This window comes from Hordeum vulgare, chromosome 5H, assembly GCF_904849725.1.
Source record: "Hordeum vulgare subsp. vulgare chromosome 5H, MorexV3_pseudomolecules_assembly, whole genome shotgun sequence".
In the NCBI taxonomy this organism is placed as follows: Eukaryota; Viridiplantae; Streptophyta; class Magnoliopsida; order Poales; family Poaceae; genus Hordeum; species Hordeum vulgare.
In genome coordinates this window covers 262,639,236-262,711,324 of record NC_058522.1, presented here as the reverse complement: position 1 = coordinate 262,711,324, position 72,089 = coordinate 262,639,236, and the positions used below count along the sequence as shown (strand labels likewise).

At 44.9% G+C, this 72,089-nt stretch overlaps 1 protein-coding gene and 1 pseudogene across 1 annotated transcript; one reads left to right on the top strand and one right to left on the bottom strand.

Annotated features, from left to right (window-relative positions):
* Positions 1–37,659: 37,659 nt before the first annotated feature.
* Positions 37,660–41,187, bottom strand: LOC123396583 (annotated as a pseudogene).
* Positions 41,188–43,205: 2,018 nt separating this feature from the next.
* On the top strand, positions 43,206–60,485 carry LOC123396068. The gene is made up of 4 exons (XM_045091099.1): positions 43,206–43,332; positions 43,428–43,481; positions 43,602–43,653; positions 60,121–60,485. The coding sequence occupies exons 1-4, from the start codon at positions 43,235–43,237 to the stop codon at positions 60,226–60,228; spliced, it is 312 nt and encodes a 103-aa protein (XP_044947034.1). The 5' UTR covers positions 43,206–43,234; the 3' UTR covers positions 60,229–60,485.
* The last annotated feature ends 11,604 nt before the right edge of the window (positions 60,486–72,089 follow it).

The window sequence follows — 72,089 nt, the reverse complement described above, 5'->3', positions numbered from 1 at the left end:
GGCGGCCAGGGCAAGGGGGAGGGGTGGCGCACCCCTAGGTGGGCCTTAGGCCCACCAGCGCCTAGGGTTTCCCCCCCTCTCCACCTCCTGCGCCTTGGGCTGAGTGTGGGGATGCACCAGCCCACCTAGGGGCTGGTTCCCTCCCGCACATGGCCCATCTAGCCTTCCGGGGTCGTTGCCCCCTTCCGGTGGACCCCCGGGGCCACCTCCGGTGGACCCGGTGGTCCCGATACGTTACCGGTGACGCCCGAAACACTTCCGGTGTCCGAAAGCATCCGTCCTATATATCAATCTTTACCTCTAGACAATTCCGGAGCTCCTCGTGACGTCCGAGATCTCATCCGGGACTCTGAAAAACTTTCGATAACCTCGTATAACAATTCCCTATAACCCAAGCATCATCGAACCTTAAGTGTGTAGACCCTACGGGTTCGGGAGACAGGCAGACATGACCGAGACACCTCTCCGGCCAATAACCATCAGCTGGGTCTGGATACCCATGGTGGCTCCCACTTGCTCCACGCTGATCTCATCGGATGAACCACGATGTCAAGGATTCAATCAATCCCGTATACAATTCCCTTTGTCTGTCGGTATAGAACTTGCCCGAGATTCGATCATCGGTATACCTATACCTTGTTCAATCTCGTTAGCGGTAAGTCTCTTTACTCGTTCCGTAGCATATCATCATGTGACTAACTCCTTTAGTCACATTGAGCTCATGATGATGTTCTACCGAGTGGGCCCAGAGATACCTCTCCGTCACACGGAGTGACAAATCCCGATCTCGATTCGTACCAACCCAACAGACACTTTCAGAGGTACCCGTAGTGCACCTTTATAGTCACCCAGTTACGTTGTGACGTTTCATACACCCAAAGCACTCCTAAGGTATCCGGGAGTTGCACAATCTCACGGTCGAAGGAAAAGACACTTGACATTAGAAAATCTTTAGCATACGAACAATACGATCTAGTGCTACGCTTAGGATTGGGTCTTGTCCATCACATCATTCTCCCAATGATGTGACCCCGTTATCAATGACATCTAATGCCCATGACCAGGAAACCATGATCATCTATTGACTAACGAGCTAGCCAACTAGAGGCTTGCTAGGGACACATTGTGATCTATTTATTCACACATGTATTACTGTTTCCTGTTAATACAATTATAGCATGAACAATAGACGGTTATCATGAACAAGGAAATATAATAATAACCATTTTATTATTGCCTCTAGGGCATATTTCCAACACCGACTCCACTACGGGTTCCCTGACCGACTCCGGTATGATCTCATCACCAGCCGAGTCGTCCCCAAGTGGCTCTTGAATTTCTTAGAGTCGCACCATTCTCCCACTAGCCTCCCGACTCGGAAACTCTTTCTCTAGGAAAATCCCTTCCAAGAAACAAACACTTTCTTCTCTTCTCGGATGTACAAGCTGTATCCCAAGGTTTCCCTCGGATATCCCACGAATATGCATTTATCCAACTTAGGTGTAAGCTTGTCTCACATGAGTCGCTTGACAAATGCTTCACAACCCCAAATCTTTAGAAAAGACAAACCAGGACTCTTCCATTCCACATCTCATGCGGTGTCTTGTCTACGGATTTCGGTGGTACCGTGTTAAGTGTGAAAGCTGCATTTTCTAGAGCGTATCCCCAGAATGACAAGGGTAATTCCAATTCGCTCATCATCGAGTGGACTGATAAGTCTCCAACGTATATATAATTTTTGATGGTTCCATGCTATTATCTTGTCAGCTTTGGACGTTTTATATGCATGAATATGCTATTTTATATCTTTTTTGGGACTAACCTATTAACTCAGTGCCTTGTGCTAGTTTCTGTTTTTCCGAGTTTTTGACCTTTTTCAGAATGGAGTCCAAATGGAATAAAACTTTTGCAGTGATTTTTTTGGACCAAAAGAGACCCCTAAAGCTTTCGAAGAAGGCCAGAAGAGCCACGAGGGAGTCACAAGGCCAAGAGGCCCGGCCACCCCCTGGGTCGGGCCTAGCAAGCTTGTGACCTCCTCATGGGCCCAACTAACGTAATTCCACCGCCATAAATTCCTACAAATACAGAAACCCCCAAAAATAAACCTAGATCGGGAGTTCCGCCGCCGCAAGCCTCTGTAGCCACCAAAATCCAATCGGGAGCCCGTTCCGGCACCCTGTCGGAGGGGGAATCCATCTCTGGTGGCCATCTTCATCATCCCGGCGATCTCCATGACGAGGAGGCAGTAGTTCTCCCTCGGGGCTGAGGGTATGTACCAGTAGCTATGTGTTTGATCTCTCTCTCTCGTGTTCTTGAGATTTCTTGATCTCGATGTACCGCAGGCTTTGCTACTATAGTTGGATCTTATGATGTTCTTCCCCCTTTCCCTTCTTGTAATGAATTGAGTTTCCCCTTTGAAGTTATCTTATCAGATTGAGTCTTTAAGAACACTTGATGTATGTCATGCACGTGTCTATCTATGGTGACAATGGGATATTCATGTGAGTACTTGATGTATGTTTTGGTGATCAACTTGCGGGTTTCGTGACATCGGGAACCTATGCATTTGGGTTGGCACACGTTTTGACTCTCCGGTAGAAACTTTGGGGCACTCTTTCAAGTTCTATGTGTTGGTTGAATAGATGATTCTGAGATTGTGTGATGCATATCGTATAATCATGCCTACGGATACTTGAGGTGACAATGGAGTATCTAGGTGACATTAGGGTCTTGGTTGATGTGTGTCTTAAGGTGTTATTCTAGTACGAACTCTAGGATAGATTGAACGGAAAGAATAACTTCATGTTATTTTACTATGGACTCTTGAATAGATCGATCAGAAAGAATAACTTTGTAGTGGTTTCGTACCCGACAATAATCTTTTCGTTTGTTCTTCGCTGTTAGTGACTTTGGAGTGACTCTTTGTTGCACGTTGAGGGCTAGTTATATGATCCAATTATGTTATCATTGTTGAGAGAACTTCACTAGTGAAAGTATGAACCCTAGGCCTTGTTTCCACGCATTGCAATACCGTTCATGCTCACTTTTACTATTGGTTACCTTGCTGTTTTTGTAATTTCAGATTACAAAAACCTATATCTACTATCCATATTGCATTTGTATCACCATCTCTTCGCCGAACTAGTGCACCTATACAATTTACCATTGTATTGAGTGTGTTAGGGACACAAGAGACTCTTTGTTATTTGGTTGCAGGGTTGCTTGAGAGAGACCATCTTCATCCTACGCCTCCCACGGTTGATAAACCTTAGGTCACCCACTTGAGGGAAAATTGCTACTGTCCTACAAACCTCTACACTTGGAGGCCCAACAACGTCTACAAGTAGAATGTTGTGTAGTAGACATCAAGCTCTTTTCTGGCGTCGTTGCCGGGGAGGTTAGCACTTGAAGGTATATCTTTAGATCTTGCAATCGAATCTTTTAGTTTCTTGTTTTATCACTAGTCTAATCTATAAAAGAAAACCACAAAAAATGGAATTAAGGTTGCCTCATATGCTTCATCTTTTCAATGTCTTTCATGAAAATGATGGAAAAGAAAATTGTGCTCAAGTGCTAGAAGAAGAATTACATAGAATGTTTGGCATAAAATATGTTAATGATGAGCATGATTGCAATTTTGTTAGTATGAATTCTTTGAATACCCATGATGCTAATGATATGCAAAGCCACAATCTTGGGGATGCTATGTTTGATGAAGATGATCTTGTTTTGAATGATCAAAATTATGATGATGAAAGCATGCCCCCTATCTATGATGATTATTGTGATGATACTTATGCTATAAAGAAGAGGGATGATAAAACTTGTCATACTCTTGAGTATCCTTTCACTGAACATTACTCTTTTAATGTGGAAACAATTCGTAGTGTTCAAGTCTTTTACGATACTCCCACTATTAATCATGAGGATAAATTTGCTATTGTGGAGAGTAGTAAAAGTTCTATGCTTGTAGATCATGAAAAGAATGCTGTAGGTGCTGGTTATATTGTTGAATTCATTCATGATGGTACTGAAAATTATTATGATAGAGGATCATATGCTTCTACATATTGCAATAATATCAAGCTTCCTCTCCATGTGTTGAAACTTTTGAAGTCATGCTTGTTTTATCTTCCTATGCTAGTTGATTCTTGCTCCAATAAATTGTTTGATCACAAAATCCCTATGCATAGGAAGTGGGTTAGACTTAAATGTGCTAGTCATATGCTCCATGATGCTTCCATTATGTTTCAATCCTTGTCTTTTATGTGAGCATCATTGAAATCATCATGCCTAGCTTGAAAGGCATTAAAGAAAAGTGCTTGTTGGGAGACAACCCAATATGTGTCCTTACTGTTTTTGTGTGTTCACATGATTAATCTACTATATTAATCATGTTTTATAGCTTTTATTTCAATAAAGTGCCAAGTAAAGCCTTTATGATTAGTTTGGGTGATAGTTGTTTGATCATGCTGAAAAAGACAGAAACTTTGCGCTCGCGAAATCATTTCTAATTTCTATCCAGAGAGTGATTTTAGGTTCATTCTTTTTGCTGTTGATTTATATACAAATTGCCTAAATTTTCATAATTGTTTCAGAATTGTTGGAGGTGCAGAAGTATGGTTAGCATTCAGATCATTACAGACTGTTCTGTTTTTGACAGATTCTGTTTTCAATGCATAGTTTGCTTGTTTTGGTGTTTCCATAGATTATATTGAGTAATATAAATTGTGGAAATAGTAAGATACAGTAGGAATTGTGTGAAAATAATTATGAGTCTTGTTTTGACAGTACCCAAGTGATTGATTTGCTCGTTATCATACTAACCCATCTCACAAAGTTTCGTTAAGTTTTGTGTTGTGAAGTTTTCAAGTTTTGGGTAGAGTTTCGATGGACTATGGAACAAGGAGTGGAAAGAGCCTAAGCTTGGGGATTCCCAAGGCACCCCAAAGCCATATTCAAGTACACCCAAGAGCCTAAGCTTGGGGATGCCCCGGGAAGGCGGCCCCTCTTTCGTCTTCAATCCATCAGTAACTTTACTTGGGGCTATATTTTTATTCACCGCATGATATGTGTTTTGCTTGGAGCGTCGTGTATTATAGGAGTATTTGCTTTTTGTTTTGTCACAATACTCCTTGCTGCACACCTTTTTGAGAGGGACATGCACTCATCGTGAATTTTCTAGAATACTCAATGAGCTTCACTTATATCTTTTGAGTTGGGCAATTTAGCTCGCATGTGTTTCACTTATATCTTGTGAGCTAGATAATTTTTCTCTAGTGCTTCACTTAAATATTTTTAGAGCACGGCGGTGTCATATTTTGTAGAAATAAAAACTCTCTCTTCACTTACATCTTTTTGAGAGTGCTCTCTCTAAGTAACTTGGTAATTGGCGTGTGCTATAAATTAGTCCTAAATATGATAGGCATCCAAAGAGGATATAATAAAAACTTCCATATTCAAGTGCATTGATTAGTAAGAGAAGTTTGATTCCTCACAATTAGTTTTGAGACATAAGGACGGTGATATTAGAGTCATGCTAGTTAGTAATTATGGATTGGTAGAAATACTTGTGTTAGAGTTTGTGATTCCTCTAGCATGCACATATGGTGAACCGCTATGTTAGGAAGCCGGAGCATAATTGATTTATTGATTGTCATCCTTTGTGTGACGGTTGGGATCACGCGATGGTTAACAGCTACCAACCCTTCCCCTAGGAGTATGCGTTTAGCACTTTGTTTCGATTACTAATAAAAACTTTCGCAATAAGTATACGAGTTCTTCATGACTAATGTGAGTCCATGGTATAGATGCACTTTCAGCTTCCACCATTGCTAGCCTCTCTAGTACCGCGCAACTTTCGTCGGTGCACAAACCCACCATATACCTTCCTCAAAACAGCCACCATACCTACCTATTATGGCATTTTCATAGCCATTCCGAGATATATTGCCATGCAACTCCCACCGTTCCGTCTCATGACATGTGTCGTCACTTTCATATTTCCTTTGCATGATCATAAGATAGCTAGCGAGATGTTTCAACGTCATACGCTAAGCTAGATCGTTGCACATCTCGGTACACTGCCGGAGGCATTTCCTATAGAGTCATCATTGTTCTAAGTATTGAGTTGTGAGTAAATAAAAGTGTGATGATCATCATTATTAGAGCATTGTCCCATGTGAGGAAATAAAAAAAGAGGCCAAAGATGCTCACAAAAAATAAATGAAAAGAGGCCAAAGATCCCAAACAAAAAAGAAGAAGAAGAGAGAAGGGACAATGCTACTATCTTTGTCCACACTTGTGCTTCAAAATAGCATCATGTTCTTCATGTTAGAGAGTCTCTTGTTTTTACACTTCCATATACTAGTGGGAATTTTCATTATATAACTTGGCTTGTATATTCCAGTGATGGGCTTCCTCAAAATGGCCCTAGGTCTTCGTGAGCAAGCAAGTTGGGTGCACACCCACTAGTTTTCCTTTTGAGGTTTCATACACTTATAGCTCTAGTGCATCCATTGCATGGCAATCCCTACTCATTCACATTGATATCTATTGATGGGCATCTCCACAGCCCATTGATATGCCGAGTCAATGTTACCATCTCCTCCTTTTTGCCTCACAACCTCCACCATATTCTATTCCACCTATAGTGCTATATCCATGGCTCACGCTCATGTATTGCGTGAGAGTTGAAAAAGTTTGAGAAAGTAAGAGTGCAAAAACAATTACTTGGACAATACCGGGGTTGTGCATGATTTAAATTCGTTTCGTGGGGATGATGGAACATAGCCAGACTATATGATTTTGTAGGGATAACTTTCTTTGGCCTTGTTATTTCAAAAGTTCATGATTACTTTGCTAGTATGCTTGAAGTATTATTGTTTTCATGTCAATAGTAAACTGTTGTTTTGAATCTTACGGATCTGAACATTCATGCCACAAGAAAGAAGTTACAAATGACAAATATGTTAGGTACCATTCCACATCAAAATTTGCGTATTTATCACTTCCCTACTCCAGGACGAGCAGGAGTTAAGCTTGGGGATGCTTGATACGTCTCCAACGTATCTATAATTTTTGATGGTTCCATGCTATTATCTTGTCAACTTTGGATGTTTTATATGCATGAATATGCTATTTTATATCTTTTTTGGGACTAACCTATTAACTCAGTGCCTAGTGCCAGTTTCTGTTTTTCTAAGTTTTTGACCTTTTTCAGAACGGAGTCCAAATGGAATATAACTTTCGCGATGATTTTTTTGGACCAAAAGAGACCCCCGATGCATTGGAAGAAGTCCAGAAGAGCCACGAGGGAGTCACAAGCCCAGGAGGCCCGACCACCCCCTAGGCCGGGCCTAGCAGGCTTGTGACCTCCTCGTGGGCCCAACCGATGTAATTCCACCGCCATAAATTCCTATAAATACAGAAACCCCCAAAAAGAAACCTAGACCGGGAGTTCCGCCGCCGCAAGCCTGTGTAGCCACCAAAAATCAATCGGGAGCCCGTTCCGGCACCCTGCCGGAGGGGGAATCCATCTCCGGTGGCCATCTTCATCATCCCGGCGATCTCCATGACGAGGAGGCAGTAGTTCTCCCTCGGGGCTAAGGGTATGTACCAGTAGCTATGTGTTTGATCTCTCTCTCTCTCGTGTTCTTGAGATGACTTGATCTCGATGTACCGCGGGCTTTGCTACTATAGTTGGATCTTATGATGTTCTTCCCCCTCTCCCTTCTTGTAATGAATTGAGTTTCCCCTTTGAAGTTATCTTATCGGATTGAGTCTTTAAGAACACTTGATGTATGTCATGCACGTGTCTATCCGTGGTGACAATGGGATATTCATGTGAGTACTTGATGTATGTTTTGGTGATCAACTTGCGGGTTTTATGACATCGGGAACCTATGCATATGGGTTGGCACACGTTTTGACTCTCCGGTAGAAACTTTGGGGCACTCTTTGAAGTTCTATGTGTTGGTTGAATAGATGACTGTGAGATTGTGTGATGCATATCGTATAATCATGTCCACGGATACTTGAGGTGACAATGGAGTATCTAGGTGACATTAGGGTCTTGGTTGATGTGTGTCTTAAGGTGTTATTCTAGTGCAAACTCTAGGATAGATTGAACGGAAAGAATAGCTTCGTGTTATTTTACTACGGACTCTTGAATATATCGATCAGAAAGAATAACTCTGTGGTGGTTTCGTACCCGACAATAATCTCTTCGTTTGTTCTTTGCTATTAGTAACTTTGGAGTGACTCTTTGTTGCACGTTGAGGGCTAGTTATATGATCCAATTATGTTATCATTGTTGAGAGAACTTCACTAGTGAAATTATGAACCCTAGGCCTTGTTTCCACGCATTGCAATATCGTTCTTGCTCACTTTTACTATTGGTTACCTTGCTGTTTTTTGTAATTTCAGATTACAAAAACCTATATCTACTATCCATATTGCACTTGTATCACCATCTCTTCACCGAACTAGTGCACCTATACAATTTACCATTGTATTGAGTGTGTTGGGGACACAAGAGACTCTTTGTTATTTGGTTGCAGGGTTGCTTGAGAGAGACCATCTTCATCCTATGCCTCCCACGGATTGATAAATCTTAGGTCACCCACTGGAGGGAAAATTGCTACTGTCCTACAAACGTCTGCACTTGGAGGCCCAACAACGTCTACAAGGAGAAGGTTGTGTAGTAGACATCATGGACCATGTCCAACAAGGTTCGATTTCTCCGTTCTGACACACCATTTCTTTGCGGTGTACCCGGAGGTGTGTGTGCTGAGGTACTATACCTCGGCTTTTCAGATGATCATCAAACTCATGGCTCATGTACTCACCTCCATGATCTGGTCATAGGATCTTTATCGTCTTACCGAGCCGATTTTCAACCTCGTTCTGAAACTCTTTGAACTTTTCAAAATTCTCTCACTTATGCCTCATCAAACAGATATATCCATATCTACTCAAGTCGTTGGTAAAAGTCACGAAGTACTGATAGCCAGCTCTAGCCATTGTGATCACTGGACCACACACATCACTGTGTATAAGCTCCAATAGCTCGTACACCCTCTTGCAACTCTTTGCAAAAGGATACTTAGTCATCTTGCCCAGCAAGCATGATTCACAAGTCTCGAACGACCCGAAGTCAGACAAACTTAGGAGTCTATCATCATGGAGCTTCTTCATGCGTTTCAGACTAATGTGTCCAAGCCGGCAATGCCAAAAGTATGTGGGATTTATTAGGCTTATGCCTCTTGACATTCAAGTTATAGACCGGTTATGTTTGTAGATTCAAAATAAATAATCCATCTACAATGGGTGCATAGCCGTGGAACATTCCATTCAAATAAAATGAACAACCATTGTCCTTTAAATTGAATTGATAACCTGACTCATCAAGCATGAGGCAGAAATAATGTTCCGACTAAGTGCAGGAATGTAATAACAGTTATTCAATTCCAAAATAAATCCAGAACGAAGTTGGAGCTGCATCGTGCCGACCTCCAACGCAGTAACTCTTGCTTTGTTGCCGACCCTAATGTCACTCTCCCCTTGTGCCACACGCCTAGTTCTTACAACCCCTACATCGAGTTGCAAATATGAACAACTGATCCGGTATCAAATACCCAAGAGCTACTAGGTATGTTAGCAAGGTAAATGTCTATAACATATGTAACAAGTGTACCTTTGCCTAAAGAAGCATATCCGGACTTCTTGCCATGCTCAGCAAGCCACTTGCTACAGTTCCTCTTCCAGTGACCAGCTTCCTTGCAATGATAGCAAATGGTCTTTGAGTTCGGTCCGGACTTCGGCTCAGCAGCGGAGACAACCTTCTTCGTGCCTTTTGGCTTACCCTTTTTCTTGGACCAACTCTTATTAAACTTTGCCGAGTTCTGCACCATCAACACTTGATGCGTGCCTTTTTAATATCTTGCTCTACCACCTTGAGCATCCCATGCAATTAAGTGAGCTTCTTATCCATGCCATGCATATGATAGTTCGAGATGAACGTCCCATAGCTAGTTGGAAGAGAACCCAAAATTGCATCAGTAGCCAACTCATTCGTGAGCGGGAAGCCCAAATGATCCAAAGCTTGCACGTATCCGATCATCTTGATCACATGCAGGCTTAGTGGATCACCTTCCTTCAGCTTACAATCCATCTAGGATCGCCAGATGTTGAACCTTTCGGTCCTAGCCTGCACCTGAAACATGCTCTTGAGACTCTCGATAATATCGAAAGCCGCAATGTCTTCGAAATGCAGTTGCAAATCGGGCTCCATACAAGACAGCATGAGGCAGCTGATCTCGTTCGATTCATCAACGAGTTCATGGTAGGCATTCTTGGTTGTGGCATTAGCATTATCGGCAAGTACCTGTGGAAGTGGATCCTCTAGAACATGTTCCTTTTTATCGTGCTTGAGAACAATTCTCTAATTTCTATACCAGGTGGTAAAGTTTGTTCCATTTAGTTTATCCTTTTCCAGAATTGATTTCAATGCAAAGTTTTGAGCAGGTGGTGCCATTGATCTACAACAGAAAATATGCAATCACTAAGCAATGTGTTTATGTAGAGTAATTCAAGCCTTAAATAGAACTACTCCCATTGAAGTCGACATCCCTCCGCAAACTCTGAGTGATTCAGGATCCGTATAGCACGAGCAACTAGTGAGATTTAGCATCACTGTTGGCCAACTTGCATATTCGGTAAGCAACACCTTATTAATTGTATCTCTATACGACTCGTGTCGTTTGGGTAGGTATCTTATACCCCAGCTCCCAACCTTCTTTGCCACAAGGCCCAAAACCGTTTTGATAGCCTTGTCAAGTTAACCTGATGCAGTGCATGTCCATGTCCGACACGAACCCTCCAGTTCAAGGACACCTAGTAGCACCTCAATTTTATGAGCCCGCCACTAGACGCATTTGACGTGCGAAGGTGCAACATCCGGAATAGAAATGTTCTTGATATTAACTAGGGATCTTTCTACACTCTAACATGCATAGAAAACAAGAAGCAATATCAATCACATATAAAAAAATATGTGAAATAGTATGGCTCCTTCATGGACGTCCTTCCAGGCCGGCTCCAACTCCGATGGCCACGACTGAACTCCATCATATTTGTCACGCCAGGACACCAAAGGCTCGAACTTGTTCTCTCTCCTCCAACTACTACAACCAGTAATGAATTAAAGAGAATCACAAGTTGACACACATGTCGTTATACAATAAAATGACAGCACTTTGGCTCCTATCGGCTGACAATCATGACACGCAGGCCATGTTAAATTACACACATGCATCACATACATATGAGCCATACTATTCACATCAAACCTACAAAGCAAACATATGCATAGAATCGCATTCTACCGGTTTTGTGTGATCATGTACAAAATACACAGTGCTACGCACACGTTTTCACAAATCACACATTGTATCTGTACTCAGATCACGCCGAATTTTCTGATCTTACCGATCTTATCGATCATCGTGAACCCGATTCAGATTTACGTTTCCCTGTTAACCCCGGTGATGGAAACCGACGGGTAGGGTAGGTTGTGTCACGACCTCATTGATTCGGATTGACATAAAACATTGCCTCAATGATCCCGATGTGCAATTGATCTCATCAACCGTGCACATAGCCGATCTCAAGAACGATGACAAATCTCATCAGCCGCCTCCACATATCAAATATGCATCCGATCTGAAACCAAAACCCCTATCACATGCTCTGATACCACTGTAAGGTTCTAACGTAGGTGCATCGCATGTGAATTAAAAAAAATCCTACGCGCGGAACATCCAAGAACATGCTACGGAGATGGATCACAAATCGTTACACTAGACGTGCAATGTCATGCAGTGGAAGTAGAGTTGGGGAAGCACGTCTGTGTGGTCCGTCTCCTCCTCGTCCAATCTCCGTCGAACAGCCGGTCGCCGGATTGTCTCCCTCGAATAGATGGTTACTGGATCCCACGTACAGGTTCGCCAGAGCGGCGCAGGTGCACTGCCTCTAATGGTATCCGTGCATGAGGAGGAACACCATGCGGCGGACTGTTGGGTCCGGATCACACAGTTGGCAACGGCGAGTGGAGGTGGCTAGGTGCAACACGTGCACAATCCTAATGATGGTGCCGAAGCAATCAATCAAATGGGTGTGCCGCACCTCCACTATATATAGGCGTCTGATGCAGGCTCAACTCTTGGGCCTCGCATGGACCCTAAAGCCCATGTGTTCCTTCCCTTAAGTGCACGACCCTTAGGTTCTCGTTCACTTGGTCGCGAGTCAGACCATGTCCGACTCAGCTAGTCGGTAGTGGCCTCTAGCAAGGCGTGCCGACTCCAAGTGTCCGATGAAGCTGGTTAGGCAAACCTGTACTTCATACTTCTGTTCCCTTTGACATACGATATACGTTATCGTGCTTAAGGCGACATGGTTCTCGTTCCAGTGAATCTGACCAACATGCAAATTATCTCATAATCCTCATCGCATGGCAATGATTATCCACATCAGATCACCCGAGGGTCCCAGAGTATATCTCTCCTAGTCGGAGGGGAAAATCCCATCTTCCTCGACCACGTCTCGCAGCATGGGTATGGACAAGCCCGAAATGTACCTTTATAACTACCCAGTCACGGAGTAGCGTTTGGTCGGCCCAAAGCAAGCTGTCACCATCCCGAGTACATGCGCCAACTCACGTCTTAGGACATAGAACGTATGTTGTACTAGAGACTCATAGATGTCTTATCGCTGCATCTCATAGTTGGGTCTGTCCAACTCAGACCTTATCTCGGCTTGGATCTGACTACGTCGAATCCGACCAGATCTTTCTGAGTCCATATTATTCGCTAGCATCCAATGCTACATGGTTAGTGAGACCGGACCATCCACCATATCATATGGTAGTCTAGTTGGTTGCGCGTCCACACAACTTTTTCGACTAGGGACCATTTAGGACAGTCATCATACAGTGTATAGTCTCACAAAAAAGTCAAGTACTTGGTAATACACATCATTGATAATGTCCAAGGACTATATTTATTCGTAAACACATAGGAAATATCATCATACATGTTTGCCTCTAGTGCATATCTCCAACAGTCTACATTTGTGAAACAACGATATGCGCTTCTATCCCTATCAAGGCTTCAGCACGAATAAGGATACTACCGCATCTTGGGTGTTAGATCTTTGGACACCCCAGGCGCCCGGATAAAAGGACCCCAGGGTGCCCGGACGTGTGGCCATCAGCGGGTAGAGCCCCTCGTCACCCTGGGTGCCAGGACCCCTCCAGCCCCGGGGTGCCCGACCCTCCACCTAGGCGCACACCCATGTGTCTAGCCCCTGCTCCCAAGTGCCATCCCTGGTGATCGACCCCTCCACCCCAGGTTCTCGAGCCCGACACCCAGCCGCCCCTAGGTACCCGAACACATTTACCCTGGGTGTCCAGACCCCTGTGACCATGTCTGCATGCATTTGGTAAAATGACCCTTGTACCCTCATTTTCCCCAAAATCTTCCCGAGGCTATAATTAGTTGTCTCCTAGCTCGAAATTAGGGTCAGCAACGTATATGATATCATTTGAGAGAGCTTTGCTCCTTGTACCTCCATATTGATGATCAACACCTCCTAAGGGAGAGGGGTCCCCATCATAGGATCATCAAGACCTCCTAAGGGAGAAGGATCTCTAGCTAGATCATCAAGATCTCATCTCCTTTGGATTTGAAAAGAATGCTTACCTTTGTGCTATTCCCCTTGTTTGTTCATGTTATACTTGTGTATATCATGTATGCTATTCTAGTGGATGTGGGATTTGGATTCGTTTGAGTGATCTCTCTGTCGAGTTCTTGTTTGCCCTCTGATGTCTACTACACAACTTTATTCTTGTAGACCATGTTGGGCCTCCAAAAACAAAGTTTTGTAGGACAGTAGCAACTTTCCCTTGAGTAGATGGCCTAAGGTTTATCAATTCGTGGGGGGTCTAGGATGTATATGGTCTCTCTCAAACAACCCTCCAATCAAATACAAAAAAATTCTCGTGTCCCCAATACACCCAATACAATGGCAAATTGTATAGGTGCACTAATTCGGTGAAGAGATGGTGACACAAGGGTAGTATGGATAGTAGATATAGGTTTTTGTAATCTGAAAATATAAAAACAGCAATGTAGCAAGTCTAAAACAACGAGCAAAACATTGTATAAATGCTTGGTAACAAGGCCTAGGGTTCATAATTTCACTAGTGCAATCTCTCAACAATGCTAACATAACAGAATCATATGATCATCCCTCAACGTGCAACAAAGAATCACTCCAAAGTTCCTATCTAGAGGAGAACAATAAGATGAAGTTGGTGTAGGTAGTAGAACCACCTCAAAATTATTCATTCTGGTCAATCTTTTGATCTATTCCTATAAGTGTCACAAACAACCCTAGAGTTCGTACTAGAATAACACCCATGACACATATCAATTAACCCTAATGTCACCCAGGTACTCCAATATCACCTCAAGTATTCGTGGTCTAATTATACGACATGCATCAAACAATTTCAGATTCTTCATACTCATCCAACACAAAGAACTTTAAGGAGCACCCCAAGATTTTTATCGCAGAACATAGTACGAAAACTTGCAATCAACCACTATGCATAGATCCCCAAGGTCACTGGATTCCGCAAGTTGATGCCATAACATATATCAAGTGAATCACTTGAATACCCCATTGTCACTACGGGTATCCCCATGCAAGACATACATCAAGTGTTCTCAAACCAAAATATTCAATCCAACACAACGATATCTTAAAGGGAAAGATTCAATTCATCACAACAAGGTAGCAAGAGAATAACATCATATGATCCAACTAGATTGACAAGGCCCGTGATACATCAAGATCGTGCCATCTCAAGAACACAAGAGAGAGAGAGGGAGAGATTTAACACATAGATACTTGTACATACCCTCATCCCCGAGGGTGAACTACTCCCTCCTCGTCATGGCCTCCACCGAGATGATGAAGATGGCCACCGGAGATGATTTCCCCTCACCGATAGGGTACTCAAAAGGTTCCAGATGGTGTTTTCGTCAAAACACAGAGTTGCGGCGGCAATACGGAAGTTCTTTCTTTATTTTTGTGGTTTCTGGAATATATAGGATTTGCAGTGTCCGAATCACGCCAAACAGAGCCACGTGGGCCCCACAAGCTATCAGGGCACGACCTAGGGGGCGCGCCCTGTTGGCTTGTGGCCCACAGGTGGCTCCCTTTCGGTGGTTCTTCGCTCGAAAATTTCTTATTTTCTCCATAAAATTATAAAAAAGTTTTGGGCGATTCCGAGAACTTCCATTTTCTGTACAACAACACCATGGTAATTCTAATGAAAAAACATCAGTCCGGGTTAGTGCTACAGAAATCATATATTGTGCACCAAACCCATGTAAAAGTATCGTAAACATAGGCAAACATGACATGAATACTTCATAAATTATTGATACGTTGGAGACATATCAACATCCCAGGTTTAATTCCTGCTCGTCCTCGAGTAGGTAAATGATAAAAGAAATAATTTATGAAGTGAAAATGCTAGCATAGTATATAAGTTTGCTCAATGATAATTCCAATCACTTTTTCTAGCATCATAACCAACAACTTTTTTATTAAAATCATCATGGCTGAGTAGAAATCAATTCACATGTCATGGTTCAAACAATGCATTCTCTTGAAACTTAACAACCCATGTTCTTAGTCACCAAACAACTTCAAATGCATCATCAAGTCTAAGTAGGAGCTCCACATACTCAATTATCATATATTGTTCTATGATTTCTAATACTCAAGGCATTCTTTTAGAACAAACAACATTCATCGAACACACAGAAAGATAGGGGCTTAAAGTTTCGCCTCCCAACATACTTATCATAAAGATAATTGACAACTATAATGAATCACGATCAAATATATTTGACTGGGTATATATGTTTGGATCTTTCACCACCACATGATGCTTGCCAACTAATAGATTGAGGTTGGAATAAGAAGTTGACTCAACATGAAAAGTAAATAGATTGTCCCTTTGTAGAGGGGAGCGGGGATTTGCACAGGTTCGAGAGCTCGTTGTTTTAGAACAGAGATGAATATGTAATTTTGGGTGGTGTGCCTTTCCTGTCAACGTCAAAACAGAGTTTTCAATATCTTCCATGCTAATCAAACCATTGGTGTTTCCCAAACAGAATTGAAATTTTACTCCCCCTCAACTATTCAATCACATTCCATGGCTAGCCGTATCCACGGGTGTCGTGCAAACAATCAACTTTCTAGGGGGATTTCTTGTTTATTTATTTTTGTATTATGCAGGGTTGGGCATCCTTTTTATATCAACCTCTCTCATGCAATGACAAGTGAAAAAAAATCATCTTTAGAATAACTCGCTTAGCATGAAAGAAAATGACCGCCCCGTCACTCCATGAGCGATACGAGCACACAAAACGAATGTTTATTTGAATGTTTAAAGGTGGCACATGCAAATTTATTTGGAATGACAGTGAAATACCATATATATGTAGGTATTGTGGACTCTCATGGAAGAAACTTGGCTCAAGGATTTAGATGCATGAGTAGTATCTCTACTTAGTACAAAGTTTTGTCTAGCAAAAAGTTCAAAACAAGCACCACATGTTGGAGGATCCATAACAATATAACTTCTATGAAAATATACCCAAACGTAACCATTAAGTTGTCTTCCTTGTCCAACTTTAGCAACTTGATCAAGTTTGAAAATAATTAATGGATATTCGCAATCATAAATGATGTCCAAGATAGTATATTTATATGTGAAATTTCTCTTTCTTATACTAATCATTCATGAATTGCTCATATGGCCAATACAGTGATTGTCAAACTTCAATAGATTTTACTTTATAAACCAAATGTGAAACGACTAAAAGACAAAGCACATTCATAATTTCATATTTATGATATTTCATTCATTCACAATTTACTCTTAGGATATAAATGAAGCACAAGAGTAAACATCAAACTACTCTCAAAAGATATAAGTGAAGTTCAATGAGTAGTCGAACAATTAATAGCTATGTGAGGAGTATGTATCAATAAAGGTTTTTAGATATGTTATTTTATTTCAAATAGAAATCTTAAATAATAATGCATTCCAAGAATAGCACGTATCATGTGGACAAATAAAAACTTAGGATCAACATGGGCTAATCGATATTTGTTGACGAAGAGAGGTGGGATGCGTAGCATCCCCCAAGCTTCGATGCTTGAGAATTCTTATAACATTTACATGAGGTGCCTTGGGCATACCCTAGCTTGAGATTTTATATCTCATTCAATCCTCTCATATCCCGGTTTCACCTAAGTCTCAAAAACTTCATCCACACAAAACTTGAAAAGAACTCCTGAGATAGGTTGGTACACATAAAAGTAAATCAATGCTTCATGTACTGCCAAGACAAGTTGCATAGTATTTTTCAAACATTAGGTAATTTATACTATCATTTCCACAATTTATATCTACCAATATAATCCATGAAAAGTCTAGGATAAGTAGATAACAAAACTATGACACCATTCTATCCAAACAGAATAGTATGTAGCAATCTATTAGAAAGTGTACTTATGTAACTAAAAAAATTATGTAAATTTATAAAATGATAAATAATTTGTATGAAAATACTGTGTAAAAATTTCAAAAACTATACACGTTCCAGTAAAATATCATTATTCAAATACTGCAGCACAAGTTTCTGTTTTTGTACATCACACATCACACATGCAGTTCAAGCATTATAAAGGCAATTATTGGATATTTTTATTCAAAACTAAGATTGTAAATAACATATAACAGAGAACAAGAAAATAAAATGATGCTCCAGGCAAAACACATATCATGTGACGAATAAAAATATAGCTCCAAGTAAAATATACCGATAATGTTGGAGACGTAAGAGGGGATGCCTTCCGGGAGTCCCCAAAGCTTGGACGCTTGAGTATTCCTTGGATATTACCTTGGGGGACTTGGGAATACCCAATATTAGGTTCTTGCTTCTCCTTATTCACCTCATATCAGTATCTCACCCAAAACTTGAAAACTTCAATCACACAAAACTTAACGGAATTTCATGAGGTGGGTTAGTGTAATAAAGATAGATCATTCGCTTAGGTACTATCAAGACAATATTCATAATTTTATCACATAATACCTACTGTATTCTATCATTACCATAATTTATATCACTTAATATAAGCTATGGATACACTAAAATGAGCAAACTATGCTTGCAAAACAGAATCTGTCAAAAATAGAACAGTGTGTGAAGATCTGAATGAACAATGTACTTCACTGACTCTAAAAATTCTGAAACATTAGGAAAACATAGATAATTTGCATTTCAATTGTGTGTAAAAATTTCATATTTTTTTACTCTCGACTAAAATCACATAATTCATATACTGGACGCGAAAGTTGTTGTTTTCGCACAAAATCAAACAAACAAGTATCCACACTATCCCAAAGGCTTTACTTGGCATTTTATTGAAATAAAAGCTATAGAACATGATTTCCAGAGTAGATTAATCATGTTAACACACAAAAACATAAATTAAAAGTGTTGGGTTGTCTCCCAACAAGCGCCTTTCTTTAATGCCTTTTAGCTAGGCATGATGATTTCAATGATGCTCGTATAAAAAGTAGTAAATGGGGCATGCAAGAGAGCATCATGAATCACATGACACGAAAATTTAAGTCTAACCCACTTCCTATGCATAGGGATTTTTCAAGCAAATAATTTATTGTAGCAAAAATTAACTTGGATAGGAAGGCAAAACAACCATGACTTCAAAACTTTGAACACACACAGAGGAAACTTGATATTATTGTAATTCCTACAATAATATGTTCCTCCCTCATAATAATTTTCAGTAGCATCATGAAGGAATTCAACAATATAACTATCACATAAAGCATTCTTTTCATGATGCACAAGCATAGAATTTTTACTACTACCCACACAAGCAAAATTCTTATTATTTATAGTAGTGGGAGCAAACTAAACAAAATAACTATCATGAGATACTTTATTGATATAATCCATGTGAAAATAAAAATCATGATGAAAAATTTCATGGTTATCCTTATTCTTTATAGCATAAATGTCATCACAATAATCATCATAGATAGGAGGCATGATGTCATCGAAATAAATTTGCTCATCAAAACTTGGGGGACTAAAGATAACGTCTTCATCAAACATAGCATCCCCAAGCTTGTGGCTTTGCATATCATTAGCATCATGGATATTCAGAGAATTCATACTAACAATATTACTATCATGCTCATCATTCAATGAATTCACATTAAGCATTTTCATAAATTCTTCCTCTAGCAATTGAGCACAATTTTCCGAATCATCATTTTCACCAAAGCCATTATAGAGACGAAGGAAATGAGGCAACCTAAATTCCATTTTTTATAGTTTTCTTTTATAAAACCAAACTAGTGAAAAAAAAGAAACTAAAAGATTTAATTGCAAGATCTAAATATATACCTTCAAGCACTCACCTTCCTGGCAACGGTGCTAGAAAAGAGCTTGATGTTTACTACAAAACTTTATTCTTGTAGACTATGTTGGGCCTCCAAGCACAAAGTTTTGTAGGGCAGTAGCAATTTTTTTCTCAAGTGGATGACCTAAGGTTTATCAATCCGTGGGAGGTATAAGATGAAGATGGTATCTCTCAAACAACCCTACAGTCAAATACAAAAAATCCCTTGTGTGCCCAACATACCCAATACAATGGCAAATTGTATAGGTGCACTAGTTCGACGAAGAGATGATGACACAAGTATAGTATGGTTACTATATATAGGTTTTTGTAATATGAAAATATAAAAAAGCAAGGTAGCAAGTGTAAAACAGCGAGCAAAACATTGTACAAATTCTTGGTAATAAGGCCTAGGGTTCATACTTTCACTAGTGCAATCTCTCAACAATGCTAACATAATAGAATCATATGATCATCACTCAACGTGCAACAAAGGATCACTCCAAAGTTCCTATCTAGAGGAAAACACTAAGATGAAATTGGTGTAGGTAGTAGAACCACCTCAAAGTTATTCTTTCTAATCAATATTTTGAGCTATTCCTATAATTGTCACAAACAACCCTAGAGTTCGTACAAGAATAACACCCATGATACACATCAATCAACCATGATGTCACCTAGATACTCAAATGTCACCTCATGTATCCATGGGTAAATTATGTGACATGCATCAAACAATTTTAGATCCATCATATTCAATCCAACACAAAGAACTTCAAGGATCACCCCAAGATTTCTATCGGAGAACATAGTATGAAAATGTGCAATCAACCCCTATGCATAGATCCCCAAGGTCACATGAATCCGCAAGTTGATGTCATAACATATATCAAGTGAATCACTTGAATACCTCGATGTCACTACGGGTATCCATATGCAAGACATACATCAAGTGTTCTCAAACCAAAATATTCAATCCAACATAACGAGATCTTAAAGGGAAGGATTCAATTCATCACATGGCCCGTGATACATCATATGATCCAACTAGATTAACAAGGCACGTGATACATCAAGATCGTGCCATCTCAAGAACACGAGAGATGGAGAGATTGAACACATAGCTACTAGTACATACCCTCAGCCCCGATGGTGAACTACTCCCTCCTCGTCGACCTCCACCGGGATGATGAAGATGGCCACTAGAAATGATTTTCCCTCTTCAGAAGGGTACTAGAAAGGCCCGAGATGATTTTTTTTCGTTGATACAGAGAGTTGCTGAAAATGCGTTATATCGACTAGAGGGGGGTGAATAGGAGATTTTTAGAATTTCATCACTGAGGAAATTCCTTTTGAGTAAATTCCTCACTGATGACTAACTCACAGCGGAAACAATAAAGGATCAGAAGTGCAAAGTTTCACAATAGCAGTTTTTTCAGAGTGAGGAATGTGGAAACAGATTGCACAGTGAGCAGGCACGCAGAATACAGATGAGGATTAACTGACGTGAAGAATTTGGGGTTGAGGAAATTCAGAGAAAGTCTTCAGCAAATTCTTCAAACAGTAGCAGTGAAAGTCATCAACACATAATACGAGGAAAGTAAGGAGTTGAGGAATTAGAACCTGTTTCTCAGTGAAGACAGTCGTTGATGACCCAGTTCCAACTGCTGTGACAGTCGTACATCTGGTTTGGAGCGCCTTGGTATTGAAACCAAAGGACACACAGTCCCTACCATGTTCTCCTTGGGCTAAGAACACACAGTCCTCGCCCAACACTCGTGGTAAGTCTTTAGGGCAGACTTCCAAACCCTCACAAACGTGGTCACCCGGCGATCCACAATTGACTGCTGGAAAGCTCTAGACCATGACGCCTAACCGTCTGGAGGATGCACAGTCCTCAAAGGTAAAAGGCTTCAGTCCCACACAGGAACAACTTCTTCAGTGATGCTCAATCACTAGGTTTGGTTTGTGGTTTCGGTGTATGGGGTATTTCCTCACTGATGAATTACTCTCGAAGACTTTGAGGAATTGGGTTGCTCTTATGACAAGTGTCAGATTCTAACGGAGCAGCCAACTGGCTAATGGTTGTGGGGGGTGGCTATTTATAGCCTGGGAGCATCCCGACATGATTTGACACTAATGCCCTTAAATAATATGACCGTTGGAGTGGATAAGACCAATGACTTGGCGTGGCTATCGAACGGTCGGAACCCTCAACTGTGAGAGTCCTCATGTCACTCGTATTCCTCACTTGAGGCTTTTGATAGGATTAGGCTTGGGTTGAGCATCATGAGGAAATTCATTCCAAAGTGTAACTTCGACCCCCTTTAACAGTACGGTGTTCCTATTACTCAAATGCGAAGAAAATAAAACAGAAAGAGTAAGTCTTCATGCTTCAAATTCTTCAAAGTGATTTTCTTCAGGACACACCGAATTCCTCAATTTCAGTATCTTCATGAGGAATATCAATTTCATCGCAGATTCCTCGCGATTCATTTCTTCAGCTTCAGACCAATTTCTTCAACCAAAGATATATATATATTTTAGGGGTCGATATTCTTCAAATATCTCAAACTCCTCAATGACTTATAGATCCTGTGTACACTCATAAACACATTAGATACTTAACCTATAAGTCTTCAAACCACCAAAATCACTAAGGGGCACTAGATGCACTTACAATCTCCCCATTTTTGGTGGTTGATGACAATTAGGTTAAGTCTTCAACAGGGATCAAAAATATGAAGTGTAAATACTCATTTGAGGAATTTGAAATCAAGATTCACAGAGACTCCCCCTGAAGATGTGCATATCATGAGGATTTTGCTTTTCACAGTAAATGCACATTGATGATTTATATCATGGAGATCTCCCCCTGAGTCTTGTAAATCATGCATACATGTAACATATCATATGAAGAAAATGAAAATGCATGATGACAAATGGTATCTGACTAATTCCAGCATGCGTGCATTAGAACTTGAGGAATAAGCATGCGAAGAAAAACGTTCAAAAGCATCAGAGTACCATCGGGCTTAAGTTACAACTCATTACATAAAAACTTCAGAAGAGCCAAGAGTTTGTAACTTAAATATAGTTCATAAGCCCTAAAAATATCCCGCTTGAAGACTAACTCTCAAGTTTCTCCCCCTTTGTCATCAAGTGACAAAAAGGGACAAACCGAGGACTAACGCCCGAGAAGACTTCACTTCTTGGCGGTTGAGGAAGAGCCGTGACGCTTCTTGGGAGTAGTCTTCTTCCTTGGACCGGTAGCAGTGTCGAGCTGTTCTTCATCAGTTTCAGCAGTGCAAAATGAAGAAAAGGAGTTGTCTTCAAGGTCTGGAACTGGAATGGGCCTGAACTTCTTCTTGCGAGGCCACGACCAGTCAAAGTCTCGCTCAAGGTCCATTTCTTCAAGCTCAGTCTGAGTCTTCAGATGTGCAAGTGTAGCCCAGGTGCGATCAAAAACCTCATGCAGATAGTGATGGTTGAGCTTCACGGAGTTCTGTATTTCAGTGAGGGTTTTCACAATGGCGCCAAACTGGCGTTTGACCCACTTGTGATTGCGATGCACCTTCTGGTGAAGACTGAGGAGGAGCTCTCTTGTATTCATCACTCGAGGAGGAACGGGGCTTGCCGGACGAGTCTCAGTATCATCCCATGAAGAATAAGCTTTTGGCTCTCTGAATTGGCCATCAAGGGGCCTGCTGCCTTCTTCAATCACTGATTTGCCTTTTCCTTCAATGGGCTCGAAAGTCTTCTTGTTGACCCGGATAGGAGGCATATAACCAACATGGTTTTGGCACTCAGCGAGAAAGTTGATGCCTGTCCTTGTCCTGATGAATCTCATGATCCATGGGGCATATATCTTGTGATCAAAAGGACACATAGCATTGTCGGCCAAAGTCCTCAAGAAGAAATCATGGATGTTGATAGGAATACCATGGATGATGTTGAAGAAGATGTTCTTCATGAGGCCTACGACATCTTCTTCATCATCATGGCCTTTGATCGGTGCGAGCACACTGCAGAGGATTCTGTAGACAGACCTGGGTGTATACTTGAGCTCGTGGACGAGGAATGTTTTTCTCGATGATTTTCCTTCAGCCAAATGCTTCATGAGGACTTCCATCATCCCATTGGGCAGCTCACGCTCACCATAAAGCTTCACAGCCTCATCTGAGGGAAATGGTACAGGCAGTTCACGGAGAAGCTCAGTAGCAGGAGCCTTGTAGTGACTGTTTTGTGTCATCCAGTCAAACACCCAAGTGTTAATGTCTTCAGGGTTGCCAGAGATGTGAAGAGTGGCATAGAACTGAAGAATTAGCTCGCTGTTCCAGTCAGAGATGTCGGAGCACATTGGCAGTAAACCAGCATCATGGAGTACATTGAGGACTGGCTCTAAGCACGGTATAGCTTCAAGTTCAACGTGAGGAATATGCCTGTGCTGGAATATCTTGTTTCTTCCACACAGCACAGAGGCATAGTAATTCATCTGCGTCCTAGTCCAAAACTTCAGATGCCTCATTTGAGGCTTGTCATAGGGGTTCTCTCCAATGAAGTACATGTGTTCTTCAAAGAAATTCTCCTTTTGAAACTTTGGACGCTTGGAGAATGGCTGACGCTGAACTGGTTGAAGATTTTGCTGAGGAACAGGAGGGGAGACAACAATTGCAGTCTCGGGGTTGAGCACGACGAATGCATTGTCTTGGTGAGGTGCATTTTCCTCAGGGTGAGGAATTTTAGCAGCTAGGACTTCAGGCTGAGGAGATGGTTCTGGCTGGGCGTCAGGCTGAGGGGCTTGCTCTAGCTGTGCATCAGGCTGATGGGCTTGCTCTCGCTGTGCATCAGGCTGAGGAATAGTTTCATCTTGCTCAGCTGGAGGAGTTGGGTCAGCCTGTTCCTCATCGTGAAGATTTTGCTCAGAGCTTTGAATTTCATCAGCTTGAGGATTTTCAGTTTGTTCTTCCTCAACTGACTTGGTGGTAGAGGCAGTTTCTTCAGCTGGTGCAGCTGATCCTTGAGCAGTGTCTTTCTGAGAAATGAAGGGCTGAGGACTGTCGTCAATACGAATTTCTTCGTCGGTGTGTTCCTTAGTGGCAGCATCCTTCATTTCCTTATATGTCCCTTTTGCTTGATCATCAAGGATGACCATTTCATAAGAAGGAGCGACATTTAGGGGCACAGGGTCCAGAGGAGCAGTTTCTTCAAGTGCTTTGAGGCTCTTGGCCTCTGTTTCTTCTTCTGCTGAGGAGGCCTTTCTCTTTTTGGCTTCCTTCTCAGCAGCCCTGGTTTTCTTCACGTCTGATGCAAACGGAGTCATCTTCTTCACCTTTGAAGCTTTTGGGGAAGGGGTTCTCTCGACAGATTCTTCAACTGATTTTGAGGAACCAGCTGGAGCCGAGTCATCAGCTTGCTTTGATGAAGCAGTTGGGTCAGGGGCAGTCTCATCAGCTGCAGCAGATTCATCAGCTAGAGCTTCCATGATGATTTCTTCAATAGCCGGTACATCTGCACGGCTTTCTTGGTGGATTTCCTCAGCTTGAGGAGATTCATCTGCTGGCTCCTCAATCAAGGGCTGAGAAGTTGGTGCTGGAGGTGCAGCCTTCTTGTTGTAGTCATCAACAGCTTTAGTGGCCAGCTTGATGAAATTGCTCTTGAGACTCTTACGATCTTACAGCTTGGAGTACTTGTCAGTCAAATTCTTCAGCTCTGCCTGTGTTGATACCAGTGCATCAAGCGTCAAGCTGAGGAGATTCTGCTTGAGGAATTTCTCCTTTTTAAGCTTTGCTACCTTGGCCTGCTTGGCCTGCTGTTCTTTCCACTTGGCTTCATTGATGAAAGTGGCCACCATGTGGCTGATGCCAGGGGGAAGTTTCAAATCATCAAGCAGAGTGTTTGGGTCCTCATACCAGATGTTGATGTAGTCAAGGAGGACCTTGGGGTCCATGGCCAGAGGGATGGCACTGCCTGATGCTTGAGCTACTCTTTCCTGCTTGTTTCTGATGATGGCTTGCAGGGTTTGATCATCATATTCATCACTGCCCTCTAATGCAGACGGGACGGTGATGATTTTGCTGGGGCTCGGCAGAGTTGCTCGTTCAGCAGACACCTGAGTCTTCACAGGAGGTGGTGAAGACTTTGTCTCCGAGCTGGTTGCAGCTGGGAGTGAGGAGCTGGAGTTGGCGGTCATAGGCTTCATGACTTGCTTCTGTACTGGTGTCTCTTGAGGCTTTGGTGGTGGTGCTGAGGATTTTGGAGCTGAGGAGATTGGCGCTGAGGGTTTTGTAACTGATGCCAGAGCAGACTTCTCTTGAGGCTTTGGAGCCCTTGGCTTTGACGGCACGGAGTGTGGTTGAGGAATTGCTGAACCAGAGGTCTCAGCGGCAGAGGAAGTAGCTGCAGCTGAGGATTCATTGAATTTCCTCACTGCAGCTTCTGCCTGCTTCTTGAGCTTAGCCAGATGCTTTTCCTTCTCATCTGGATAGTCATCAAGGGTCTTGAGGCTTGAGGGATGTGCTACTTGATGAGCCTCAAGTGGGGCCCATTTTCTAGGGGGCTTCAGAGCGAATTTCTTCGCATACTTGGCAGTCACAAACATGTATTCTTTCCATTCCTTCGCCCATCGGCGTTCTATCTTCTGCAGCCGGATCTTTCTCTTGGCCATTGTCTCATTTTCATCAGGTGTGCAATAGTCCAAGTAAATATCCTCAGGGATATCCACAGCTGTGTTTTGCTCAAGTTTCTTTCCTCCCTTCTGTTTTCTGTCATCCTCCATTTTCTTCAGCTGAGGATTTTGCTGATGAGATTGAACTCTTGAGGATTCTGATGAGACTTGAAGATTTTCTTCCAGAAACGCTGCAAATGAGTTAATGTGATGAGAACCGAGAGATTCATCAGCTGACATGTGTGTACCTGTGAACAGAGTATAGTTGCGAGGAATTTGGAGAGGTCATATGCGTTCTCAGATTTGAAAAAATGAAAAAGTTTGACAGTTGAGGAATTTAACCAGTGGTTGAGGAATTTGCCTAAGCATACTGTTCTTGGGTTCCAGAGTTGTACAGATCCGAAAATTCGCACAACTGAGGAATCTCGTGAAAATCTTAGATGCTTAGTATAGTTCATCAATGATGTGGTGATAGGCAGTGTTTGATGAATCAAGTGCTTATCGATTCTTGAGGAAAAACAGATTTCACATAGAAGATGTAAAATTGTAGATCTAACTTGTGGTAAAAATGGGATTTTATTTACCCTTGAAGGAGCACACGAAGAACACAGAGAAGTTGTGTGGAGAGGCTCTTCGGTCGCGTGTCCAATGCGCCCTAACCCGGCGACAGAGGACGTCTACGGCGGCGGCGGACGAAGATGGTCCGACTCCGGCGTGGTTCCGGTGACGGAGAAGTCGAGGCAGTGAAGCTCTTCCTCACCGGCGACGAGACTACCAGCGATGGCGCTAGGGTTCGGTGGTGTTTGCTGTAGCAGGAGAGCGATGGAGCGAAGAAGAGTTTGCCGAGGGGGATAGGGACATATTTATAGCCAGACAGTTATTGTTGGCGCGAAGATTTTGGACCAAACAGCTCCTGCCTCTACGTCTCCGCATGACACGTGTAGTTCCCGAACAAGGCGGCGGAGATAGTGGAGATCGTGGTTATCCGATCGTGAGAAGTGGGGTTCAGTTACTGTCCATTAAAGAAACAATTTTTGAAGATTTGAGGATTTTCGTTACAAAATCATCAGCTGACAAGGACGCAGTGAGGATTTTGAACAAAGTTTCAAGTAGAACGCATATGAAGAATTGAATGGACTGGATGAGTATAGCATAGAGGGAAAGTAGGGTCCAATCACATTCACTTAGCAGAAATATCAACTTGAAGAAATAGCTATAAGTGAATGCCGTTGAGGACTTGAAATCACAGTCTATCTAGTCAAATGAAAGTCATCAAGTGTTTTTGAAGATTTTGTGATAAATCATCACAATGAAGAACAGCTGTTTTGAAGAAAAACACATTTTGAGGAAATGAAACTTTTGAAGAAAATCAACTTGAGGAATTTCACATTGGGCGGTGGCGTGACCCACCATATAAGAATGTTGATTACAGACGCCGCGTACAATTGTCGTAGGGCCCTGAGAATCAATTTCTTCGTTGATTTCTTCACATTCAGAGTGAAATTCTTCATCAGTTGAAGAAAATCGATTCATCATGTGTTGCACATCTAAGTCATCAATTTTGCATAAGTGTTAGGATGTGTGCATGTTTTTACAAAACATTTGAAGATTCTAAGATATTTAGCTCACACCGCAACTTGCAAAACCTTTTCTCATCCAAGGGCTTAGTGTAAATATCTGCCAGTTGATCATCAGTCTTCACATGGTCGATGAGGATATTGCCCTTGAGGACATGGTCCCGAAGAAAATGATGACGAATCTAGATGTGCTTGGTCTTCGAGTGCTGTACTGGGTTGTATGCAATCTTGATTGCACTCTCATTGTCACAGTAGAGAGGCACATTCTTCATGTTGATGCCGTGGTCCTTGAGGGTTTGCTTCATCCATAGTAATTGAGCACAACATGAACCAGCAGCAATGTACTCAGCTTCGGCAGTGGAGAGTGATACGCAGTTCTGCTTCTTTGAGGACCAGCAAACTAGTGATCTTCCGAGGAAATGGCATGTGCCAGAGGTTGACTTGCGATCCACACGGTCACCAGCATAGTCAGAATCAGAATACCCTACCAGATGAAGATTTGAGCCCTTGGGATACCATAATCCTAGTGTTGGCGTGTGAGCTAAGTATCGAAGAATATGCTTCACAGCCTTATGGTGTGATTCCTTCGGTTTTGCTTGAAAACATGCACACATGCAAACACTAAGCATTATATCTGGCCTAGATGCACATAGATACAATAAAGAACCAATCATAGAACGATATACGTGCTGATCGAAATCTTTACCATTTTCATCAGTGCCGAGGTGGCCGTTGGTAGGCATTGGAGTCTTGGCACCTTTGCATTCATGCATGTCGAATTTCCTCAGAACATCTTTGAGGTATTTCTCCTGTGTTATGAAGATTCCATTGCTTTGTTGACGAATTTGAAGACCTAAGAAGAATTTCAGCTCCCCCATCATGGACATCTGATATTCTTCACTCATCATGTAAGCAAATTCATCACTGTATCGTTTGTCAGTACAGCCAAATATGATATCATCGACATATATTTGACACACAAATAGCTCATTATCATAGGATTTAGTGAAAAGAGTTGGATCAAGTGAACCAGGTTTGAAGCCTTTCTTCATGTGGAATTCCTTCAATGTATCATACCATGCCCGAGGGGCTTGCTTGAGACCATAAAGAGCCTTTTTGAGTCTGAAGACTTTGTCTGGATTCTTTGGATCCTCAAAACCTGGGGGCTGAGCAACATATACTTCTTCCTCAAGCTTACCATTGAGGAATGCACTTTTCACATCCATTTGATATAAGATGATGTTATGATGATTAGCATAAGAAAGTAGTATTCGAATAGCTTCAAGTCTAGCAACAGGTGCAAAAGTTTCATCGAAATCTATTCCTTCAACCTGGGTGTAGCCTTGGGCTACAAGTCGTGCCTTGTTCCTCACCACTTGACCGTCCTCATCTTGCTTGTTTTGGAAAATCCACTTGGTGCCGATGATGTTGTGCTTGCGAGGATCTGGTCGTTTGACGAGCTCCAATATGTCATTCAGCTTGAATTGAAGAAGTTCGTCTTGCATAGCTTGGATCCACTCCGGTTCCAGAAAAGCCTCGGCAACTTTTGAGGGTTCTGTGATGGATACAAAGGAAAAATGCCCACAAAAGTTAACTAAGTGTGAAGCTTTTGAGCGAGTGAGAGGACCCGGCGCGTTGATGTCGTTGAGGATTTTGTCAAGTTCTACTTCATTTGCAATCCTCGGATGAGCTGGTTGAGGATTTCGTCTGGGCTGAGGAAGTGGTTCAGGTGCAATTTCCTCAGGAGCATCTTCTTGATTTTCATCGGTGATGGGGATCGTTTCTTCACCAATTTCCTTAGTGGGGACAATGTCTTCAGTAGGTTTGAGCTTTATTGCTTCCTCAGGAGACAGCTTATCTGGATCAGAAGGCAATTGCTCTCTTTGCGAGCCATTAGTTTCATCGAACCGCACATCTACAGTCTCAACAACTTTGTTGTGATAGTTGTTGAAGACTCTGTAAGTGTGCGAGTCCTTTCCATAACCGAGCATAAAACCTTCATGTGCCTTAGGTGCAAATTTTGAGCTATGGTGAGGATCTCTAATCCAGCATTTTGCACCGAAGACTTTGAAATAACTTACATTGGGTTTCTTGTCAGTGAGGAGTTCATGTGAGGTTTTCTTGAGGAATTTGTGAAGATATACCCTGTTGATGATATGGCATGCAGTGTTGATTGCTTCAGGCCAAAAGCAACGAGGAGTCTGATATTCTTCAAGCATAGTTCTTGCCATTTCAACCAGAGTCCTGTTCTTCCTTTCGACGACACCATTCTGCTGAGTAGTATAAGGAGAAGATAATTCGTGAGTAATACCAAGTTCATCAAGATAATCATCAAGACCAGTGTTTTTGAACTCGGTTCCATTATCACTCATGATATGTTTGATCTTGATGCCAAAGTTCGTCGAGGCCCTTGAAGAAAATCGTTTGAAGATTTCTTGCACTTCAGTTTTATACACTATGATATGCACCCAAGTATATATCTAGAATAATCATCAACTATGACGAAGCCATATAAAGATGCTGCATTGGTTAGTGTGGCATAGTGAGTAGGTCCAAATAGATCCATATGAAGCAATTTGAATGGACGTGTAGTGGTCATGATGGTTTTGGAGGGATGCTTGGATGTGGTCATTTTCCCAGATTCACAAGCACCGCAGAGATGATCCTTGAGGAATTTGACTGATTCGATGCCGATGACATGCTTCTTCTTCGCGAGCGTGTGCAAATTCCTCATGCCTGCATGACCTAGTCTTCGGTGCCACAACCATCCTTCTGAGGTTTTTGCTAGTAAGCAAGTGGCTGGTTGAGGACCTGTAAAGAAATCAACAATGTACAAATCCCCTCTTCTTACACCTTCGAAGACTTTGGATCTGTCAGATTCCATGATGACTACACATCTATATCTACCAAAGATAACAATCATATCAAGATCACAAAGCATCGAGACAGACATGAGGTTAAAACCAAGGGATTCAACAAGCATCACTTTGTCCATATGCCTATCCTTGGAAATAGCCACTTTGCCAAGTCCCAATACCTTGCTTTTACCTTTGTCAGCATATGTGATTTGCTTCAGAGGTGATGGAGTTAGTGGCATATTCATCAGTAAACTTTTATCACCAGTCATGTGATGTGTGCATCCACTATCAAGAACCCACTCAGTATTCTTGGGTTTGTCATCCTGCAGATGAATTAGTACAGCTTACCATCTCATATGCTTCAGATTTGAAGAATATGATACTGATTTCATCAGATAAGAATTTCATCATAACAAAAATATAAGGACGTGTGAAATATTTCTATTTCATCAATCATTAGCTTGCATCCTATCAAGCATTTCCTCAGGTCTCCAGCAAATTCTTCAGATGATGATTTTCATCTGGAGACCTGACCTGTAGAAGTGATTAGTTCAATTGCTTCACCACCCACATGTGAAGGGGTGGCAAAGCATTCATCATCCTGCGAGCACCATATGAGAAAGGTGGCATTGAAGCCAATGCACTTCTCTTAACAGTAGGGGGGTTAAAGTACTCATATGAATATGCAGAGAACTGGTTTGAGGATTTATGAACATAATGATTTGAGGAGTAACGCTCATATTCATATTCCTTGTAGTTTCCCTGCATGTTAGACGCATTAGCACGGGTACGAGCATAGTTTTGACCAGTTGAGGATTTTGATCCTCTTGAAGACTTTGGTCCTCCTGAGGAATTTGATCTGGGGTTCGGATTCTTCAGTGGTGGTGTCAAGAGGATATTCACCTGAAGATTTTCAAGACAGCTTTTGGGAACCCAGATTTTCCTCAAGGGAGGGTCATTCCTGCAGTTAGTTCCAACATATCGAGCAAATACTTCACCAGATTGATTTTTGAACAGTTTATAGTTGGAGTCAAATGACTCATCTGAGGAATAGGATAATTCACATGAAAAGCCAGTTAGATTAGATGGATCAAAAGGAGGCCCAGTAGCACCAACCCATGAGGTTTTGGGATACTGCTCAGGTTTCCAATAAGATCCATCAGCATTTAATTTCCTCTCAAAGGCAATTCCTTCTTTCCTCGGGTTCCTGTTCAAGATCAGCTTTTTGAGCACATCACAAAGGGTTTGATGTCCTTTGAGGCTTTTGTATATGCCTGTCACATACAATTCCTTCAACCCTGCATTTTCATCAGTAACATTTGTGTTTTCCTCAAGTGAGGAAATAGACACAACAGGTGCAGTTGAAGAATTTGTAGCAATAGTAGCATTTGATGATTCTGGTGAGGAATTAGCAGTTTCGCGTTCAATGCATTTAAGACATGGAGGAATGAATTCAACTTGACCAGCACTGATCTGTTGAGCTAGTAATGAATCATTTTCCATACGAAGATCATCATGAGACATCCTCAGCTTCTCAAGATCAAGCTTCCTTTGATGAAATTCATAGGAAAGCTTCTCATGATCAGTGAGGAGTGTATCATAACGATCCTGAAGATTATCAAATCTAGACTGAAGACTTTTCACATCTTCAGTGAGGATTTGGGTAAGGTTCATTTCATCATTCAACAGATCATCACTTTTATCTAGCAGTTTCTGAAGCTTTTCCAGGGCAGTTTGTTGTTTAGTGGCAATGATAGCAATTTTACTGTAACTGGGTTTCTTATAATCATCAGGTTCACGGTCACTTGAATCAGAGGAGGAGGCATTATTTGGTACCTTTGAACCTTTTGCCATGAAGCAATAGGTTGGAGTGAAGTCATCAGCATAGTCATTAGTGTGGATGGTGCAATCATTTTCTTCAAGATTGAAGATTGACTTGCTGACGAAAGTGGTTGCCAGTGCAAGACCAGCTTGTCCGGATTCTGAATCTTCATCAGAACCCTCTTCTTCATCACCTTCCTTTGATTCTGCCTCTCAGTCCATTTCCTTGCCAATGAGTGCCCGAGCATTTCTGAAACTAGTCTTCTTGTGCGATGAGGGCTTTGAAGATGAGGATTTTGAAGATTTCTTCTTCTTCTTCGAGTCATCAGAACTGTCATCCTTGTATTTCTTCTTCTTTGATTCCTTTCCCCAACGGGGACAATCAGCAATGTAATGACCTGATTTCTTGCACTTGTGGCAGGTTCGTTTCTTGTAGTCCTCAGATGAAGATTCTAATTTCCTCGTGTCTCTTCTTGAAGATTTACCAAACTGTCCACGTCGTGTAAATCTCTGGAATTTCCTCACGAGCATTGCAAGCTCCTGTCCAAATTCTTCAGGGTCACCAATGATGTCATCTGTGTCTTCTTCTTCAGATGAGGAAATTTCTCTAGCCTTCAGTGCACGTGGTCTGGAATAGCTTGGTCCATATAGATCTTTCTTTTCTTCTAGCTGGAATTCATGAGTATTTAGCTTTTCGAGTATATCAGCTGGATCAAGCATCTTGTAGTCTGGTCTTTCTTGAATCATCACAACTAAAGTATCAAATGAAGAATCCAAAGATCTCAGCAGTTTCTTAACAACTTCGTGATCAGTGATGTCTCGAGCTCCCAGTGCTTGCAGTTCATTTGATATGTCAGTGCGGCGATCAAAGGTATCTTGACAGCTTTCATTGTCATGTCTCTTGAAGCGATTGAAGAGATTGCGAAGAATATCAACACGAGAGTCACGCTGGGTTGATACTCCTTCATTTACTTTGCACAGTCTCTCCCAGATCAGTGTTGCAGAGCCCAAAGCACTTACTCTTCCAAACTGGCCTGGGCTTAGATGGCCACAGATGATATTCTTCGCTTGAGAATCAAGTTGCTTGAATTTCTTCACATCAGCAGCAGAGACACTAGCAGAGATGATGGGGACGCCATGTTCCACAATATACCAGAGATCATTATCAATAGCTTGTAGATGCATTTGCATTTTGTTCTTCCAGAAGGGAAAGTTCTTTCCTTCGAAGGTAGGACATGCTGCAGTCACCTTAAACATGCCTGCAGTCGACATAACTAAAACTCCAGGTGGTTAAACCAAAATCACACAAAACAAGGGAGTACCTTGCTCTGATACCAATTGAAAGTGCGTTATATCGACTAGAGGGGGTGAATAGGAGATTTTTAGAATTTCATCACTGAGGAAATTCCTCACTGATGACTAACTCATAGCGGAAACAGTAAAGGATCAGAAGTGCAAAGTTTCACAACAGCGGTTTTTCAGAGTGAGGAATGTGAAAACAGATTGCACAGTGAGCAGGCACGCAGAATACAGATGAGGATTAACTGACGTGAAGAATTTAGGGTTGAGGAATTTTAGAGAAAGTCTTCAGCAAATTCTTCAAACAGTAGCAGTGGAAGTCATCAACACATAATACAAGGAAAGTAAGGAGTTGAGGAATTAGAACCCATTTCTCAGTGAAGACAATCGTTGATGACCCAGTTCCAACTGCTGTGACAGTCGTACATCTGGTTTGGAGCGGCTTGGTATTGAAACCAAAGGACACACAGTCCCGGGACACACAGTCCCTACCGTGTTCTCCTTGGGCTAAGAACACACAGTCCTCGCCCAACACTCGTGGTAAGTCTTCAGGGCAGACTTCCAAACCCTCACAAACTTGGTCACCCGACGATCCACAATCGACTGCTGGAAAGCTCTAGAACATGACGCCTAACCGTCTGGAGGATGCACAGTCCTCAAAGGTAAAAGGCTTCAGTCCCACACAGGAACAACTTCTTCAGTGATGCTCAATCACTAGGTTTGGTTTGTGGTTTCGGTGTATGGGGTATTTCCTCACTGATGAATTACTCTCGAAGACTTTGAGGAATTGGGTTGCTCTTATGACAAGTATCAGATTCTAACGGAGCAGCCAACCGGCTAATGGTTGTGGGGGTGGCTATTTATAGCCTGGGAGCATCCCGACATGATTTGACACTAATGCCCTTAAATAATATGACTGTTGGAGTGGATAAGACCAATGACTTGGCGTGGCTATCGAAACGGTCGGAACCCTCAACTGTGAGAGTCCTCATGTCACTCGTATTCCTCACTTGAGGCTTTTGATAGGATTAGGCTTGGGTTGAGCATCATGAGGAAATTCATTCCAAAGTGTAACTTCGACCCCCTTTAACAGTACGGTGTTCCTATTACTCAAATGCGAAGAAAATAAAACAGAAAGAGTAAGTCTTCATGCTTCAAATTCTTCAAAGTGATTTTCTTCAGGACACACCGAATTCCTCAATTTCAGTATCTTCATGAGGAATATCAATTTCATCGCAGATTCCTCACGATTCATTTCTTCAGCTTCAGACCAATTTCTTCAACCAAAGATATATATATATTTTAGGGGTCGATATTCTTCAAATATCTCAAACTCCTCAATGACTTATAGATCCTGTGTACACTCATAAACACATTAGATACTTAACCTATAAGTCTTCAAACCACCAAAATCACTAAGGGGCACTAGATGCACTTACAGTTGCGGCAGCGGAGTGGAAGTTATCTCTTTATTTCTGGGGTTTCTGGCATATATAGGATTTTTCAGGGTTGGAATCACGCCAAACGGAGCCATACGGGCCCCGCAATCCATCAAGGCGTGGTCTAGCGGGCGCCCTGTTGGCTTGTGGCCCATAGGTGGCTCCCCTCCAGTGGTTATTTCCTCCAATATTGCTTATTTCCTCAAAACAATTATAAAGAAAAAGTTTCGGGCGGTTCCGAGAACTTTCATTTTCTGCACAAAAATAACACCATGGTAATTCTGTTGAAAACAACGTCAGCTTGGGTTAGTTTTAAATAAATGATGTGCATCAAAACCATATAAAAGTATTGTAAACATATGCAAACATGAGATGAATACTTCATAAATTATCGACACGTTGGAGACATATCAACCTCTATTTTCCCCTCCAAGTGTGAAGAAAGATCATCACCTAGGGTTTCACCCCTACAATAATTGGTTACAAAATATGTTTGAGTGGTTGAGTGCATCCGTCAAGCTATATAAGGATAACCACTTTTTTCTGTTTGATTACGTGAATTGGATGAGCCAAAATTTGTTTCTTTGCAAGGATGAAAGATGGTTGGGAGATAACGAGTTGAGTGTTTGGGTTAGCAATGATTGATGGATAAGGTTGGTGACTATTTTTACTGAATTGGTAAGATTAACCCTCCTAACTTGTAATTTTTTAAATACGAGGCAATCAAATATGCAATGAAAAATATTAATTCATTTAGCACACAAAGAGCCAATAAAGCGCATATATGCATACAAAATACCAGACAAGTAGTCATCATGAGCACACAAGCATAAAACCTACCACTTTTTATCACAAATATTCAACAAGGGCATAAACACATTAGAACACATGCCAACTAACTCACACACACACACAAACTGACGGGTAACCCGCTCCATCCATATTTTTTGCAGGGAAATTGTGAGTTTTACTCCTCGTTAATCGTGTTACAACCTACTAGTACATACCCCAAAACAAAATTTGAACATGTCACAACCAACAAACTATGTTCCCTCCGGTACAACCCAAATTATCTTGACTATGAACATCTCTATTTTGGTTTCCCTCGATTTTCAAAGGGATAAACTCACACAGGTCAATGTGTTTTGTGTATCTCCATATACACGACTAGTCCAGCGAGTGATCCATCATTACGTCAATTGTAGCTGAGCTATCAGATTGGATCACGATTGAAAACACCGACCATTGCATGCTTAGACAACACTTCCAAAATTAACTCTCTCAACACAATTACTGAAGAGAGAAGGTACTATTGCTCTCTAAGACTCCCACGAACCTTCCAACACGCTAGGATTCGAATCTGCCAACACGCTAGGATTCAAAGCTGCCGACAATCATGGTCGGCAGGATTCGAACCTGCCAATGCTCCAAATCGTGGCGCAAACATTTCTAACTCCAACACTCCAAAGCTAAGCATTACGGAATAACACTCTTGATTAAAATATTCAATGGTCTAAAACATTACATTCCTAACGCTAATACTCTAACGGTAAGCAAATATTGAAATAGCCGAGTAACAATGATCTGAGTTATAGAACAAAATTCATGGAATAACACTGTCATAATTAAAATATTCTATGGACTAAAATCATAAGCAACAAATATTCTATGGATTTGAATTTGCCCACGCGATTTTTAGTCATGCGTGATAACCACTCTGGCACGACCACTTTTATGTACAGTTAATGTTTTTAAGGTAGTAATACAGGCATATCCTATTTAGTGCCACACACATCGGTTACACGCAAAATTTGCTAACCGGCGTCTCCAGCGCTTTCCTGATGGGCCTACCCATCTGGAGATCCTGTATGTGTTTTAGTCAGTGAACTTTTTCCAAAACGATGATTTTTTTTGAAATCGGTGATTTTTTTTGAAAAGCGATGATTTTTTTTAAAAATCGATGAACTTTTTTGAAAATTTGTGAACATATTTTAAAATTTGTGAAGCTTTTCAAACTCGATGAACTATTTTAAAAAATTTGATGAACTTTTTTTTGAAAGCAATGATTTTTTTTTTGAATCTGTGAACTTTATGAAAATTTATGAACATATTTTAAAAATCGATGAACTTTTTTTCATAATCATTAAACTTTTTTCGTAAATTTGAACTTTTTAATATTCGGTGAACTTTTAAAAAGTTTTAATGGCCAATCACACTTTGCATGGGACGACACACAAGAAAGGCGCTGGTTTTTCCAGGTGGAGCTGAAGGCGCCACATAGGACCTCCAATAATATGTACTAGAGACTGGGGCGCCACCTGGTGGCGCCTCTTGAGGCTTGTCTGTGCGCACTTATCTCGTGTGTGACATATTCTACTGTCATGTTCGATCCTCAGTCTCACTAAGGTACATCAATATGGGCTTATGCTATAACATTAGGATTTTTTGCTCTGTTCGATGTAGCCATATAAAATATTAATTACAACCATCCTTTGATGAATCATTAAGAAAGAAAGAAAATCTGAATAAGCTTACAACAAATTCAATTTCAGTGTGTATATATGATATGTTGCTCTACTATCTACAAAATAGAGATGGAAAAGGTGGGGAGAGAGAGCTGCCATTAGTTGGAAACCTATATAAGAAAGGAAGGGAGGGACGAACAGGAGTGGGAATAATGAAGCTGAGTATAACTGGCCGCTGCTCGAGGTAGACTAAGGGCAGAGGTGAAGGCTGAAGACCTAGGAGCAGAAGAGTTACTGCTTCCCGTCGTCGAGCTAATACTACTTCCTGTCGTCGTCCTCATCCATCTCTACGTCTCCTCACTCCACACCACCTTGACAGTGACCTTTTTAGGGAAGAGATCTAGAGGAATTGGGATGGAATTCAGTTGACCTTAAGATATTCCGCAAAACAAAGTGTCAATGAATTTTTCAGAAAAAAATATGTACATCAAAGTAAGCAGACCTTCTAGAAAAAACATCATATACACGTACATGATGGTCACAAAAGTGGGAGTTTTATGTGAGAACGGAACCTCACAATCTATATCAAAAAGATATCTTAACTGGAAATTTAAGCAACACAACAAGATAACACTTGAGTGGTTATAATTACTTGGGAATTCAGATTCTTACTTTTCTTGTAAGACGTCCAATATCCTTAATTACTCAGAGCAAATTTAACTTAAACTAAATATCTACAAGTAAGTTCTGGTTGATTTATTTTACAGAAGTTCAGTTCTGCAAAAGTACCGAAGGAAAGGTCACAAGCTTTTAGCATTCTACAAAGGCCTATAGTTGGTCAGGTCTCTTCTAAAAGTGATGTCAAGTTACTCTAGAGGCAATGTTGAACTAATAAAATAAAATTTTGGATGAAAACACCAAATCAAGTTTTTTTAAGCAGAGGTAACCACAAGATTACACTATGGAAAGGTAAAGGAACATGTACGTCCAAATTAAGAGTTGAAGTTACGAAATAATAAACTAACTTAAGCTGTTACTGTTATTAAAACTTTTGTTGATAATTCTCTGGAGCTCCACTTACTGATGAGAATTTATTCATCCCACGTAGTAAAGTCTGAGTTGCATTAGCAGTATAGTCGACAAATGGTCGTCCCTCGTAAAATGATAACCTTGTTAGCTAAGTAGGTTGCCATGATGAAATGATGCTCAACAACAAATGCAGTTTTCTTTGCATGAAGGATGGATCTTTTGATGACCTTTGAGGCAACAATATGTTAAGAGATGCACTTGGTTCATCGATCAGATATATATCTGCAGGCTAAACAACAACTTCAAAGCTAGGATCCATAAGCTGTCAATATTAACATTCTTAGTATGAATAAACACAAGCATATAATTGACATGCTTGAAGTTATGTGCATACATGGACGACGAACCAAGTGAAGGCGAAAAATATGTAAAATACATAAAATATGCAAAATGCATATAGCCGGGCAAAGAGCAGTACATATGGATAGTAGGACATACATATAGTATCCATATAAACAATTTTACAAAAAATATTGGAAGTAGTATTAGATATATGCAAAAATAAAATGCCGTGAAGTCCTGAATCTTTTGAACACCATAGAACATGGAAACAATATATATATATATATATATATATATATATATATATATATATATATATATATATATATATATATATATATATATAATCCTCTAAAGAAAATCGATTTCATAAACCAACATCAACATAAACCAACATCGACTCTCTGCAGAAACTCCTTCAAAATCAGCACAGAGATCCTATTGCCACAATCCTACCCTCCCAAATGACGTGCCGAAGAATCCGATTAGCGACCCCAACACCATTTTATATCCAAATTTCGTTAGCTGACACACATCCACAAAATCCACCGGATTAGCATACACATTCAAAAAAGAAGAGAGTATTGCATTTGTTGTAGTTGAAAAGAGATCATAAGCATCCTAATAAGTTACCTAGAGATAATCTGATTGCATGTGTTTTAAACATCCATGTTGGCCCGTGTCTTGATCAGTACCTACCAGGAGTAGCCGCTAAGAAAAAGAAGTTATAAGCTCTATTCTAGCATCAAACCTAAACATGAACCTAAGCACTTGTAAACATAGACCTCAACTGCTCTATTCAAACATGCAGTCTGGATAAGCTCGAAAAACTAAACCCTATAGGTCCAAAACACTGCAGATTCAACCACTTGCTCTAATTTCTATGCTCTAGTTATTAAATTTTTTGTTAACAATTCACATTACCGATGACCACTTGCTTCCTCTATCCACTGTAAAACCTCTTCTACAGGACAACCGTTTCATGCTCTAATCGTACAAGACCAATCATATCAGAGGCCAAGAGTTTATTGCAATGCTAGCACTCGCAGAGGATAAAGTGAGCAGAATCTCATACCGTTACGCGAATGGATCAGTCGTTCATGGCCTGGGGGCCTGGATACAGGCTGCCACCCAACGCAGAGTTGAATGACCTACTTGAGCGCCGGCGAGGCCACCTCCATCGTCCACTTGTCATAGTACTTCTCTAGCGTGAAGACACACTTAGCACCGGGCCGTCGACCAGGCACGGCAGCGCACCGTGCAGGAACGCGTCGCCCTCCGACCTGATCCACGCGGCCACCGTCTCTTCTTTGTCGACAGCCTGCAACAGCATTCATCAGTAGCTGTAACTGAGATATATGCATAATGCTTAGCCTCATATCATATTGTCTGAAGATGCAGGTACCTTCTCCGACATGTACTTGAAGACCGTCTTCTTGTGTCCTCCTTCGTATATGTTGCACTGGGACACAATTTGCGAATGGAGGTATTGATTGATTCAGTAGAAATTGACGATCTCCTCCAGGAAAGTGTTGCCAGTTGCAAGCATTTGAATTTTGGAACAGTGCATTCAAATGAGCTACCTGAGCTTTGACACTGGCACAGACAACATATATTCCCTAGTCCCTGGTGTAGTTGTTGTAGAGGTGGACCTTGCCGAAGTGCAAGCGCGGGTGCCTCAGCCACGTGCCGCCGAAGAAGCAATGGTGGATGGTGACACTGATGCACCTGTCGTCGACGTGCGTCGGGTCTGCGTCGATGAGCATCGTCTTGTCATGCCTTGCAAAGTGGCATGTGCGCAAAAAATGCAGTCACATACAGGCACACATGTTCATCAACACAATTATCAAACGAAATGAGTGAAGAACTGAAGATTGCGCGATGCTGCACACAGAAATTCGACGACGGACACAGAACTAAAGATTCCAGAGTGGGTGACGGGAGGGGGACCTTGGAGGGAGGTGACGTGGTAGGTGGCGCCATGGAGGCCCCCGATGGCGTGGCGGCGAGCGCGCGGAGGGTGTGGTCCGCGTCGGCGTAGGGCATCCGCGGTTGCGGGGGGCGGCGGGCCTCCGTCGTCACCGTCCCTGGCCCCGTCTCCGTGTCCATGTCAGGGCACGGGAGGTAGGCTGCTCTGGCGGCAGTAGCTGGAGGAGGAGGAGGAGAGGGGGGGGGGGGGGGGGGGGGGGGGCGAGGGTCGGAGGAGGGAAGCAGCAGGAGCAGAGGGGATTGGGGGGCGACGGCGGTGGCAGGGATGCCGACGGGAATGGGCTAGGTTTTTTCTCGCGACGACAAGACGTTAAAACGAAACCAGAAAGCCACCCTCAGTCTATTGTGTCCACATTACATTCCCATTATTCAGAGGACAAGGCCACCTTTCAAATCATTCTCTCCCTAATAATAAAGCGGTGATCGCTTCTGTCGCCCGTCGTGCTACTTTTAAAAAAAACCCGACATTTTCTAAAATCAACCCGCAGTCTGAATATAAGTGAGAAAACGAATCGTTTTTTGAATGTTTTAGAAAACCCCTTGATGTTTCAGGTAATGAACCCGTAGTCCGGATTTAAGTAAGAAAACGAATTTTTTTTTGCGTTGTTCAGAAAACCCCCTGATGTTTCAGGTAATCAACCCGCCCTCTGTATTTTAACAAAAAAAACCCTAACTTTTGAGTTAATCAATCCAAATTTTATCTAAAACAAAATTATCCATATCTTTTAAACCGTAACTCCGATTTTAACATGTTATATATGAAATTTGATTAAAAAAATATGTAGAATCTAAATATGATGTTATTTTTAGCCGTTGAATACTTTTTAAATATTAGTTTTGATGCAAACTTAATCTATAGTGTACGATCCTTTTTTTTCTCTTTTTCCGACGACGACGATACGAATTGCAATAAACATCCATTAAACTAAAACCAAATTAAGAGAAAAAAAAACATCGTTAACCACACATGCACAACTTTGAAAAACCTCGTGGGAAGAAACAACATATATCTCATCTTATTCCGAGTGACTGTACATTCAAATGTGTTTTCGTTGTGTGAGCACTAAAGCCATCGTCGGCAACACAAATGTGATGCCATGTAAAAATATATTGCGTTCAGAGCGTATGTTATTTTCTCTTCCGTTGCGACGCACGGGCTCTTTCTTACCTACTAATAAAGCAAATAGTGCTTCTTCCGTACGTCATCTAAATTACCCTTAAAGTTGACTAAAATTACCCACCAATGCCACCTATAAGTCATAAAAAACGTTTCAAACAGGAAAATCTTTGGACTGCGCCGGCCCATGTAGGCACCTCCTATATTACGCTCTAGGCTTTAGAAAAAGATGCAGCATACCTGTTTGGGCCGGCCCATGCGTGGGTGCCTGTTTTTTTGTTTAGTTTTTTATTTTTCTTTTCAGTTCCATTTTGTTTTTCTACTTTAAATAATTTAGAACTTCAAACAACTTTTCTCAATTTTAAGAAACTACGAATTTTGAAATAAAATATAAAAAAACATTTTTTTTGAGAATTCAAAAACTATTCAGGAGTTTTGAAAAATGTTTGCATATAAAAAATGTTTAAACTTTGAGAAAATGTTCATAAAATAAAAAAGTCAACGATTTTAAACAAAAGTCCATGTAAAAATCTTAAAAACATTTCGTGCCTCTGTTTTTAGTCTCATTTTTTATTTTCATTTTTCTGTTTCATTTTTTAGTTTAAATAATTTAGAGCTTTGAAAAACTTTTGCAATTTATAAAATTGGGAATTTTGAACTAAAAGTTTGAAGAAAATATAAAATGTTTGTGAATTCAAAAAATGCTTAGGATTTTTGTAAAAATATTCGCATATTCAAAAAAATGTTCATAATTTTGAGAACAATATTGGTGAAAACAATAAAAGTCCATGATTTTGAAAAAAAGTTTGTTTGTTATTTTTTGAGTGCAATTAAAAAAATGTTTGCTAATTCAAAAAATCTTCATGCATTTCAAGAAATGTCCTAAAATTTTAAAGACATAATATGATCAGCACCATTGGATATTATTATTGTTTTTCTCCCGTTACAACGCACGGGTTCTTTTGCTAGTTGTTAGTAAAATTCAAGTTTATTAAAAAAAAAAAAAACAAGGCCACCATCCTTCACCGGTGTAACTTATCATCGAAGAGTATGGCGGCAGCAGAAGCCTCCTCCTCCCTCAATCCGCGGCGTCCCGACCTGCGCCGCCGGCAGCGCCGCCTCGTATTCGACCGCCGCTACGGATGGATGTACCCCCCCCCCCCCCCCCCCCCCTCTCTCTCTCATGGTTCTGCTCCCGTGGCGCTTTGGCTCACCCTCTCGTTTGCTTTCTTCTCCACCTCAGTTTCGATGAATGGACGGACCCGGCCGTCGCCGCCCTCTTCGGTGGCAGGGGAATGTTAGTATTCTCTCGTCGTCCGCCCGCAGTCAAGCACACTACGGCGGCCTTCTTCCCAGTCCTTAAATTTGATCCCCAATGCCCACGTGTACTGATTCTTTGCCCACTCCTGTGTTCCAGGTTCTGCATACTCCCGATGGCGCATTCCCTGATGAGCGCGGCTGCATCTTCGGTAAACAACTTTGCACAGATTAGAAACACGAGCGAGCTGATTTTTCAATGTTTTGTTGCGAATAGCTGAACCATAATTTATAATTTTGTTTAGTTGCTTGCTTAATTCGGGCTTTGATGGGCTAGAAGAACCCCAGGCCCCGTTTAGGATTCACCGCGTGACCTGATTGATTGATTGTTGAATGGTTTTGTTATTGTTTACAGTACTTGGTAGTTGGTAGGATCAGATAATCAGAGTTTTCAAATGTCATTACTAGTAGTTTCTTGTTTGGTGTTTACAGTCAACGTTTCACTTGGTTTGGAGATTTATTAGGATTATTATTAGGCGTCTGCTACGGATCAACCGACTGGAAATCAGTCGGGTCCTGGGCCGTTAGATCCCGTCGGCTGTTACCATTGGATCCGGTCAACAACGCAGCCGCCCCACTAGAGTGTTGCAGTGCAGCTCCGCCATCTCGAGACCAGCACAACGCCCCGTTGCATAGCAGCACCGCCACCCCACGGGCAGGTTCCGCTGTAGCTTCGCCGCTCCGGCGTGCAGCACCATGCCGTTGCACTACAACTCCGTTTCCACACCGACGCCGCTCCATTGTAGCCCCGACGGAGCTCCACTGCAGCCCCTGCGGCGCTACATTGCAACTCCATCATAGCATCAAACCCCCGACGACGCTCCATTGCATCAACACAGCCAAGGCCGTGCTCCATGGCAGCATTGGCTGCCGCCGGCGATGCTTCGCTGCAGCACCAACACCGGCGCGGCGGAGCCACATCGCAGCACCAGGGCCGTTGCATTCCATGCGGGTAGTCTTGTTAGCCGCCGCCGAACCCTTGCAGCAGAGCCGGCACCCCGCCCCCGAGTAGCACGAGCGAACATCTCTCTCCCACATCAAAAAAGCGGTGGTGACGAAAGGAGACGAGGGGGTGGCTGGTGCTTCTATGGAGCTGTTCAATGGCAAGGATTTTTAAGAGAGAGAAAGCGCTAGAGTTTTCATAGCTGGATCTTGTAGCTTCCATGACTGGATCATGAGAGGGGGGAAAATGTGTCTGGGGAACGAGATGGGAAAGGATAAGGATGGGCGGATGCCAGGGACGGGTGGTTACGCGGACGTGGCGGGAGTGCGCGTGCGGGGACACGTGTCATGAAAACGAGTCGGCTTAAGACGCGCTGGAATCAGTCGGTTGATTACAATCGTTTTCCTTATTATTATGCCCTCGTTTTGCTGTCTTGAGTATTTTGTATATCATTAGTAGCTCACAAGATTAGATTTAACATATACTACTACTATGTGGATTTCCTGAAAAGACATATGCTATGTCCACAAGAGATGAACCTATGGCTGCTTTCAAAATTATGTTTTAGTAAGTTAACAAAAGTGAAGTACACCAAGCACTTTTTAGTAATAGGTAGGTTGTCTTTCCTACAAAAGTAGGTTGCGTTGTGATATTGCCGTGTTTGTGAGCAGCTTCTCGTCCCTCGTGTCGCCCCCCGGGTGACCCAGGGGGAAACCCTAGCCATAGGTATTCGGCCCTCCTTCGTTTCTCCCTCTCCTTGCCAACGTCTGCAGCGCCGCCGGGCGAAGCCTGGTGTCGGTGCACTAGAGACTAGGGTCTCCTGTGCCCAGACTTGTGCATGGGCAGCAGCAACACACTTGGCGGCAGTACACGAAGGAGGACCGACGGGAAGATAAACCCCAGGCTCGCCAAGACCACACTCCACCAAAGGTGTGAAGAACCAACCCAGACTACAAGGCCCCGGCAAGCCCTCCTTGCCGGGAAGACCCACAAGGCCCCGACAAGCCCTCCTTGCCGGGAAGACTTGCAAGGCCCCGGCAAGCTCTCCTTGCTGGGAAGATGTCCGAGGCCCCGGCAAGCCATCTTTGCCGGGAAGATGGGTTAGGCCGCAGGCAAGGACGCCAGGCCGGCAGGCTCCCTTCGCCCGCCAGGTGTCCCTCCTGCCACAGTGCCACCGACCGCCACCACTCCAGCGCATCCCTCATGCGCCAACACAAAGCCCAGGTGTCAACACACTTGGGTACGTGTCGAAGCCACCTTGATGCGGGTCAGGGGACCAGACAAGGCATTTACTGCCCCTGACACCGCAGTAGATAGATAAGCGATGAACCCTGTTCACTATGCAGCCCGTGAGCACACTGTTGGTGACCCCTTTGCCTATAAAAGGAGGCCCAAAGCTCATTTCTAGGGGTGAGACCTTTTTGGGGTTTAGACTCTTTGATCACCAGCTAATTACTGTAGCAAATGACCCTACAGTAAGCACCTAATACAAAGAAAGCAGGAGTAGGGTTTTACGCGCCAAGCGGCCCGAACCTGGGTAAACGACCTTGTCGGTGCTGATTGCTAGTTCCGCTCTTGGCGCCACCTCTCTCCCTCCGCCGAACGATCAAGGGACCCTTAGAGTTTCCCATAGGTGTCGTTTTCCCGACATCTTTGGCGCGCCAGGTGGGGGGAAGAGGGTCGCGTTGATCCGACCTAGCCATCAGCGCACCAGCTTTTCTTCATCGCCATGGCCCCCAAGAAGAGGGGTGCTCCGGCGACCGACGCACCCGCACCCAGTGCTCCTACCCCGATGCGGATGGGGGAGGGTGCGGGCGCAGGACAAGGAGGCAGAGGTCCCGAACTTTCGCAACATTCTGGAGAGCAAAACTGGGCGAGTGGTATCATCCACGACCGCGACGACCATCCGCGCGCCGGTGCGTCGAAGAATGTAGTTGCGCAGCCTACGGGCGACGCGGCTACTTCGAAGGATGTGAGGATATCTTCCAAGACGACGACACGGACGGACCCGCCCCGACCTTCCCAGGGCGCGCGCGGCGGACCATGCCAAAGCGATGGCGATTCGCCACCCCCACCAAGGACTCCTGGGCCTCGTTCCCAGGACTCGCAGGGCCGACACACACGCTTTGGGACTGGCCAGCGGCTCACCATCGCGGGACATAGGGGGCGCTCCTTTTAACGTAGTTACAAGTAAGAGCCCCTCGCGGTCTTCGCACATATCGCCGCCGCCCACGCCGGCAGAAGCCCTGAAGCGAGCTCATCTGCTCTTGGACTTCTCTCCAACAGCGGAGAGGCTTGAGGAGTGGAGGGCCACCATCCAGAGCCTCGTCGCCCTCGCCAATGGGGACGGGCCCCAACAGGTGGGGACGTCGAAACGACCCTCCAGCAAGCGCGCCCACGACCGTACGGAGAAGACTGGAGCTGCCACCTCCATGGTGCACTCCCCCCACGGCGGCGGCAACAGGTTATCGTCTCTGACGATTCGACCGGGTCTTCCGACCCACGGACCCGCCGCGATCAACGTGACATTCTTCGCGAGCGGCGCAAGGAAGACACACATACTCTCATCGACCAACGACGAGAGACACGCCGTCAATCAGACAAGCGTGCCGGAGCCGCTGCGGACAGTCCGGCATCGGGGTACCCTGGCGACCTACCTTACGAGGTGGGCTGCCCGGCGTTTACTCGCGAGTTGCGACAAATCCAGTGGCCCAGCTCCCGTACCTTCAAGCCGGAGATCCCGGAGAAGTACGACGGCAAGACCCACCTGTCCGAGTTCCTAAGCATCTACACCATTGCGGTGCATGCTGCCGGGGACCGAGACGACAAGATATTGGCCAACTACTTACCGTTGGTACTCAAGCCCAACGTCTGGTCGTGGTTGATGCACCTACCCAAGAACTCCATTTCCTCCTGGAAGGAGCTGTGCCAGGACTTCGTTGGCGCCTTCACGGGCGGCCACCGGGCCCCTGTCCAAGAGAGTGACTTGCACATCATCCCCTAGAAGGAGGGTGAGACTCTACGCAAGTACATCCAGAGATTCAGCCGCAGACAACACAACATCCCGGATGTTCACCCAGCCGCCGTCATCAGCGCGTTCCATCAGAACGTGCGAAACCGGAAGATGCGTGAGGAGCTTGCGATGAACAAGGTCCGTGATGTCGCCGAGCTTTACGCCCTGGCGGACAAGTGTGCATGAGCAGAAGAAGGGAGAAGGCTTCCCGGCGAAGACGCCGGTGCAGAGACCGACTCCGAAGACGAAGATGCCGACGTCCCCACAAAAAAGGGGAAACAACGCACAAGAAGCGGAAGGGCAAAGCTGTGTTTGCCGTCAAGACATCCGGTAACGCCGACGCCTCCAAGAAGGCGAAGGCCGAGGTTCCCAGCAAGGATCTGCCGGGTGCGGCTCTTGCTAGGCCTTGGCGGCCGCCGATAAGCCGGAGGGCTCCGACGCCCAATACTGCAAGATCCACCGCACCAAGGGTCACGACCTCCAACACTGCCGACAAGTTGAACTACTTGTCGAGAAGCAGAGGGCGGAGTACCAAAGACGCGACAAGGAGAAGGCCCGAGACGGTGGCGAAGGATCAAGCGGGAAGAAGGGCGGCCAAGGGGGTCCCCCCGGCAAGTTCAAGAACAAGAGGGTTAAGCCCGTGCCGGCGCGGGAAAGAAAGGAGGAGGATGAGGACTGCCCAGACGACGATTCCAGCGACCACGAATTTCAAAAGGCAACAAATATGATGTGCCTTGATGGAGATGCATCGCTTCACTCTTCCCACCGCCAACTGAAGAAGTGGGCATGTGAGGTGAGTGCGACGGAGCCCTCCATCGGCACTCATAGGCCCTTGAAGTGGTCGCACACACCGATCATCTTCGATTCTGAGGATCATCCAGACCGCGTTACGGCGGTCGGATGTTTGCCGTTGTTGGTCTCCCCAACGACCCGCAACCTCAAGGTGACGAAGATGTTGGTGGATGGCGGGTCCGGACTAAACCTCATCTCCCTCGACGTGATTCGGAGGTTGCAGATTCCCGACGAAGATCTCGAGGAAACAGGAGCGTTCCAAGGGATCAACCTCGGGAAGATCCAGCCAAAGGGAAAGATCACGCTGCCGGTAACCTTCGGCAGTGACAAGAACTACCGAATGGAGAAGGTCGTCTTCGACGTTGCTGACAACCCCTTCGCGTACAATGGGATCCTCGGGCGCCCTGCGCTGGCCAAATTCATGGCAGCCTCCCACTACGCCTACAACACCCGGAAGATGCCTGGGCCGGTCGGCGTCATTGTCATCAACACCGACAAGAAGGATGCACTCGTGTGCACCAACCGCCTCTATCGGGAGGCAGTGGCAGCGCCTGCAGCTAAGGCACCTTCTGCCGCCGCCAAGGCCCCCGGGGAGAAGAATCCCGGCTAGAGGGCTTCCCGCGCCGATCCCGGCAAGCACGCCTCACCAGAGTGCTTCGCTGCCGCCGCCGACGCGCCGGAGAGCTCTGTCGCCCGGAACAAGAAATCCAGGGCTGCTCCGCCAGAGATCAAGAAGGTGCCCGCCTGAGAGGACGACACGGGTGTAACTTTCACCATAAGTTCCACCCTTGACAGCAAATAGGAAAGCGCGCTCATCGCCTTCCTGCAGGCGAATCTCGATGTTTTTGCATGGCAACCATCAGATATGCCCGGTGTTCCCAGGAAGGTGATTGAGCACCACCTCGCTGTCTGCCCCCACGCGCGGCCGGTCAAGCAAAAGGTGAGGAAGCAAGCCCTGGAGCGGCAAGAGTTCATTGCCGAGGAAATCAAGAAGTTAGAAGCAGCGGGACTGGTTAGAGGAGTCATACATCCTACATGGTTGGCCAATCCGGTTGTAGTGCGCAAGGTGAATGGGAAGTGGCAGATCTGTATCGACTTTACCGATGTCAATAAAGCTTGCCCAAAAGACCCTTTTCCCTTGCCGCGCATCGACCAGATTGTTGACTCCACTGCTGGCTGCGACCTGCTGTCCTTCCTCGACGCCTACTCAGGGTATCACCAGATCTATATGGCCGAGGAAGATGAAGAGAAAACCACCTTCATCACCCCCTGTGGCACGTACTGCTTTGTACGAATGCCCTTCGGGTTGAATAATGATGGTTCCACCTTTGCAAGAGTGATCCAAATTGGTTTTGAGCCCCAACTTCACAGGAATCTGGAAGCGTACATGGATGACATAGTGGTCAAGACCAAGGACAAATCAACACTCGTGCAGGATTTGGATGAGACATTTGCCAACCTGCGCAAGATCAACCTCAAGCTCAACCCCGAAAAATGTGTCTTCGGTGTCCCATCCGGCAAGCTTCTCGGGTTCTTCGTGTCCCAACGCGGGATCGAAGCCAACCCCGACAAGATCAAGGCCATCGAACAAATCGAGGCACCGAAGCGCATCAAGGATGTGCGACGCCTAGCCACTGTGTAGCCGCCCTGAGCAGGTTCATTTCCAAGTCTGCCGAACGTGCCCTGCCATTCTTCAAAATCTTGGAGAAGGCAGGACCAATGGAATGGACCACCGAGGCGGAAGCAGCGCTACAAGACCTGAAGAAATACCTTTCCTCTGCGCCAATCCTGGTAGCGCCTAAACCACAAGAGCCACTGCTCCTGTACCTAGCGGCAACCAACCAAGTGGTTAGCTCTACGCTGGTGGCGCAGAGGGAAGACGACGAAGATACGCCGGCAAAGGCGACGCCATCAGATGAGGAAGCGCACATCGGCAACCAGTGACCCCCGGCAGAGTCCGGGGGCAACCAAGAGAAACCCGGTCTATTTCGTGCAGAAGAAGATGGTGCAGCGCCCGGTCTATTTCGTCAGCTCCCTCTTGCAGGGGGCCAGGTCGAGATAGTCTGGGGTACAAAAATTGCTTTTCGGCCTCCTCATGGCCTCGAGAAAGCTGCGCCACTACTTCCAAGCACACGAGATCACCGTCGTCGCTCGCTTTCCGCTGCAAAGGGTTTTGCGAAACCCCGATGCCACTGGCAGGATCGTGGAGTGGGCGTTGGAGTTGTCCAGCTTCGGCCTCAAGTTTGAAAGCACATCAACCATCCAGAGCAGGGCCTCAGCGGAGTTCATTGCCGAATGGACCCTGACGCCAGACGAAGAAATACCAGAATCAACCCTCCCGGGCAAGGAGTCCAACCAAGAATGGATCATGTATTTTGATGGAGCGTTCTCACTGCAAGGGGCTGGAGCCGGCGTGCTGCTAGTTGCGCCTACTGGAGAACACCTCAAGTATGTAATCCAGATGTACTTTCCCCGGTAGAAGTCAACCAACAACACCGCCAAGTATGAAGGACTACTTGCCGGCCTCAGGATCGCGGCAGATCTGGGGATCAGGAAGCTCATCGTCAGAGGAGACTCACAGCTAGTAGTCCGGCAGGTCAACAAGGACTACCAGAGTCCACTGATGGAGGCTTACGTGGAGGAAGTGAGAAAGTTGGAAGAGCGCTTCGACGGTCTGCAGACGGAGCACATCCCTCATGCCGAGAATACCATCGCCGACGACCTGTCGAATCGTGCAACCCTTAAGTTGCCTGTGGAACCAGGAACTTTTGTGCTACGACTGACTCAACCCTCCGTAACACCATCAACCAAGCCAGGCAAGAGAAGGAAACTGAACTCCGGCCAGTACTTTCCGGCAGACCTGCCAAGGAGCCCCGACAAGGATCTTGCCGGAGAAGGAGTTGCCGGAGAAGATGACGAGCCTGCCAAGAGGGATGCCCCCTCGGCAGAGGGTATGCCTTTAGTCCTTGCCGTCGAACCTCAGGCTCCGACATGGGCGCAACACAAAGTCCGGTACCTCCAAACTGGGGACCTGCCCGAAGAGCAGGAAGAAGCAGAAAGAGTAGCCCGTCAGTCCAGCATGTACCAGTTCGTGGATGATGCCCTCTACAGAAGACGACTGAACGGCGTGAAATTTAAATGCATCCCCCAAGAGGAAGGACTGGAGTTGTTGGCCGAGATACATGGGGGGATATGTGGCTCCCACATAGGGTCAAGAGCCCTTGTCGGCAAAGCATTTCGGCAAGGTTTCTTCTGGCCCACAGCCCTCCAGGATGCAACTGCACTAGTAACCAAGTGTGAAGCGTGCCAGTTTCATTCAAGAAAGCTTCATCAGCCAGCCCAAGCTCTCCAGACGATCCCTCTCTCCTGGCCATTCTCGGTCTGGGGGCTCGATATCCTCGGCCCTTTCCCCCGCGCTGTCGGGGGCTTTGAGTACTTGTACGTCGCAATCGACAAGTTCACAAAGTGGCCAGAGGTGGAACCAGTGAGAAAGGTGACATCACAGTCAGCCGTCAAGTTCTTCAAAGGAATTGTCTGCCGTTTCGGTGTCCCGAACAGGGTCATCATGGACAATGGCACTCAGTTCACGAGCCGCGCCTTCATGCAGTACGCCCAAGACCTTGGCAGCAAAATATGCTTCGCTTCTGTTGCCCATCCGAGGAGCAATGGTCAAGTTGAAAGGACAAACGCCGAAGTACTGCAGGGGCTCAAGACGAGAACTTTTGACAAGGTGCGAAGGCATGGAAAGCACTGGATTGATGTACTCCTGACGGTTCTTTGGTCGATCAGAACGACGCCAAATCGAGCCACCGGCCAGACACCCTTCTCCCTGGTCTACGGGGCGGAGGCAGTTCTTCCCACGGAACTCACTTATGGGTCACCTTGAGTGCTCGCTTATGATGAGCTTGAGCAAGAGCAATTGCGTCGGGATGATGCAGTGCTCCTCGAGGAGAACCGGATTCAGGCGACTGTGCGAGCCACTCGCTATCAGCAAGCCTTGCATCGCTATCATAGCCGCAAGGTCCGAGCCAGAAGTCTTGAGGAAGGCGACTTTGTTCTTCGGCACGTTCAGTCGGCCAAGAATTCAAACAAGTTGACGCCAAAGTGGGAAGGCCCATATCGGGTAGTATGAGTCACCAGGCCCGGCGCTGTCCGCCTGGAGACCGAAGATGGCACACCGGTGAGCAATTCGTGGAACATTGAACATCTTCAAAAGTTCTACCCGTAGGGAGAGGTTGCCGGGTCTACCGACGACCACCTTTTGTACAAGTCTTGCCGAAGTTGCATGTAATCCTTTGTACAGAGCCAGGAGAAGACCCTGTGCGCAGTTGAATAAAGCATAGCGTTTCGCATCATCATTTAGATTTCCATGTTAGATCATGTGCATGCACAATCTAAAATTTTGTGAAACGCCTAAACTAATGGACTGCCAAGGTTCCAACACCTATTTTCTCTTCTTTCTTTTTCTTAAAAGACAGATACAACCCTGAGTTTGCCGGGGGGGGGGGAGATAGTGGGGATGCCCACAGCGGCAGCAAGAACAAGGACGATCTACTCAAGACAGAAAGAAGTACCGCAGCCTAGAGATAAGTTGCAAAAACTTTAAGTAAGTTGTCGAGTAGATACAACACTCCCTTTTACGTGTCGACGTTTGTATGGAAAACCTGTGCGCGAGGGAACTCTGTCGCAAGCCTCCTAAGCGTTGTCTTGAAGCGCACTCGATAACTTAAGCTGCCCGCCCCGCGTGCCCCTTCTGCTTAAAGAGCGTGCTCGACAACCTATGGGAAAGCCCAGAGGGAGGCAGGGCGCCTTGCCGGCGGTGACGACTCCGGCAAGAGCCACCCATCGGAGCGCTTACGACAAGGCCAGTTGAGCCAGCAAATCCCCAGCGAAACACAAGGACGAGCCATACAAAAAGAGCAAAGGAGGGAGGTGTAGTGCTTATCAAAAACATCGAATATATTACAATACTAACAGTTATGAACAAGATACAACAGCTCTTGGTTGAGAATTTCAGCAACAGGAGAGCACGAAGAATTAATCCCTGCGCGGATCTTGCACCCTCTTGATCTGGTCCACCTTGTCAACGATGGGCATGACCAGGTTCTCGAGTTCCTTGAGGTTCGCCTCTTTCGGCAAATGCCCCAGGGTGAGGTCGATGCCGGGATTCTTGTACGCGAATTTGGTGAGGACCTTGAGGAGGGCGCCCCGGCACAACCTCCGAGACTCGTTCGCCAGGGGCGCCGCCTCGCCGGCTCGAATCTGCTTCAAAGCGTCGACCACGCTCTCGAAGAACAGAGTCAGCTTGGCGTTTGGAGACACCTCCGGGCCCGAAGAATAACCAAAGCCTTGGAGATCCATAGAAGACAGCTGCGCGGCAATCCCCTCCGCGGCGTTGACAAGACGTTCGGTCCACAACTCCACACCACGCGTGTAACCCTCGCGGGCGACGGAGGCGGCCTCGAGCTGATTTGTCGCGTCGAGGAGCTTTTGAGTCAAGACCTCTTCGCGGGCCTTGCTTTCTTCAAGGGCCTGCTCCAGGGGAGCCAGTTTATCCTGCAGGGCGGCAAGGGAGGCATTGGCGGAGCAGAGTTGAGCACTCTTGTCGGAAACGGCAGCTTGGGTCTCCGTCAAGTTGGAGAGAGTTTTCTCTCTCTCAATTGTGAGGGTTGAGATCTCCTTGCCGAGGCCTTCAAGGTCCTCTTCCAGCTTCTTCAACTTGCCGACAAGCTCCTCCTTGGCAGCCTCGGCGCCGACAGCCTTGTCAGCAACCTCCTGCAACTTGCCGGCGCGCTCTGAAGCTTGGGCGGCGAGGGCGTCCTTGTGCTGATCCATCACCTCTTGGGTACGCTGCGCCACGAGCCTCTCGACTTCCTCGTCCTTGGCGCGGAGCTTGTCGCTGAGCGCCTTCTCACGATCGGCGAGTTCCTCTTCGTGGGGCTCGAGGCTGATCCGAAGCGCATTGAGGTGGGCGTCTTCGTCGGAAATGCGGCGTCGGGCTCTTCCTCCTCCTTCCGGATGTCAGACGACTTCAGAAGGAGCTCGTCCCGCTCGGCCCTCAGCTTTTCGCGATCGACCTTCACCTCCTGGTGAGCCTCGGCGAAGTGGATCCGCGTCTCCTTGAAGCGCTTCTCGAAGGCCTCCTCTGCTGCCTCGACAATCGCCGCCCGGGAGTCTAATTTCTCCTTCGGGCCCGATAGAGGGCCTGGAGCTGGCTGACGTTGTCCCTCATGGACTGGAAGAGCTGCTCTTCGCTGAGCTTCCCGCCGCTGGTCTTCGATCCCCTCACGATCTTGAGCCCAACACTGGCGGAGATTTCGGCGTCGAAGCTCTCCCCCTCCGTGGCTATCCTCGTGCGACTCACCCTTGGCGGGTTGATGAATCGACCCTCGCCGGCGCGAATGTACTCGCTGGCTGGCGGGGGCCCAGAGATGGGAGGTTGGTCGTCACCAACATCCTCGCCGACAAGAGGGGGCTCCTCGTCCAGTGCTACCTCCTCAGCCCCGGCAGCAGAAGAATCGCCGACACGTGCTCCGGGTCCTTCGATGGACTCCTCCGTCGGTTCCTGAGTGTCCCGTTCCCGCGCCTCCTCGGCGGACTCGCTGGCGGCAACCTTATCGATCTCAACAGCCGCGTCCCGCGCGGTCTCCTCGTTGACGGAGTCGACGTCCATCTCCTCCACAGGGGAGAGACCTGAGGTACAAGACAAGGAAGAAGATGATCAGAACAAGATGGGCATTCAAGAAAACAAAAGGAAAAACCCGCAGACGTCCTTTGCCGGGACACTCATCCTCGTCGAGCTAGTGAGGGGTAGCTGTCTCCTCTCCGGCAACATCAATTACTAGGGGCTCGTCTTCAGGCGTCGCGGGCCTCGACGACTCCTGCTGGGAGCTTTGCTGGGGGCTGGGCACCGGGGTGGCGGAAGCTGCCGGCGGCGCCTCTAAGGCACTTGTCGAGGGACCGCCGCCTGCCGACACCTTGGCCCTCTTCGCCATCCTCTGGGCCAACGTCTCCGTGTTCCTGTGGAGAAGAACCAACGCTCATGAGTAAGAACATAAAGCAAGGGGTTCGAAGAGGGTGAAGGGTCAGGCGCGTACTCTCCCTCCTCCCCCGAGCTGAAGGCCGAGAAATCAAAATCCACACCCCCTTCGACATCTGCCGGAGGGGATGCGGCCCTGGGACGCTTGACACGCGCGGACGATGGAGCTGGCCGGACGGGGAGATTGGAGCCAGCATGTCGAAGCACTCGCTTGGGCTTCGGCGGGCCGGAGGCACCTCCTCGTCCTCCTCTTCGTCGGGCGCCCGTTCCTCCGAAGGGCCCCCGGCAGCCGAGCTGCTAGGCTCCCCGACAAGCTCTCCCTCCAGCAGCGCTCCTTCCTCGAGCGCTCCCTTGTCGTAAAAGCCGACACTCCCGGCCGCTTCAGCAAGGGCCCGTTCTTCGGCCCGGCTGGCGATGTACGCCACTTCCTCGTCGGTGGTGTCACGGATGAGGCCGGTCTCTTCCCTGATGGGCTTCTCCGACAAATAGTCGAAGAAAGATAAGGCGTCCTCCTCCTTGGGCTCGATCCAAGTTGCGACTACGCCATGAGCATTACACTCCGGCATCATCGCCGTGAGGGCGCTTAAAGCCGAGTTGTTGCACAAGGGTATGACGCCATGCGACAGCCGAGGCCTCGAGTCAGATTTGAACAGCTTCTGGCAAACGAAGGCATGCTCAAGCGTCGTCAGGTTGTTGTTCAAGCCGGTCCGCAGCCGCATAACATCCGCGGCATTCACGAAGGCCGAGGCTGGCCTTCCTCCCCTGTTCTGGAGGGGGGCGATGCGTCTGCGGACGAAGTCAGCACCCACCATCTCCATCGTCAACCCTGCGGCCCTGAGACGCATGATCCTGTTGACGGCGACGGTCAGCTTCTTATCATCCGGGTCGAAGTCACTCCAACGCTTGCCACGGGAATCGATCTTGGCGGTCCTGGGCTCGTAGAAGGGCAGATACCCCTCCTCGCGGATTCAACACCATTTACCCCGCCATTCTTCCCACTTCTCGCGAAAGGCCCCGTCTAGGTATAACTCCTTGCATCCGGACCTTGTAATCCAGGTAATGGAGCCCGAGAGGGCGTCCCCTCCCTGGATGCGAGGAGTGAAGTAATGGCGGAAAAGGGCCGTGTTGGGAGTAATCCCGACGAAGTTCTCGCAGAGTTGCGTGAATATGGACATGCATGTCACCGCGTTCGGCGTGAAGTCCAAAAGATGGAAGCCGTAGGTGTGCATGATGTCGATGAAGAATTCAGAGAAGGGCGGGCAGAGCCGGCAATAGAAATAATCGGTAAAGAAAGGATACTTATCACGGCCACCGCCAGCCTCTCCCGGAGTCACGCAGGTGGCCAGATGCGCCGTCGTCCGAGCCGCCCACATGAACTGGTAGCGCCGCTTCAAGGTGAGCGCATCAGGCCCCGGGGAGAAGTAGGCCAACTCCTTCCGCATCTTCACCAGCTCCTTCTCCGCGGTAACAACCTTCTTCTTCTTGCCTTTGGTTCCCTTCGGCGCCATAGCGACGGCGGAAGCTGCGGCTACCCGAAGCGCAACTATAGAGGTGGGAGGGGGAAGGGGGTGGAAGTTCTAGCTGAAGGGAGGTGACGGCGGCGGCTTCGAGATTGAAGGAAGTTGGGGGCAATGGGCTTATGCGCTTGCGCTTTCCCCCTTCTTATGTGGGTCGGGGGGGGGGGATATGCGGGCCAACCCTTGCGTACCCAACCAATGGCTCCACGCGCGCGTGGCTACCTCGGCCACTGTGCGCACGCCTCCCCACTTCGCGCGTTCAATACGCGGCGTGGGGAAGGGCCACTTGCAACGGCTCCAAGCTGCCAAGCGCCCTATCACAGAAGCCCGTGCACCACTTTGGGCCTGGCCCAACTACGCCTCGCATGCGTGTGTGGCCCAGGCCCAGGCGCTCCTGTCGGTGCACTAGAGACTAGGGTCTCCTGTGCCCCAGACTTGTGCACGGGCACCAGCAACACACCTGGCGGCAGTACACGAAGGAGGACCGACGGGAAGATAAACCCCAGGCTCGCCAAGACCACACTCCACCAAAGGTGTGAAGAACCAGCCCAGACTACAAGGCCCCGGCAAGCCCTCCTTGCCGGGAAGACTTCCAAGGCCCCGGCAAGCCCTCCTTGCCGGGAAGATGTCCGAGGCCCCGACAAGCCATCCTTGCCGGGAAGATGGGTTAGGCCGCAGGCAAGGACGCCAGGCCGGCAGGCTCCCTTCGCCCGCCAGGTGTCCCTCCTGCCACAGTGCCACCGACCGCCACCGCTCCAGCGCATCCCTTATGCGCCAGCACAAAGCCCAGGTGTCAATACACTTGGGTACGTGTCGAAGCCACCTTGATGCGGGTCAGGGACCAGACAAGGCATTTACTGCCCCTGACACCGCAGTAGATAGATAAGCGGTGAACCCTGTTCGTTATGCAGCCCGTGAGCACACTGTTGGTGATCCCTTTGCCTATAAAAGGAGGCCCAAAGCTCATTTCTAGGGGTGAGACCTTTTTGGGGTTTAGACTCTTTGATCACCAGCTAATTACTGTAGCAAATGACCCTACAGTAAGCACCCAATACAAACAAAGCATGAGTAGGGTTTTACGCGCCAAGTGGCCCGAACCTAGGTAAACGACCTTGCCGGTGCTGATCGCTAGTTCCGCTCTTGGCGCCACCTCTCTCCCTCTGCCGAACGATCAAGGGACCCTTAGAGTTTCCCATAGGTGTCGTTTTCCCGACACCTGGCCAGCAGGGCGGCGGCGGGGCTTCTCCCCACCCTTTTCGTTTCGGCTGGCGCGGGACAACGGGATCGAGAGGAGCGTTGGGCGAGCGTGGGGTTCGGCGGTGCGGCTGGCGGGTCTCCCAGCGAGGTCGTGCGCGGCGCGGCAACGGCTGCCTGTTTGTGGCGAGGTGGTGGCTGCGTTGGGCATGACCGGTGGTCGCGACTGCCACTGGATCCATGTTGGATCCATCTGGATCCTGTCTTTAGACGTCGTCGGTCGCCATAGGGTGGTGGTCGTCGTCGCAGGCCACGTCGGATCGCTGGATTCTGCGTCTGGAGAACTACAATGGGTTCTTCTCGATCCTCCTTCCTTGTGGGTTGAGCCCCATGGCTCTTTCATCTCTGCAGGTTCCGGTTCATGGCTCGTTGCCGGATCCGGAGCAGACGGAGGTTTGGTGGTATAGGATGGGACCGGAGGAAACTTTGGTCGGTTTGTTCGGCTCGGCATCGGCGACGTGACTCGACGCCATTACTCTTCGGGGAGGTGAAACCGAGGTCTGTCCTATCCACCCCCGAACCCCTCCCGGACGAAATTCCAAAATTCAGTCTGGATTGGGCGTTGGCTGCGTCCTACGCGTCGTATCCTCCATGGAGGCGCCTTCTTGGGAGGACCTCGTGTTCGGGGGAGTGATGTTGTGGTTGGTGGGCTCCGCATAGCTCCAGCAGTGGCGATGGTGTGAAGGTTGCTAGGTGGTGCAGCGTTCTATCTATCGTGTCGATGACGACGAGTATTGGCGGCATGGTGCAGCTGGATATCGTCGATGGATGTGGCTGAATGGTCGAGCACAGGGCAGTGGCGCTGTCTGGCGCCATGGTGGCGTCGACGGCAGGCTGGCAAGGTTTGTGCGTCAGTCCCTACTCTGGAGATGGACCAGTGGAAGACGGCGGTGGCGGCCTTGGTGAGTGTGCCGGACCGGTGTGTGACCCAGTCCCGGTATGTGGCTGGGATGGGGCATCCGGCATTTTTGTTTCATTTGGTGAATGTCACTAGAGATTAACAGATCTTTAGCATCTTCATCTTGGGATACAGATAAAGGGGTGAAAGATAGAGATATAGAGTGGAGAGGCTGATACTCATATTCATGTTTTATCTTGGGAAGTCAACTATTCCATCCAAATTAGACCCCAATGCCAGTTCATTTGTGGTTTTTATGATGTGGCATGCTATTGTGTGCTAGTAAGCATATAGGTGGTGAATTAGCCAACAAACATCATGTTTTAAACAAATGGATCCATTTATCAGCCTCTCCACTCTATATCTCTATTTGTCTTTCCTTTCAGTCTTCACCATGGACATTGCTGCCATCATCCATGGTAGCTGCCAACCAACTTCCAGAAGCTACTTGCAGTGCCAGTACACCTGAAGAAGTTTGCCATCACTACCACCCAGCTTGCCACCGCAAATCCCATGGTCACCAGCGGTAGTATCCATGGTGGCAGATGGCAAGAAACCCTTAATCCGCCAGTACCACATCTGGTTGCTCATCCACCTGCAGCCCTAATACGCCTGTCGCACCACTGGCTTGGCCCTTGATCACCCTTTAGGTCACTGCACCGGTATTGAGAGTTGAGGGGAAAAATTAAATGCTATTCAAACTTGGGTTGCAATAAGGTGTGTTAATGGCTGAGGGACAAGAAGTGGACCTTCTAGATCAACTTGGCCATCTGTTAATTTCATTTATATTTCACCAGTTTACAAAATGTATGGCTTCATGTCTTTGCCCAATATACAGTATCAACAGAACTTCTATCCCACAAATATAATCCTATTTTTCCATAAATACTGAATGTTGCTAGTTGACCATTCATGTCAACAACTATGCAGATCATTTGCGCATTTTAGTCGTTGTTTCATAATAATAGTTATAATACTCGACAATATTGTTGTCAATGAAGATGCTGAAGCACACAACTTTCACATGTGTGGCCATTAGTTAAATTTAACATATCATTCGATGAGGTTATCCAATGCAATGCATTCTTGTCAGTTTTTCAGATACCCCTCTACAGAAGCTTATCCATTTAGTGGCTAATTACTGGACTTGTGTTATTTTACAGGTTGACTATGCAGCAGATTCAGTTAGGGCAGCTCTTAAACGGCCTGACATTTTCTCCCCACTGGCATATCTCCCTCACCTGCAATTGCACAGGAAGCAACAAACTTGATTGTACGGACTTGAGCAATCTGGAGTCGTAGCTGACGCCAAGTTAATACCATGTAGAACTCTTTGTGCCTCGGAGGATCGCATTTTGGCGGCAAGGTAGTCTAGTACTCTGTAAACTGAGTATGGAAAAAAGTGCACAAGTCAGTTCTGTCGGCTGAAACATGCGTGGCTTCCTAACAATGTCCTAAAGATAGCTTGGTCAAAATCTTGAAATGCTAGCCAGATTTGGCCCTGTCTTATGCAATTGGGTTTGTATTACTTCCGTGTAGCTCCAGTGATATTATCCTTCCCATTGCTATTTTGGATTATTTCTCTTAGGCCTGCTTGGACCGAGGGCATTCTTTTGTGTGCCCTAAAATACCGGGGGTAACACAAAATTTGCACTCAATCCAAGCATATTGTTTATGTCTTAGGAATCCATGCACAAACGCATCAAACTGATGCGTTGATGAATCGTCTACAACACCCGTGCACGACTCTACATTTGTTTTTGCTGAGCTCCAGTGATAGAGGCAAGGGTCTCGATCTTGTATCTTGTGATGAGATAATAACTATCGATTTGTGGAGGCAGCTTGTCATCTACATTTGTTTTTGCTGAGCTCCAGTGACAGGGGCAAGAGTATCGATCTTTTTGTTGAGATAATAACTACCGATTTGGTGGAGGCGACTTTGACAAGCCAACTATAAACATACATGACGTTGTGTTTTAGTAATCGCTAAACCAATCTCTAGAAGGTTATTGACGATGCTGGAAGCACGATCAATGATATATGAAGTATTGATAATGTTGGGATCAAAAAACGGTCTTGGTCTGGTCGTTGGATACAAATGAAATACACAAAGTTGTAATGGTTAACTTTTAACTAAACAAATTCCCTAACAAAAAACTACTAGATTGATTTACTTATATAAGCAAGGGTGGCGTTCAAAGAGCCTTCCAAGACAGCCTAAAACTAATAGTACAAGGCTCATGAGCCTAAGTGGAGGTGATGCAACATATTTGGACTTATAGTTTGACTCGAATCCCGCTGCAGCGTTAGATTGTTTCGTCAATATCTTCACGCTCCGGGCAAATTTGAATGTGAATCCAATTGGGTTGGAAAGCACATGAAATCTACTTTCCAACAAAAAAAAAATCACCCAATTTGGAGTCCGGATGTAAAAGCTCTTGGCATTTTAAGACAGGTATGTCTCTACAGTCCGAATCTGAGTCTAGAACGTGGAAGACTTGAACTCTATCTTCTTTTGGGTTAAAAGCTATGCGAGAAAACTTCTTAAACAACGCCTAAATGTCTTTTTTTCCCTTATCTTCATTTGTTGATTGTACAAGTGCCCTAGTTCTGTAATTAGGCATGAAACAAAAAGGGGTGAAGTACTTTTGTTCTGTATAGCAAAAATAAATTATTGCATATCTTTTATTAAAAATCACCTCAAATTAATACGTATATGCAATATTTGTGATCATATCCAAGATAGACATGTCCTCATCATCCATGGATACGCACATAATTTCATTTTAGAGGTTACACATAACATGTTCCTATCAACATATTGAAAACCATTGATATTTCATAAATATTTTAAAAATCCATGAACATTCTGAAATTCTGGGAACATCTTTTGAAATCTGGAAGCGTTTTCTGAATTCACGAATATTTTCTAAATTTTCAAACATTTTCTTAATTTATGAACATTTTTTTCAAATCCATAAAGTTATTCTAAATTCACAATTTTTTTATTGAAATCCATGGACATTTTTTTCCACAAGATTTTAAATATTCTTTCTACTTAGCTTCTATGGATGGGTTGAGGCTCAATAGGGCTGGAAGGCGGCTAGGTTGAGGGATTGGAGTCCTTTTGGCAATGCAAATCAGTGCAAGAAGGGAGTGATTCTAAGAGGCAAAGTCATGAGTGAATTTGGTTGTGTCGGAGGGGTGCAACGTACATGGACCGAGGGTGATGCCTACACATGCCATCAAAGTAGGGAATTTAGAGAAAAGGGGACCATTTTGGTGCACATGGTCTAATGGTCAAGTTGATTTATCTAGGATGAAAATTGATGATATGTCCAAACAAAAACAACCAACGATGAAAACACCTATCCATACACTATAAACTGAATAAATCAGGAATATCAGCCAATTCAATTCAATTCAGTTCTTCAATTTTCAATATAAATTGCTCACCTTCGACTATAATAGCTAAAAAAGACTTAACTCACAATCAAGAGGAATGGCACGGCAAAGGACGCATCCCCTCTATTTGTATACTAAATGTCTGCAAAAGTTGTCCTTCAATAATGTGTTTCTTGTGCAGCTACCAAATCAATATCAGAAAACAAGCTTTCATCCACTTTATAGATAAAAGGGACGATGCATGGCATTGAGGAAATCAACATAAGACGACCAAAGAAAAATACACGGCAAAAACTAACCGAGAATGCTAAACTAAACACATCAAGCAAGCCGATAAGAAGAAGCACATGAGACCCACCGTCATGTCCGAGGGTGTGACGCCCCCAACTTAATCGTATGCTAATCATACACACAAATGCGTACGATCAAGATTAGTGACTCATAGGAAGATATCACAACACAACTCTAGATACAAATTAAAGTCATACAAGCTTCATATTACAAGCCAGGGGCCTCGAGGGTTCGAATACATAAGCTCAGATACAAACGAGTCAGCGGAAGCAAATAATATCTGAGTACAAACATGAGCAAACAAGTTTTGCCTTAAGAAGGCTAGCACAAACATAACATAGATCGAAGAGGCGATGCCTCCTGCCTGGGAACCTCCTAAGTACTCCTGGTCGTCAGCGGCCTCCACGTAGTAGTAGGCTCTGTCAGGGTAGTGGTCTTCGATGGGATCAACCATCTCCTGGGCTCTGTCATTTGGTCGCGGCAATCGTATCAAGAGAAAAAGGGGGAAACAAAGCAGCGGTGAGTACTCATCCAAAGTACTTGCAAGACTGACATCAGAACTATGCTAAGTATGCACGAGTATCAAAGGAATGGGGCTATATCTTTGGACTAACTACAAAGATGCCAGAATAGAGAGAAGGTCTAGTCCTATCGAAGACTAGCATCTTTAGTGTCTTACAGCATTAGAGGAGTACAAATTAGTAACACATATGTAGTCATATTGTTGCCGCAAATTTATTAAGTAACGCCCATAGATCCTTCCTCGACTCCCTACAAGAAAGCAATCTCGTAGCCAATCATTCAAATTAAGTCACACTTCCAGTTGTATTAGATCGGGATACAACTCCAAGTCATCCTAGTACCATTGACATGACTATTCGAATAGTTCAATCATCCCTGTAGGGGTGCACCACATTTTCTAACAAGCTCGATCAACTCCGTCCGTACACACTTACCTTGGTCATGGCCGACCTCGGAAGATCAACACGTCATAGCCCTACCTAGGCTCTACGGAGAGGCGTGCCGGTCGGTCTAAATCCTTGTGGCACCCCGTCTCACAGCTACCAGTTTACCTTGCATTGTGAGCCCATGGATCATGTCTTCTGGCAATACACAACAACTTGGTACAGAAATACAACCGCTTTATTGATATCTAGCGGATACATAGGTTAAAGATTACATATAAAGGGGGCGAGGCCCAGCAGCACACTCGGTGCAGCTAAACAATATGTACATTATTTAGTAAACATTCATGAGGCCTCGATGATCATGACACAACTACTTGGCAGCGAAAATACGACGTAGCGGAACTCCATCTCACAGGGACACTGCTGGAACACGACCTAGACTGCGATGATGCAACTAAAACTCCAAGTATGGTTTCTCCTGAAACTGGCATGACACGCCACGTGATTACTTTGAATGTACTCGCAAGCTCACAACAAACAACACAGTAATGGTAGACAATGATATGACATTTAAGCAGGTTATATGCAAGATGTGACAAACTACTCATGAAGTGCAAGTGATAATCACATAGATTCTTCCTTACCATTATGGTTACCGCGTAACCATATCCATCTTCTTACCACAATGATCACCTCCGGATCACGAAATAAAACATCTCATTGATCTTGGGAAACCATACAACATGTGCCATGGTTATATGATTACTGTGCAAGTTAATTATTCTTGTTGATCCATGGTGTGACCTAGTACAAGCTATGTCCATGACCGAGGACACGACTATTGATAGATTATAAACACTCTCTGTAGAGTTTAGTACACCGTTCCCACACCACACAACCCATGGCCTCGTGTTCCCATTCGGGTGGACCAACGACGTTTCGACAAAACCAATCTACTCCATGACACTCTCCCGGCCACTCCGACCAACTCCCCTTTGGGCTAAGTCATGGGTGGCCCTGGATGCCACTTTGGACATCACCTCGCAATCGTCCTGGCAAAACAAAACAGTCCCAAACGGGGACAATGGTACCAAAACAACAATGGGCACACAAGGCTATACCTGACTACCGGGCCAGGATAGCGCCAGCGAATAACCTTCCCTCGTTGGAGGCACCGACGAGAGGCATGTGAGCAAACCAAATAAGGGCCCCATAAAGGCAAATGTGGTTGCAATGGGAAGCTCGATTCAGTGGTACCATGACTCAATCAACAACAAATTCAAGTTGTGTTATTAACATTTTTATTCTGAAACAATAATTTATTCGAGCCATAGTGTGACATGAGAATGCCGTGAAATGCAAATGAACCGACTTGATTGAACGACATTGCTAACATAAGTAACATTATGATGAAACTACTATGCTGCATCAACTTAACCAAGTAACCATCATACTCCTATCATACTAACAGGTTTATCATGAGATTTTAGTTAGCATAAGTAATACAAATTTTTAATGGAATATATGCTATATATTAATTCAAGTTCAAGCAAAAATTCATAGTCATTGCAAGTCATCTTTGAAAATGTATGTGATGGCTTGCCTTAGTTCAGAGGAGGGTCACAAACCTCTTGGTCCTCTTCAAGGAAAGTTGAACCTTCTGAGAATAATAAAAATACAAAAAGGAAAATGTGGGATAAAAAATTTAATGCACCAGAAAATATGTACAACAAGGAAATATCATAATTTTTGCATGCTCACAGGGGAGCTTAATACAAAATTGTTGGAAAAAGAATCATCTCATTTGGACTTATGGTTTAGGAGTTATAGTTGGTCAAAGTTGCACTCAAAAATATGAATTTAAACAAAAAATAGGAAATTCCAGAGAGGGTCACGTCGAAGGTGTATTTTCAAAATCTGCCTCCACTTATACCGCTATGGGAGCGAGGGGAGAGACTGATAGGCGGGGCCCTCTTGTTGGGTTTAGAGGAGAGAGAGAGGGGGGAACAGGGACAGCGGCTCGGCCGACGACAAATTTCCGGCGAGGGGGCACGACTGCCATCGACGGGGAGGAGAATGGACGCAACTCTTCACGACGAGCAAGTACGTACCAGTAAGTCAAGCAGAGATGGACGGACGGGGTCGCAACGGTCTTCTCCAAAGACGGCGAGCGGTGGAGCTCGTCGGAGTTGAGGATTCCGACAAGGTTGAGGGGATCCAGCAGCTTTGTCACGCTCCACGGAAGGTCACGAGCACGCTTGAGGGGTTGGAGAAGAGCGGAGGGCACTGGAGCGAGCTGCCGTCGGGAGGGGATCCGCGGCCAACTCCGGGGATGATTCGGTGGCTTCATGCCCGCCCTTCTATGCCGCGGTGCTACTCTAGGTGATTTGAGGCCAAAACAGGGGAGTGGGGTGGCTAGAATGGCTCGGGGAGGTCCTATTTATAGGGAGGGCAAAGTAGAGCATTTCGGTTGCCGGTGAGCTTTCTAGAGCGACGAGAGGCGACGAGCGAGACTCAGAAGGATGGGAGAGCTCGGGGTGGATCCTCCAAGAATAGTGGCAGTGTCGGGCCAAGTATAGGATGCGTGGGCGAGACAAATCGATCACACGATCATTGTTGCTCCTGCCCCGCCGTGTTCGTTCCTGCTAATCCTATCACCAGCATCGGGGAGCGGCAGAGAGGGTTGGGGAGGATTGGGAGGAAGCAGCAGGAGCTCGAAGACACGCAGGGGCATCACGGGGCACGCTCACGGGTGAGACAGGGTTCTCGCAAATGTGAGGAGCATGCAAATTGCCTATCGAACACCTTGGAGCCACGCAGTCACCGCGTGCACTCGTGCAATACGCGCGCCGAGGTTGTCCGACCATGTGTGGGCTCAAGTCCCTTCAAGGTCAGACCCATTCGTGATCTTGGTTCATCCTGAGACTGCTTGGGCAAGAAAAGAGCTAGGTGGCAAGTTTCTGGACATAAACTGTAGCAGCTTACAGACAAAAATCTAGACAAAGATAGGAGCTGAAACTTGGAGGCCAAGGTTTGGGTTGGAAGGTGGACATGCTAGAAAAATTTCAGCTCAAATGGAGCAAGAAAAAGTGCACTTCCTTCACAAAGTGACCTTTCTGTCCAGAACATAAAATATTTTATTGAGCCAAAATCCTCCACATGACCATGTGATATTTTTGCATAAAAAGGTGAGGCATGACCTCAAGAATAGGGGGGAATTTATTCAGATTTTTCTGGGCAATAAAAATGAGGGTTGCTTTGGAGCATAAGAGAGAAATACTCGTTTTCAGGGAGAAAATGAATGTTATTCTTAAAAGAATTTGCAATATTAGGAGAGAGATGATGTCTCAAGATGTTTGAGGGAGTTAGGAGTTAGCTGGGTGAAAATCAAAAGAATGCCTAAGTTGAAATCCCCATGAGATGATTCAAAAACCCATTTTCAAATCAAATATTCAATGAAAATCAAATAAAATAAAAAGTGCAAAAACCAAGGTGCCATAAACCTCCAACCCTTAGGATGAATCTCGTCCTCGAGATTCGGTTTCTCAGAAACATTCAAGGGTATGAAGTCATTAAAAAGTCCTCTCTTTCCCATGTGGCTTCTTCCTCATTATGGTGCTCCCGTTGTACCTTGTAAAACTTGATTGACTTACTGCGGATTACTCTTTCCATCTCATCCAATATTTGGAATGGTTCTCTTCATAAGTCAGATCCTCAGCAAGCTGATGACGAGATATTGTATATACTTCTTGCTCCTCGTTGGTTACCCCAAGTGGAAGGTTGAGATGTAGTCAGCAACAAGTTTTCCCTCACACAGAGACTGTAAGGTTTATCAAACCAGGAGAACTCCTAGGATCAACAAGTAGGTGTCTTCCACCCTGGCGCTAACAGAAGACATGGATCTGCACACACAACAAATAACTTTGCTCCCAGTGAGTACACATAGTTTGTCAATCTCTCCGGCCTTGTAGTTTGCAAAGGATCAAAACACAAGCGGGAAAGTAATAGTGATTGCAACGGAAAAGTAAATGAAAGCGGTAAATGATGGAGGTGTAAACATTGATGATGATATGGACCAAAGTCACATGATGTTCACTAGTGATGTCTCTCTCCCAAAAGACGATAAACAACAATGCTTAGCTAAAAAAATCATAGTTGGGCAATTGAGAGAATTATGAACGCACCGCAATGCTAATTATGCTACTTGATAGTTAGAGGTTCAATAGTAATGGGAAATACACCAAGACAAGTAGACCGTTTATTCATCAACATCTACTTACTAATCATCTACCTTGAGATATCTATTCAGAACATCTTGCCGGTATTAAGTTGCGAGCCCCATCCAAAGTGTAAACTCAAAGCAACGGACAACTGCATTAACGAACTACACATAAGGTAAACAATCCTTGCAACCGTGGTCACAAGCACCTTTGTTTTCTCCCTGGTGGCAACAAAACATCCCCTAGTCTCATGTTTCTGTCACTCAAGCTAGACATCGAGGGACATGAACCCACAATCATGCATAACGCTCCCTCTTGGAGTTACAATCTACTACTCGGCCAAAGCAATAAATAACAATGAAGAACATGCATGAATCACTAAGGAACATAATATAAAAGGATAATCAAATATATAACTCATAACAATCTGAACATAATCTCATAATCCATCGGATCCCAACAAACCGAGCATATCAATAGCAAGAGAATTACATAGATGCCTTGATCATGTAGGGCAACTCACAAGGACTAACCATTAAAGCACAAGACTGTAGAGAAGACATCACATAGCTACTGGTCATGGACTCATGGTCCAAGGAGGACTACTCACGGCACGTCCGGGAAGCGTCCATGGCTGTGGAGAAGCTCCCGGAGGCCAATCCTCCCACCGACAGGGTGTCGGGATGAGGTATCTTGACACTCCCGATCTCGGAAGTGCCGCGGTGGCGGAACGATGGAGAAATTCGCGATTCTGGAAGTTGTGGGAGGGTTTCCTCTGGGATGACTAAATATAGGCCAAAGGAGAGCATCGGAGGAGGTGGGGCCCACCCATACGGCCTCCTGGCGCGGCCAGGGGGTAGGCCGCGCCAGCAGGTCGCCTGGACGGCCCCTGGCCCCCTCTTGCCCATCTTCGGTGATGTGGAAGCTTCCGTCTTGCTGATTTTTTATATATTTTTCCTGGAATTTTCCGGGCTTCGGAAAATTGGGTAAAAGCCCGTGCAAAATAGACATCAGCAGACAAAAACTGGCACTGGGTGCATTGAGTTAGTAGGTTAGTCCAAATATGTGTAAAATGATATAAAAGTGTATCAAAACATATAACAATGTCACCCAAAAGATCATGGAACAAGCAGAAATTATAGATATGTTTGGGACGTATCAACATCCCCAAGCTTAATTTTTGCTCGTCCTCGAGTAGATAAACGATAAGACAATAATTTCTGTGGTGACATGCTAACACACATATAATAAATTCAAAGTAAATCAAGTGATATATGCAATTCAAGTCAAGACAATAACAAGCAAGAGTTTATATCTAGTATTGAATTTAGCAAAGTAAGAACATAAAGGTGGAAGAGCTCTCGCTGTCCGTGACTCGAATGTCTCCAAATGGTGTTTGCGTGCAAGAATGGGAGATGGGTTGAGATCATAAAATATTTTTTTAATTGAGAACTCAATCTACTAAAATTTCACACTTGGTCTCCTTCGGAATCTTATTTTGACTCATCCCGAGACCACTAGTCAGGCACAAGTCAAAATGATCCTCTCCCTTTCGACTTTGAGCACTCATGCAATGGATGAGCGTAAGCAAGATATGTTGGCACTTAGGATGATAAATAGAATAATGATGGGGGAAGGAAGACAAAAATGTGTGAGAGGCTCACATCAATGAGGACAACCATAGGCGAGAGAAAGCCAAATGATAGATATGATGTGAGGAGTAGGGATTGCCATGTAACAGATGCACATATGAGCTAAGGTAAGCTCTCCAATGGAACTAGTGGTGGTGCATCCAACTTGTTTGCTCGTGAAGACCTAGAGCTCATTTGAGGAGGCTCATCATTGGAATATGCAAACCAAGTTCTATAGTGTAAGGGTCCCCACATAGTTATGCATGAATGATAATCTCTATGTAGTACCAATATAGCAATGGAGTACGAGTGTGGATATTTCAAAAGGCATAGTAGTGTTGCCCCCTTCTCTTTTTTCTTTCTTTTTCCTATTTTTTGTGGCCTCTTTGGCTCTTTCTTTTTATCTCTCATTTGTCCTCTTTGGGATCTTTTGTTTGTCCTCTGTGGGATGTTTTCCTCACTTAAGGGCAACACTCTATGTTTTAGATGAATAAAAAGAAGATCATCACACTTTATAGGAAGTACTCAACATAAAGACAAGTGAAAACTATCATGATGTATGCAAATATATGCCTCTGCCAGTGTAGCAGGATATGCAATGATACTAGCGCGTCATGTAGCAATAATTTGGGAAAGGCCCAACTATCATGCAGCTCTACGATCAAGAAAAAAAGCATGTATGACATGACGATCAAGTCATGAGATGGTGGATGTTGCATGGCAATGTATCTCGGAAAGGCTATGGAAATGCCTTAATAGGTAGGTATGGTGGCTGTTTTGAGGAAAGATATAATGAGGCTTATGTATGAAAGAGCGTATCGTGTCATGGGTTTGGATGCACCGGCGATGTTTGCACCAATTCTCAATGTGAGAACGGGCAATGCACAGTATCGAAGAGGTTAGCAAAATATGGATGGTGGAAGTGCCAATAGTCGAATACTCACATTAGTCCGAAGAACTCATACACTTATTATAGGTAACTCTCTCTCTAGTTAGAAAATTCACAAAGAGACAAGTACCCCGAGGAGAAGTGTTTGGGGGTTTGGTTATCCTTGCGCATCCTCGACTGATGGTAACATGAGGGTACTCTATATATTCCAACCCCTCGAGAGGTTAGCGATCAATTTAGTAGTTAGAGTTCTCAACTAATTTCTGGTTTTCGAAAAACACACGGATTTCCCAAAATACGACATCTATCACTAATAGGCTCAAGCTCTTAGCACCAATAGTCCAAACATTACTCAAATCAATACCTCAAAACTATTGCAAGTTACTACTATACTTAAATAGCAACCTCAATTACCTACTCATGCAAGACATACAACTCAGTGCAACGAGCTAACTCTCTAAACAAGATAAGCATGATGACTCAAGAGAGTTCCAAAATCAACCTAAATAAAAGCTCTTAAAAAGATAAGCATGAAAACTAAGAGCTAAGCATGACAGTAGCTACGAAAAGATAGAGAACACACATAAAAGATAAGCATGAAAACTTATGTTGTGTTATAGAGTGGAATGGAGTGTGTCTCCCTCCCAAACAAGGTAGGCTAGGTTCCGACTTATTATGAACAGCAAGGAAAACTAAAACAAACTAAAAAGTAAAGAGCGGGACGCTCCAAGCATAGCACATAACATATGAAGTGATAAAAATATAGCATGGAGATGGACGAACTGATGATTGTTGATAGACAAGGGGATGCACGGGGGCATCCCCAAGCTTAGACGCTTTAGTCTCCTTGAATATTTCTTGGGGTGCACGGGGGCATACCCAAGCTTGAGCGCTTGACAATCCTGTATCTTCTTTCATCATCTCCCATCGCATACTTGAAAACTCCCTTCATACGAAACTCATCATAAGCTGATTAGAGTGGTTAGTACCCTTAATAAAATAATTCATTACCTATTGGAAATAATGATTTTCATGAAAAGCTACTGTTTGTCATGATTTCCAAAAGGTTTTTTGCAAATAAAAAGTAAGCTTAGGATTTGCAAAACAATGAAAAGGCAAAACATGACAGAATGTGTGAAAAAACAGAACAACAGGTAGTAAATAATTTATTCAGGGTACTTATGAAACTCAAATCTAAAAACTCAGAACATATGCCAGAAAGGAAATTATATATATCAATATGTCAAAAAAATATCAAAAAGATGAACTGGTGATTTTTGGCGAATGTTTCCGTCAAGCAGACAGAATCTGTTTCTCGACAACATGTCACAATTTTTGAACTTTCTTGCAATCGGAGGCTATAACTTGGCACAAAGCTTAAAAATAAAGATACAATGATGTTTCTACAGTAGTAACAAGAAGCAAGACCACTAAAATAGAAAGTAAAAACAAATTGGGTTGTCTCCCAACAAGCGCTTTCTTTTATGCCTTTGAGCTAGGCATAATGCAAGAAGATCAAGTATTATCAACTCCAAAAGAATAACTTGCCCGAGTAACGAACTCATAAGGTAACTTTTCTTTCTATGGAAGTGTTATGTTCCCTTTTTAAGAGGAAATTTGAATTTAATAATTTCCTCTTTCATGTCAATGATAGCACCAACGGTGCGGAGAAAAGGACGTCCCAAAATAATTGGACATGAAGGATCACATTCAATGTCCGTAATAAGAAAATCAATGGGCACGTAATTATCATTGACAACAATAAGAACATCATAATTTCTCCCTAAA

What these genes read in the sequence shown, in the direction of transcription:
- LOC123396068 (XM_045091099.1), top strand. Translation starts at nt 43,235, where the DNA reads ATGGCGGCAGCAGAAGCCTCCTCCTCCCTCAATCCGCGGCGTCCCGAC. An exon ending in GACCGCCGCTACGGATGGAT is followed by an intron (nt 43,333 to 43,427) that starts GTACCCCCCCCC and finishes TCTCCACCTCAG; the next exon opens with TTTCGATGAATGGACGGACC. An exon ending in TGAGCGCGGCTGCATCTTCG is followed by an intron (nt 43,654 to 60,120) that starts GTAAACAACTTT and finishes GTTATTTTACAG; the next exon opens with GTTGACTATGCAGCAGATTC.